Source organism: Amblyomma americanum, chromosome 4 (genome assembly GCF_052857255.1).
Source record: "Amblyomma americanum isolate KBUSLIRL-KWMA chromosome 4, ASM5285725v1, whole genome shotgun sequence".
NCBI lineage: Eukaryota > Metazoa > Arthropoda > Arachnida > Ixodida > Ixodidae > Amblyomma > Amblyomma americanum.
This window is the reverse complement of record NC_135500.1, coordinates 44,377,789-44,449,877: the sequence shown is the minus strand read 5'-3', so window position 1 is coordinate 44,449,877 and position 72,089 is coordinate 44,377,789.

Here is a 72,089-nt window from a genome sequence, read left to right as displayed (position 1 = left end):
AAGTGTCTGTGTGATACGCGTCAAAACGTTTTCTCTTATAACTGTGCGAAAAGCATGTATTCGTGCTTCATACAACGAAACAAGCTGTTTTAGACCAAAACGAGCAAGATCCAAACACATCATTTTTGCAAGTGTTCGTGTGATAGGCGTCAAAACGTTTTCTCTCAAACCTACGCAACAAGCATGTATTCGTGCTTAATACAGCGCAACAAGCTGTTTTAGACCGAGACGAGTTATATTTGAACACATCGGTTTTACAAGTGTCCGTGTGATAGGCGTCAAAACTTTTTCTCTCATAACTGCTCGAAAAGCATGTAATCGTTCTTAAAGCAACGAAACAAGCTGTTTTAGACCGAAACGAGCTAGTTTTGAACACATTGGTTTTAGAAGTGTCTGTGTGATACGCGTCAAAACTTTTTCTCTCATAAGTTCGCGAAGAGCATGTATTCGTGCTTAATACAACGAAACTAGCTGTTTTAGACCAAAACGAGCTAGATCTGACCACATCGGTTTTACAAGTGTCCGTGTGATACGCGTCAAATCTTTTTCTCTCATAACTTCGCGGAAACCGTGTATTCGTGCTTAAAACAACGAAATAAGCTGTTTTAGACCGAAACGAGCTAAATCTAAACACAACGGTTTTGCAAGTGTCCTTGTGATACGCGTCAAAACTTTTTCTCTCATAACTTCGCGAAAAGCATGTATTCTTGCTTAAAACGAGACAAGCTGTTTTAGACCGAAACGGAATTCTAAACATCGGTTTTGCAAGTGCCCGTGTGATAGGCCTCAAAACTTTTTCTTTCATACCTGCGCGAAAAGCATGTATTCGTGATTAATGCAACGAATCAAGCTGTTTTAGACAGAAACGAGCTAAATCTGAACACATTGGTTTTACAAGTGTCCGTGTGATACGCGAAAAAACTTTTTCTCTCATAACTGCGCGAAAAGCATGTATTCGTGCTTAATACAACGAAACTAGCTGTTTTAGACCAAAACGAGCTAGATCTGACCACATCGGTTTTACAAGTGTCCGTGTGATACGCGTCAAATCTTTTTCTCTCATAACTTCGCGAAAAGCGTGTATTCGTGCTTAAAACAACGAAATAAGCTGTTTTAGACCGAAACGAGCTAAATCTAAACACATCGGTTTTGCAAGGGTCCTTGTGATACGCGTCAAAACTTTTTCTCTCATAACTTCGCGAAAAGCATGTATTCTTGCTTAAAACGAGACAAGCTGTTTTAGACCGAAACGGAATTCTAAACATCGGTTTTGCAGGTGCCCGTGTGATAGGCCTCAAAACTTTTTCTTTCATACCTGCGCGAAAAGCATGTATTCGTGAATAATGCAACGAAACAAGCTGTTTTAGGCAGAAACGAGCTAAATCTGAACACATTGGTTTTACAAGTGTCCGTGTGATACGCGAAAAAACTTTTTCTCTCATAACTGCGCGAAAAGCATGTATTCGTGCTTAATACAATGAGACAAGCTGTTTTAGACCGAAATGAGCTAAATCTGAACACATCACTTTTACAAGTGTCCGTGTGATAGCCGTCAAAACGTTTTCTCTCATAAGTTCGCGAAAAGCATATATTCGTGCTTATTACAACGAAACAAGCTGTTTTAGACCAAAACGAGCTAGATCTGAACACCTCGATTTTAAAATTGTCCGTGTGATACGCGTGAAAACTTTTTCTGAAGTTATGAACTGCGCGAAAAGCATGTATTCGTGCTTAATACAACGAGGCAAGCTGTTTTAGACCGAAACCACCTAAATCTGAACACAATGGTTTCACAAGTGTCCATGTGATACGCGTCAAAACTTTTTCTCTTATAACTGCGCGAAAACATGTATTCGTGCTTAATACAACGAAACAAGCTGTTTTAGACCGAAACGGGTTTGATCTGAACACATCGGTTTTACAAGTGTCCGTGTGATAGCCGTCAAAACGTTTTCTTTCATAACTGCGCGAAAAGCATGTAATCGTTCTTAAAACAACGAAACAAGCTGTTTTAGACCGAAACGAGCTAAATCTGAACACATCGGTTTTACAAGTGTCCGGGTGATACGCGTCAAAACTTTTTCTCTCATAAGTTCGCGAAAAGCATGTATTCCTGCTTAATACAACGAAACAAGCTTTTTTAGACCAAAACGAGCTAGATATGAACACATCGGTTTTACAAGTGTCCGTGTGATACGCGTCAAAATTTTTTCTCTCATAAGTTCGCGAAAAGCATGTATTCGTGCTTAATACAACGAAACAAGCTGTTTTCGACCAAAACGAGCTAGATCTGAGCACATCGGTTTTTCAAGTGTCCGTGTGATACGCGTCAAATATTTTTCTCTCATAACTTCACGAAAAGCGTGTATTCTTGCTTAAAACAACGAAATAAGCTGTTTTAGACCGAAACGAGCTAAATCTAAACACATCGGTTTTGCAAGTGTCCGTGTGATAGGCGCCAAAACTTTTTCTTTCATACCTGCGCGAAAAGCATGTATTCGTGCCTAATACAAAGCAACAAGCTGTTTTATACCAAAACAAGCTAGATCTGAACACATCGGTTTTACAAGTGTCTGTGTGATACGCGTCAAAACGTTTTCTCTTATAAATGTTCGAAAAGCATGTATTCGTGCTTCATACAACGAAACAAGCTGTTTTAGACCAAAACGAGCTAGATCCAAACACATTGGTTTTGCAAGTGTTCGTGTGATAGGCGTCAAAACGTTTTCTCTCATACCTACGCGACAAGCATGTATTCGTGCTTAATACAGCGCAACAAGCTGTTTTAGACCGAAACAAGCTAAATCTGAACACATCGGTTTTACAAGTGTCCGTGTGATACGCGTCAAATCCTTTTCTCTCATAAGTTCGCGAAAAGCATGTTCTATTGCTTAATACAACGAAACAAGCTGTTTTAGACCAAAGCGAGCTAGATCTGAACCCATCAGATTTACAAGTGTCCGTGTGATACGCGTCAAAACTTTGTCTGATAACTGCGCGAAAAGCATGTATTCGTGCTTAATACAACGAGACAAGCTGTTTTAGACCGAAACGAGCTAGATCTGAACACATCGCTTTTTGCAAGTGTCCGTGTGATAGGCCTCAAAACTTTTTCTCTCATACCTGCGCGAAAAGCATGTATTCGTGCTTAATACAGCGCAACAAGCTGTTTTAGACCGAAACAAGCTAAATCTGAACACATCGGTTTTACAAGTGTCCGTGTGATACGCGTCAAACCCTTTTCTCTCATAAGTTCGCGAAAAGCATGTACTAGTGCTTAATACAACGAAACAAGCTGTTTTAGACCAAAGCGAGCTAGATCTGAACCCATCAGATTCACAAGTGTCCGTGTGATACGCGTCAAAACTTTTTCTCTCATAAGTTTGCGAAAAGCATGTATTCGTGCTCAATACAACGAAACAAGCTGTTTTAGGCCAAAACGAGCTAGATCTGAACACATCGGTTTTACAACTGTCCGTGTGATATGCGTCCAAACTTTTTCTTTCATACGTGCGCGAAAAGCATGTATTCGTGCCTAATACAAAGAAACAAGCTGTTTTATACCAAAACGAGCTAGATCTGAACACATCGGTTTTACAAGTGCCCGTGAGATACGCGTCAAACGTTTTCTCTCATAACTGCGCGAAAAGCATGTATTCGTGCCTAATACAACGAAACAAGCTGTTTTTGACCAAAACGAGCTAAATCTGAACACCGGTTTTACAAGTGTCCCTGTGATACGCGTCAAAACTTTTTCTCTTATAACTGCGCAAAAAGCATGTATTCGTGCTTAATACAACGAAGCAAGCTGTTTTAGACAAAACGATCTAGATCTGAACACATCGGTTTTACAAGTGTCCGTGTGATAAGCGTCAAAAATTTTTTCTCTCATAACTTCGCGAAAAGCGTGTATTCGTGCTTAATACAACGAAACATGCTGTTTTAGACCAAAACGAGCAAGATAAGAACACCTTGATTTTACAAGTGTCCGTGTGATACGCGTGAAAACTGTTTCTGAAGTTATGAACTGCGCGAAAAGCATGTATTCGTGCTTAATACGACGAGACAAGCTGTTTTAGACCGAGACGAGCTAAATCTGAACAGATCGGTTTTACAAGTGTCAAAACTTTTTCTCTTATAACTGCGCGAAAACATGTATTCGTGCTTAATACAACGAAACAAGCTGTTTTAGACCGAGACGAGTTATATTGAACACATCGGTTTTACAAGCGTCCGTGTGATAGGCGTCAAAACTTTTTCTCTCATAACTGCGCGAAAAGCATGTAATCGTTCTTAAAGCAACGAAACAAGCTGTTTTAGACCAAAACGAGCTAATTTTGAACACATTGGTTTTAGAAGTGTCTGTGTGATACGCGTCAAAACTTTTTCTCTCATAAGTTCGCGAAAAGCATGTATTCGTGCTTAATACAACGAAACTAGCTGTTTTAGACCAAAACGAGCTAGATCTGACCACATCGGTTTTACAAGTGTCCGTGTGATACGCGTCAAATCTTTTTCTCTCACAACTTCGCGAAAAGCGTGTATTCGTGCTTAAAACAACGAAATAAGCTGTTTTAGACCGAAACGAGCTAAATCTAAACACATCGGTTTTGCAAGTGTCTTGTGATACGCGTCAAAACTTTTTCTCTCATAACATCGCGAAAAGCATGTATTCTTGCTTAAAACGAGACAAGCTGTTTTAGACCGAAACAGAATTCTAAACATTGGTTTTGCAAGTGCCCGTGTGATAGGCCTCAAATCTTTTTCTTTCATACCTGCGCGAAAAGCATGTATTCGTGATTATTGCAACGAAACAAGCTGTTTTAGACAGAAACGAGCTAAATCTGAACACATTGGTTTTACAAGTGTCCGTGTGATACGCGAAAAAACTTTTTCTCTCATAACTGCGCGAAAAGCATGTATTCGTGCTTAATACAATGAGACAAGCTGTTTTAGACCGAAATGAGCTAAATCTGAACAAACCACTTTTACAAGTGTCCGTGTGATACGCGTCGATACTTTTTCTCTCATAAGTTCGCGAAAAGCATATATTCGTGCTTATTACAACGAAACAAGCTGTTTTAGACCAAAACGAGCTAGATCTGAACACCTCGATTTTATAATTGTCCGTGTGATACGCGTGAAAACTTTTTCTGAAGTTATGAACTGCGCGAAAAGCATGTATTCGTGCTTAATACAACGAGGCAGGCTGTTTTAGACCGAAACGACCTAAATCTGAACACATCGGTTTTACAAGTGTCCATGTGATACGCGTCAAAACTTTTTCTCTTATAACTGCGCGAAAACGTGTATTCGTGCTTAATACAACGAAACAAGCTGTTTTAGACCGAAACGGGTTTGATCTGAACACATCGGTTTTACAAGTGTCCGTGTGATAGCCGTCAAAACGTTTTCTCTCATAACTGCGCGAAAAGCATGTAATCGTTCTTAAAACAACGAAACAAGCTGTTTTAGACCGAAACGAGCTAAATCTGAACACATTGGTTTTACAAGTGTCCGGGTGATACGCGTCAAAACTTTTTCTCTCATAAGTTCGCGAAAAGCATGTATTCGTGCCTAATACAACGAAACAAGCTTTTTTAGACCAAAACGAGCTAGATATGAACACATCGGTTTTACAAGTGTCCGTGTGATACGCGTCAAAATTTTTTCTCTCATAATTTCGCGAAAAGCATGTATTCGTGCTTAATACAACGAAACAAGCTGTTTTCGACCAAAACGAGCTAGATCTGAGCAAATCGGTTTTACAAGTGTCCGTGTGATACGCGTCAAATATTTTTCTCTCATAACTTCGCGAAAAGCGTGTATTCGTGCTTAAAACAACGAAATAAGCTGTTTTAGACCGAAACGAGCTAAATCTAAACACATCGGTTTTGCAATTGTCCGTGTGATAGGCGCCAAAACTTTTTCTTTCATACCTGCGCGAAAAGCATGTATTCGTGCCTAATACAAAGCAACAAGCTGTTTTATACCAAAACAAGCTAGATCTGAACACATCGGTTTTACAAGTGTCTGTGTGATACGCGTCAAAACGTTTTCTCTTATAAATGTTCGAAAAGCATGTATTCGTGCTTCATACAACGAAACAAGCTGTTTTAGACCAAAACGAGCTAGATCCAAACACATCGGTTTTGCAAGTGTTCGTGTGATAGGCGTCAAAACGTTTTCTCTCATACCTACGCGACAAGCATGTATTCGTGCTTAATACAGCGCAACAAGCTGTTTTAAACCGAAACAAGCTAAATCTGAACACATCGGTTTTACAAGTGTCCGTGTGATACGCGTCAAATCCTTTTCTCTCATAAGTTCGCGAAAAGCATGTTCTAGTGCTTAATACAACGAAACAAGCTGTTTTAGACCAAAGCGAGCTAGATCTGAACCCATCGGATTTACAAGTGTCCGTGTGATACGCGTCAAAACTTTGTCTCTGATAACTGCGCGAAAAGCATGTATTCGTGCTTAATACAACGAAACAAGCTGTTTACCCCGAGACGAGTTATATTTGAACACATCGGTTTTACAAGTGTCCGTGTGATAGGCGTCAAAACTTTTTCTCTCATAACTGCGCGAAAAGCATGTAATCGTTCTTAAAGCAACGAAACAAGCTGTTTTAGACCGAAACGAGCTAATTTTGAACACATTGGTTTTAGAAGTGTCTGTGTGATACGCGTCAAAACGTTTTCTCTCATTAGTTCGCAAAAAGCATGTATTCGTGCTTAATACAACGAAACTAGCTGTTTCAGACCAAAACGAGCTAGATCTGACCACATCGGTTTTACAAGTGTCCGTGTGATACGCGTCAAATCTTTTTCTCTCATAACTTCGCGAAAAGCATGTATTCTTGCTTAAAACGAGACAAGCTGTTTTAGACCGAAACGGAATTCTAAACATCGGTTTTGCAGGTGCCCGTGTGATAGGCCTCAAAACTTTTTCTTTCATACCTGCGCGAAAAGCATGTATTCGTGATTAATGCAACGAAACAAGCTGTTTTAGAAAGAAACGAGCTAAATCTGAATATATTGGTTTTACAAGTGTCCGTGTGATACGCGAAAAAACTTTTTCTCTCGTAACTGCGCGAAAAGCATGTATTCGTGCCTAATACAATGAGACAAGCTGTTTTAGACCGAAATGAGCTAAATCTGAACACATCACTTTTACAAGTGTCCGTGTGATACGCGTCGATACTTTTTCTCTCATAAGTTCGCGAAAAGCATATATTCGTGCTTATTACAACGAAACAAGCTGTTTTAGACCAAAGCGAGCTAGATCTGAACACCTCGATTTTATAATTGTCCGTGTGATACGCGTGAAAACTTTTTCTGAAGTTATGAACTGCGCGAAAAGCATGTATTCGTGCTTAATACAACGAGGCAAGCTGTTTTAGACCGAAACGACCTAAATCTGAACACATCGGTTTGACAAGTGTCCATGTGATACGCGTCAAAACTTTTTCTCTTATAACTGCGCGAAAACATGTATTCGTGCTTAATACAACGAAACAAGCTGTTTTAGACCGAAACGGGTTTGATCTGAACACATCGGTTTTACAAGTGTCCGTGTGATAGCCATCAAAAGGTTTTCTCTCATAACTGCGCGAAATCATGTAATCGTTCTTAAAACAACGAAACAAGCTGTTTTAGACCGAAACGAGCTAAATCTGAACACATCGGTTTTACAAGTGTCCGGGTGATACGCGTCAAAACTTTTTCTCTCATAAGTTCGCGAAAAGCATGTATTCGTGCCTAATACAACGAAACAAGCTTTTTTGAACCAAAACGAGCTAGATATGAACACATCGGTTTTACAAGTGTCCGTGTGATACGCGTCAAAATTTTTTCTCTCATAATTTCGCGAAAAGCATGTATTCGTGCTTAATACAACGAAACAAGCTGTTTTCGACCAAAACGAGCTAGATCTGAGCACATCGGTTTTACAAGTGTCCGTGTGATACGCGTCAAATATTTTTCTCTCATAACTTCGCGAAAAGCGTGTATTCGTGCTTAAAACAACGAAATAAGCTGTTTTAGACCGAAACGAGCTAAATCTAAACACATCGGTTTTGCAAGTGTCCGTGTGATAGGCGCCAAAACTTTTTCTTTCATACCTGCGCGAAAAGCATGTATTCGTGCCTAATACAAAGCAACAAGCTGTTTTATACCAAAACAAGCTCGATCTGAACACATCGGTTTTACAAGTGTCTGTGTGATACGCGTCAAAACGTTTTCTCTTATAAATGTTCGAAAAGCATGTATTCGTGCTTCATACAACGAAACAAGCTGTTTTAGACCAAAACGAGCTAGATCCAAACACATCGGTTTTGCAAGTGTTCGTGTGATAGGCGTCAAAACTTTGTCTCTGATAACTGCGCGAAAAGCATGTATTCGTGCTTAATACAACGAAACAAGCTGTTTTAGACCGAGATGAGTTATATTTGAACACATCGGTTTTACAAGTGTCCGTGTGATAGGCGTCAAAACTTTTTCTCCATAACTGCGCGAAAAGCATGTAATCGTTCTTAAAGCAACGAAGCAAGCTGTTTTAGACCGAAACGAGCTAATTTTGAACACATTGGTTTTAGAAGTGTCTGTGTGATACGCGTCAAAACTTTTTCTCTCATAAGTTCGCGAAAAGCATGTATTCGTGCTTAATACAACGAAACTAGCTGTTTTAGACCAAAACGAGCTAGATCTGACCACATCGGTTTTACAAGTGTCCGTGTGATACGCGTCAAATCTTTTTCTCTCATAACTTCGCGAAAAGCGTGTATTCGTGCTTAAAACAACGAAATAAGCTGTTTTAGACCGAAACGAGTTAAATCTAAACACATCGGTTTTGCAAGTGTCCTTGTGATACGCGTCAAAACTTTTTCTCTCATAACTTCGCGAAAAGCATGTATTCTTGCTTAAAACGAGACAAGCTGTTTTAGACCGAAACGGAATTCTAAACATCGGTTTTGCAGGTGCCCGTGTGATAGGCCTCAAAACTTTTTCTTTCATACCTGCGCGAAAAGCATGTATTCGTGCTTAATACAATGAGACAAGCTGTTTTAGACCGAAATGAGCTAAATCTGAACACATCACTTTTACAAGTGTCCGTGTGATACGCGTCGATACTTTTTCTCTCATAAGTTCGCGAAAAGCATATATTCGTGCTTATTACAACGAAACAAGCTGTTTTAGACCAAAGCGAGCTAGATCTGAACACCTCGATTTAATAATTGTCCGTGTGATACGCGTGAAAACTTTTTCTGAAGTTATGAACTGCGCGAAAAGCATGTATTCGTGCTTAATACAACGAGGCAAGCTGTTTTAGACCGAAACGAGCGAAATCTGAACACATCGGTTTTACAAGTGTCCATGTGATACGCGTCAAAACGTTTTCTCTTATAACTGCGCGAAAACATGTATTCGTGCTTAATACAACGAAAGAAGCTGTTTTAGACCGAAACGGGTTTGATCTGAACACATCGGTTTAACAAGTGTCCGTGTGATAGCCGTCAAAACGTTTTCTCTCATAACTGCGCGAAAAGCATGTAATCGTTCTTAAAACAACGAAACAAGCTGTTTTAGACCGAAACGAGCTAAATCTGAACACATCGGTTTTACAAGTGTCCGGGTGATACGCGTCAAAACTTTTTCTCTCATAAGTTCGCGAAAAGCATGTATTCGTGCTTAATACAACGAAACAAGCTGTTTTAGACCAAAACGAGCTTGATATGAACACATCGGTTTTACAAGTGTCCGTGTGATACGCGTCAAAATTTTTTCTCTCATAACTTCGCGAAAAGCATGTATTCTTGCTTAAAACGAGACAAGCTGTTTTATACCGAAACGAGCTAGATCTAAACATCGGTTTTGCAAGTGTCCGTGTGATAGGCGTCAAAACTTTTTCTTTCATACCTGCGCGAAAAGCATGTATTCGTGGCTAATACAAAGAAACAAGCTGTTTTATACCAAAACGAGCTAGATCTGAACACATCGGTTTTACAAGTGTCCGTGTGATACGCGTCAAATTTTTTTCTCTCATGACTTCGCGAAAAGCATGTATTCTTGCTTAAAACGAGACAAGCTGTTTTATACCGAAAGGAGCTAGATCTAAACATCGGTTTTGCAAGTGTCTGTGTGATAGGCGTCAAAACGTTTTCTTTCATACCTGCGCGAAAAGCATGTATTCGTGCCTAATACAAAGAAACAAGCTGTTTTATACCAAAACAAGCTAGATCTTAACACATCGGTTTTACAAGTGCCCGTGTGATACGCGTCAAACGTTTTCTCTTATAACTGCGCGAAAAGCTTGTATTCGTGCTTCATACAACGAAAAGAGCTGTTTTAGACCAAAACGGGCTTGATCCAAAAACATCGGCTTTGCAAGTGTCCGTGTGATAGGCGTCAAAACGTTTTCTTTCATAACTGCGCGAAAAGCATGTATTCGTTCTTAAAACAACGAAACAAGCTGTTTTAGACCGAAACTAGCTAAATCTGAACACATCGGTTTTACAAGTGTCCGTGTGATACGCGTCGATACATTTTCTCTCATAAGTTCGCGAAAAGCATATATTCGTGCTTATTACAACGAAACAAGCTGTTTTAGACCAAAACGAGCTAGATCTGAACACCTCGATTTTAAAATTGTCCGTGTGATACGCGTGAAAACTTTTTCTGAAGTTATGAACTGCGCGAAAAGCATGTATTCGTGCTTAATACAACGAGGCAAGCTGTTTTAGACCGAAACGACCTAAATCTGAACACATCGGTTTTACAAGTGTCCTAGTGATACGCGTCAAAACTTTTTCTCTTATAACTGCGCGAAAACATGTATTCGTGCTTAATACAACGAAACAAGCTGTTTTAGACCGAAACGGGTTTGATCTGAACACATCGGTTTTACAAGTGTCCGTGTGATAGCCGTCAAAACGTTTTCTCTCATAACTGCGCGAAAAGCATGTAATCGTTCTTAAAACAACGAAACAAGCTGTTTTAGACCGAAACGAGCTAAATCTGAACACATCGGTTTTACAAGTGTCCGGGTGATACGCGTCAAAACTTTTTCTCTCATAAGTTCGCGAAAAGCATGTATTCGTGCTTAATACAACGAAACAAGCTTTTTTAGACCAAAACGAGCTAGATATGAACACATCGGTTTTACAAGTGTCCGTGTGATACGCGTCAAACTTTTTTCTCTCATAACTTCGCGAAAAGCATGTATTCATGCTTAAAACGAGACAAGCTGTTTTATACCGAAACGAGCTAGATCTAAACATCGGTTTTGCAAGTGTCCGTGTGACAGGCGTCAAAACTTTTTCTTTCATACCTGCGCGAAAAGCATGTATTCGTGCCTAATACAAAGAAACAAGCTGTTTTATACCAAAACGAGCTAGATCTGAACACATCGGTTTTACGAGTATCCGTGTGATACGCGTCAAAATTTTTTCTCTCATAACTTCGCGAAAAGCATGTATTCTTGCTTAAAACGAGACAAGCTGTTTTATACCGAAAGGAGCTAGATCTAAACATCGGTTTTGCAAGTGTCTGTGTGATAGGCGTCAAAACGTTTTCTTTCATACCTGCGCGAAAAGCATGTATTCGTGCCTAATACAAAGAAACAAGCTGTTTTATACCAAAACAAGCTAGATCTGAACACATCGGTTTTACAAGTGGCCGTGTGATACGCGTCAAACGTTTTCTCTTATAACTGCGCGAAAAGCTTGTATTCGTGCTTCGTACAACGAAACAAGCTGTTTTTGACCAAAACGAGCTAGATCTGAACACATCGATTGTACAAGTGTCCGTGTGATACGCGTGAAAATGTTTTCCCTAATAACTGCGCGAAAAGCATGTATTCGTGCTTAATACAACGAGACAGGCTGTTTTAGACCGAAACAAGCTAAATCTGGACACCGGTTTTACAAGTGTCCCTGTGATACGCGTCAAAACTTTTTCTCTTATAACTGCGCAAAAAGCATGTATTCGTGCTTAATACAACGCAGCAAGCTGTTTTAGACCAAAACGGGCTTGATCCAAAAACATCGGTTTTGCAAGTGTCCGTGTGATAGGCGTCAAAACGTTTTCTCTCATAACTGCGCGAAAAGCATGTATTCGTTCTTAAAACAACGAAACAAGCTGTTTTAGACCGAAACTAGCTAAATCTGAACACATCGGTTTTACAAGTGTCCGTGTGATACGCGTCAAAACTTTTTCGCTCATAAGTTCGCGAAAAGCATGTATTCGTGCTTAATACAACGAAAGAAGCTGTTTTCGACCAAAACGAGCTAGATCTGAGCACATCGGTTTTACAAGTGTCCGTGTGATACGCGTCAAATATTTTTATCTCATAACTTCGCGAAAAGCGTGTATTCGTGCTTAAAACAACGAAACAAGCTGTTTTAGACCAAAACGAGCTAGATCCAAACACATCGGTTTTGCAAGTGTTCGTGTGATAGGCGTCAAAACTTTGTCTCTGATAACTGCGCGAAAAGCATGTATTCGTGCTTAATACAACGAAACAAGCTGTTTTAGACCGAGATGAGTTATATTTGAACACATCGGTTTTACAAGTGTCCGTGTGATAGGCGTCAAAACTTTTTCTCCATAACTGCGCGAAAAGCATGTAATCGTTCTTAAAGCAACGAAACAAGCTGTTTTAGACCGAAACGAGCTAATTTTGAACACATTGGTTTTAGAAGTGTCTGTGTGATACGCGTCAAAACTTTTTCTCTCATAAGTTCGCGAAAAGCATGTATTCGTGCTTAATACAACGAAACTAGCTGTTTTAGACCAAAACGAGCTAGATCTGACCACATCGGTTTTACAAGTGTCCGTGTGATACGCGTCAAATCTTTTTCTCTCATAACTTCGCGAAAAGCGTGTATTCGTGCTTAAAACAACGAAATAAGCTGTTTTAGACCGAAACGAGTTAAATCTAAACACATCGGTTTTGCAAGTGTCCTTGTGATACGCGTCAAAACTTTTTCTCTCATAACTTCGCGAAAAGCATGTATTCTTGCTTAAAACGAGACAAGCTGTTTTAGACCGAAACGGAATTCTAAACATCGGTTTTGCAGGTGCCCGTGTGATAGGCCTCAAAACTTTTTCTTTCATACCTGCGCGAAAAGCATGTATTCGTGCTTAATACAATGAGACAAGCTGTTTTAGACCGAAATGAGCTAAATCTGAACACATCACTTTTACAAGTGTCCGTGTGATACGCGTCGATACTTTTTCTCTCATAAGTTCGCGAAAAGCATATATTCGTGCTTATTACAACGAAACAAGCTGTTTTAGACCAAAGCGAGCTAGATCTGAACACCTCGATTTAATAATTGTCCGTGTGATACGCGTGAAAACTTTTTCTGAAGTTATGAACTGCGCGAAAAGCATGTATTCGTGCTTAATACAACGAGGCAAGCTGTTTTAGACCGAAACGAGCTAAATCTGAACACATCGGTTTTACAAGTGTCCATGTGATACGCGTCAAAAAGTTTTCTCTTATAACTGCGCGAAAACATGTATTCGTGCTTAATACAACGAAAGAAGCTGTTTTAGACCGAAACGGGTTTGATCTGAACACATCGGTTTTACAAGTGTCCGTGTGATAGCCGTCAAAACGTTTTCTCTCATAACTGCGCGAAAAGCATGTAATCGTTGTTAAAACAACGAAACAAGCTGTTTTAGACCGAAACGAGCTAAATCTGAACACATCGGTTTTACAAGTGTCCGGGTGATACGCGTCAAAACTTTTTCTCTCATAAGTTCGCGAAAAGCATGTATTCGTGCTTAATACAACGAAACAAGCTGTTTTAGACCAAAACGAGCTAGATATGAACACATCGGTTTTACAAGTGTCCGTGTGATACGCGTCAAAATTTTTTCTCTCATAACTTCGCGAAAAGCATGTATTCTTGCTTAAAACGAGACAAGCTGTTTTATACCGAAACGAGCTAGATCTAAACATCGGTTTTGCAAGTGTCCGTGTGATAGGCGTCAAAACTTTTTCTTTCATACCTGCGCGAAAAGCATGTATTCGTGGCTAATACAAAGAAACAAGCTGTTTTATACCAAAACGAGCTAGATCTGAACACATCGGTTTTACAAGTGTCCGTGTGATACGCGTCAAAATTTTTTCTCTCATAACTTCGCGAAAAGCATGTATTCTTGCTTAAAACGAGACAAGCTGTTTTATACCGAAAGGAGCTAGATCTAAACATCGGTTTTGCAAGTGTCTGTGTGATAGGCGTCAAAACGTTTTCTTTCATACCTGCGCGAAAAGCATGTATTCGTGCCTAATACAAAGAAACAAGCTGTTTTATACCAAAACAAGCTAGATCTGAACACATCGGTTTTACAAGTGCCCGTGTGATACGCGTCAAACGTTTTCTCTTATAACTGCGCGAAAAGCTTGTATTCGTGCTTCATACAACGAAAAGAGCTGTTTTAGACCAAAACGGGCTTGATCCAAAAACATCGGCTTTGCAAGTGTCCGTGTGAAAGGCGTCAAAACGTTTTCTTTCATAACTGCGCGAAAAGCATGTATTCGTTCTTAAAACAACGAAACAAGCTGTTTTAGACCGAAACTAGCTAAATCTGAACACATCGGTTTTACAAGTGTCCGTGTGATACGCGTCGATACATTTTCTCTCATAAGTTCGCGAAAAGCATATATTCGTGCTTATTACAACGAAACAAGCTGTTTTAGACCAAAACGAGCTAGATCTGAACACCTCGATTTTATAATTGTCCGTGTGATACGCGTGAAAACTTTTTCTGAAGTTATGAACTGCGCGAAAAGCATGTATTCGTGCTTAATACAACGAAACAAGCTGTTTTAGACCGAAACGGGTTTGATCTGAACACATCGGTTTTACAAGTGTCCGTGTGATAGCCGTCAAAAAGTTTTCTCTCATAACTGCGCGAAAAGCATGTATTCGTGCTTCATACAACGAAAAGAGCTGTTTTAGACCAAAACGGGCTTGATCCAAAAACATCGGCTTTGCAAGTGTCCGTGTGATACTCGTGAAAATGTTTTCCCTAATAACTGCGCGAAAAGCATGTATTCGTGCTTAATACAACGAGACAGGCTGTTTTAGACCGAAACAAGCTAAATCTGAACACCGGTTTTACAAGTGTCCCTGTGATACGCGTCAAAACTTTTTCTCTTATAACTGCGCAAAAAGCATGTATTCGTGCTTAATACAACGAAGCAAGCTGTTTTAGACCAAAACGAGCAAGATCTGAACACCTTGATTTTACAAGTGTCCGTGTGATACGCGTGAAAACTGTTTCTGAAGTTATGAGCTGCGCGAAAAGCATGTATTCGTGCTTAATACGACGAGACAAGCTGTTTTAGACCGAGACGAGCTAAATCTGAACAGATCGGTTTTACAAGTGTCAAAACTTTTTCTCTTATAACTGCGCGAAAACATGTATTCGTGCTTAATACAACGAAACAAGCTGTTTTAGACTGAGACGAGTTATATTTGAACACATCGGTTTTACAAGTGTCCGTGTGATAGGCGTCAAAACTTTTTCTCTCATAACTGCGCGAAAAGCATGTAATCGTTCTTAAAGCAACGAAACAAGCTGTTTTAGACCGAAACGAGCTAATTTTGAACACATTGGTTTTAGAAGTGTCTGTGTGATACGCGTCAAAACTTTTTCTCTCATAAGTTCGCGAAGAGCATGTATTCGTGCTTAATACAACGAAACTAGCTGTTTTAGACCAAAACGAGCTAGATCTGACCACATCGGTTTTACAAGTGTCCGTGTGATACGCGTCAAATCTTTTTCTCTCATAACTTCGCGGAAAGCGTGTATTCGTGCTTAAAACAACGAAATAAGCTGTTTTAGACCGAAACGAGCTAAATCTAAACACAACGGTTTTGCAAGTGTCCTTGTGATACGCGTCAAAACTTTTTCTCTCATAACTTCGCGAAAAGCATGTATTCTTGCTTAAAACGAGACAAGCTGTTTTAGACCGAAACGGAATTCTAAACATCGGTTTTGCAAGTGCCCGTGTGATAGGCCTCAAAACTTTTTCTTTCATACCTGCGCGAAAAGCATGTATTCGTGATTAATGCAACGAATCAAGCTGTTTTAGACAGAAACGAGCTAAATCTGAACACAGTGGTTTTACAAGTGTCCGTGTGATACGCGAAAAAACTTTTTCTCTCATAACTGCGCGAAAAGCATGTATTCGTGCTTAATACAATGAGACAAGCTGTTTTAGACCGAAATGAGCTAAATCTGAACACATCACTTTTACAAGTATCCGTGTGATACACGTCGATACTTTTTCTCTTATAACTGCGCGAAAACATGTATTCGTGCTTAATACAACGAAAGAAGCTGTTTTAGACCGAAACGGGTTTGATCTGAACACATCGGTTTTACAAGTGTCCGTGTGATAGCCGTCAAAACGTTTTCTCTCATAACTGCGCGAAAAGCATGTAATCGTTCTTAAAACAACGAAACAAGCTGTTTTAGACCGAAACGAGCTAAATCTGAACACATCGGTTTTACAAGTGTCCGGGTGATACGCGTCAAAACTTTTTCTCTCATAAGTTCGCGAAAAGCATGTATTCGTGCTTAATACAACGAAACAAGCTGTTTTAGACCAAAACGAGCTAGATATGAACACATCGGTTTTACAAGTGTCCGTGTGATACGCGTCAAAATTTTTCTCTCATAACTTCGCGAAAAGCATGTATTCTTGCTTAAAACGAGACAAGCTGTTTTATACCGAAACGAGCTAGATCTAAACATCGGTTTTGCAAGTGTCTGTGTGATAGGCGTCAAAACGTTTTCTTTCATACCTGCGCGAAAAGCATGTATTCGTGCCTAATACAAAGAAACAAGCTGTTTTATACCAAAACAAGCAAGATCTGAACACATCGGTTTTACAAGTGCCCGTGTGATACGCGTGAAAACTGTTCCTGAAGTTATGAACTGCGCGAAAAGCATGTATTCGTGCTTAATACAACGAGACAAGCTGCTTTAGACCGAAACGAGCTAAATCTGAACACATCGGTCTTACAAGTGTCTATGTGATACGCGTCAAAAGTTTTTCTCTTATAACTGCGCGAAAACATGTATTCGTGCCTAATTCAACGAAACAAGTTGTTTTAGACCGAAACGAGTTAGATCTGAACACAGCGATTTTACAAGTGTCCGTGTGATATGCGTCAAAACTTTTGCTCTGATAACTGCACGAAAAGCACGTATTCGTGTTTAATACAACTAAGCAAGTTGTTTTAGACCAAAACGAGCTAGATCAGAACACATCGGTTTTACAAGTGTCCGTGTGATACGCGTGAAAACGTTTTCTCTTATAACAGCGCGAAAAGCATGTATTCGTGCTTAATACTACGAAACAAGCTGTTTTAGACCAAAACGAGCTAGATCCAAACACATCAGTTTTGCAAGTGTCCGTGTGATAGGGGTCAAATCTTTTTCTCTCATAACGGCGCGAAAAGCATGTATTCGATCTTAAAACAACGAAACAAGCTGTTTTAGACCGAAACGAGCTAATTGTAAACACATCGGTTTTACAAGTGTCCGTGTGATACGCGTCAAAGCTTTTTCTCTCATAAGTTCGCGAAAAGCATGTATTCGTGGTCAATACAACGAAACAAGCTTTTTTAGACCAAAACGAGCTAGATCTGAACACATTGGTTTAGAAGTGTCCGTGTGATACGCGTCCTTTTTCTCTCATAACTTCGCGAAAAGCGTGTATTCGTGCCTAAAACAACGAAATAAGCTGTTTTAGACTGAAGCGAGCTAAATCTAAACAAATCGGTTTTACAAGTGTCCGTGTGATACGCGTCAAATATTTTTCTCTCATAACTTCGCGAAAAGCGTGTATTCGTGCTTAAAACAACGAAATAAGCTGTTTTAGACCGAAACGAGCTAGATCTAAACACATCGGTTTTGCAAGTGTCCGTGTGATAGGCGCCAAAACGTTTTCTTTCATACCTGCGCGAAAAGCATGTATTCGTGCCTAATACAAAGCAACAAGCTGTTTTATACCAAAACAAGCTAGATCTGAACACATCGGTTTTACAAGTGTCTGTGTGATACGCGTCAAAACGTTTTCTCTTATAACTGTGCGAAAAGCATGTATTCGTGCTTCATACAACAAAACAAGCTGTTTTAGACCAAAACAAGCTAGATCCAAACACATCGGTTTTGCAAGTGTTCGTGTGATAGGCGTCAAAACGTTTTCTCTCATACCTACGCGACAAGCATGTATTCGTGCTTAATACAGCGCAACAAGCTGTTTTAGACCGAAACAAGCTAAGTCTGAACACATCAATTTTACAAGTGTCCATGTGATACGCGTGAAAATGTTTTCCCTAATAACTGCGCGAAAAGCATGTATTCGTGCTTAATACAACGAGACAGGCTGTTTTAGACCGAAACGAGCTAAATCTGAACACCGGTTTTACAAGTGTCCCTGTGATACGCGTCAAAACTTTTTCTCTTATAACTGCGCAAAAAGCATGTATTCGTGCTTAATACAACGAAGCAAGCTGTTTTAGACAAAACGATCTAGATCTGAACACATCGGTTTTACAAGTGTCCGTGTGATAAGCGTCAAAACTTTTTCTCTCATAACTTCGCGAAAAGCGTGTATTCGGGCTTAATACAACGAAACAAGCTGTTTTAGACCAAAACGAGCAAGATCTGAACACCTCGATTTTACAAGTGTCCGTGTGATACGCGTGAAAACTGTTTCTGAAGTTATGAACTTCGCGAAAAGCATGTATTCGTGCTTAATACAACGAGACAAGCTGCTTTAGACCGAAACGAGCTAAATCTGAACACATCGGTCTTACAAGTGTCTATGTGATACGCGTCAAAAGATTTTCTCTTATCACTGCGCGAAAACATGTATTCGTGCTTAATTCAACGAAACAAGTTGTTTTAGACCGAAACGAGTTAGATCTGAACACAGCGATTTTACAAGTGTCCGTGTGATATGCGTCAAAACTTTTGCTCTGATAACTGCACGAAAAGCACGTATTCGTGTTTAATACAACTAAGCAAGTTGTTTTAGACCAAAACGAGCTAGATCAGAACACATCAGTTTTGCAAGTGTCCGTGTGATAGGCGTCAAATCTTTTTCTCTTATAACGGCGCGAAAAGCATGTATTCGATCTTAAAACAACGAAACAAGCTGTTTTAGACCGAAACGAGCTAATTGTAAACACATCGGTTTTACAAGTGTCCGTGTGATACGCGTCAAAGCTTTTTCTCTCATAAGTTCGCGAAAAGCATGTATTCGTGCTCAATACAACGAAACAAGCTTTTTTAGACCAAAACGAGCTAGATCTGAACACATTGGTTTAGAAGTGTCCGTGTGATACGCGTCCTTTTTCTCTCATAACTTCGCGAAAAGCGTGTATTCGTGCCTAAAACAACGAAATAAGCTGTTTTAGACTGAAGCGAGCTAAATCTAAACAAATCGGTTTTACAAGTGTCCGTGTGATACGCGTCAAATATTTTTCTCTCATAACTGCGCGAAAACATGTATTCGTGCTTAATTCAACGAAACAAGTTGTTTTAGACCGAAACGAGTTAGATCTGAACACAGCGATTTTACAAGTGTCCGTGTGATATGCGTCAAAACTTTTGCTCTGATAACTGCACGAAAAGCACGTATTCGTGTTTAATACAACTAAGCAAGTTGTTTTAGACCAAAACGAGCTAGATCAGAACACATCGGTTTTACAAGTGTCCGTGTGATACGCGTGAAAACGTTTTCTCTTATAACAGCGCGAAAAGCATGTATTCGTGCTTAATACTACGAAACAAGCTGTTTTAGACCAAAACGAGCTAGATCCAAACACATCAGTTTTGCAAGTGTCCGTGTGATAGGCGTCAAATCTTTTTCTCTCATAACGGCGCGAAAAGCATGTATTCGATCTTAAAACAACGAAACAAGCTGTTTTAGACCGAAACGAGCTAATTGTAAACACATCGGTTTTACAAGTGTCCGTGTGATACGCGTCAAAGCTTTTTCTCTCATAAGTTCGCGAAAAGCATGTATTCGTGGTCAATACAGCGAAACAAGCTTTTTTAGACCAAAACGAGCTAGATCTGAACACATTGGTTTAGAAGTGTCCGTGTGATACGCGTCCTTTTTCTCTCATAACTTCGCGAAAAGCGTGTATTCGTGCCTAAAACAACGAAATAAGCTGTTTTAGACTGAAGCGAGCTAAATCTAAACAAATCGGTTTTACAAGTGTCCGTGTGATACGCGTCAAATATTTTTCTCTCATAACTTCGCGAAAAGCGTGTATTCGTGCTTAAAACAACGAAATAAGCTGTTTTAGACCGAAACGAGCTAAATCTAAACACATCGGTTTTGCAAGTGTCCGTGTGATAGCGCCAAAACTTTTTCTTTCATACCTGCGCGAAAAGCATGTATTCGTGCCTAATACAAAGCAACAAGCTGTTTTATACCAAAACAAGCTAGATCTGAACACATCGGTTTTACAAGTGTCTGTGTGATACGCGTCAAAACGTTTTCTCTTATAACTGTGCGAAAAGCATGTATTCGTGCTTCATACAACGAAACAAGCTGTTTTAGACCAAAACGAGCTAGATCCAAACACATCAGTTTTGCAAGTGTTCGTGTGATAGGCGTCAAAACGTTTTCTCTCAAACCTACGCGACAAGCATGTATTCGTGCTTAATACAGCGCAACAAGCTGTTTTAGACCGAAACAAGCTAAGTCTGAACACATCGGTTTTACAAGTGTCCGTGTGATACGCGTCAAATCCTTTTCTCTCATAAGTTCGCGAAAAGCATGTATCGTGCCTAATACAAAGAAACAAGCTGTTTTATACGAAAACAAGCTAGAACTGAAGACATCGGTTTTACAAGTGTCCGTGTGATACGCGTGAAAACTTTTTCTTTCATACCTGCGCGAAAAGCATGTATTCGTGCCTAATACAAAGAAACAAGCTGTTTTATACCAAAACAAGCTAGATCTAAACACATCGGTTTTGCAAGTGTCCGTGTGATAGGCGCCAAAACTTTTTCTTTCATACCTGCGCGAAAAGCATGTATTCGTGCCTAATACAAAGCAACAAGCTGTTTTATACCAAAACAAGCTAGATCTGAACACATCGGTTTTACAAGTGTCCCTGTGATACGCGTCAAAACTTTTTCTCTTATAACTGCGCAAAAAGCATGTATTCGTGCTTAATACAACGAAGCAAGCTGTTTTAGACAAAACGATCTAGATCTGAACACATCGGTTTTACAAGTGTCCGTGTGATAAGCGTCAAAACTTTGTCTCTCATAACTTCGCGAAAAGCGTGTATTCGGGCTTAATGCAACGAAACAAGCTGTTTTAGACCAAAACGAGCAAGATCTGAACACCTCGATTTTACAAGTGTCCGTGTGATACGCGTGAAAACTGTTTCTGAAGTTATGAACTTCGCGAAAAGCATGTATTCGTGCTTAATACAACGAGACAAGCTGCTTTAGACCGAAACGAGCTAAATCTGAACACATCGGTCTTACAAGTGTCTATGTGATACGCGTCAAAAGTTTTTCTCTTATCACTGCGCGAAAACATGTATTCGTGCTTAATTCAACGAAACAAGTTGTTTTAGACCGAAACGAGTTAGATCTGAACACAGCGATTTTACAAGTGTCCGTGTGATATGCGTCAAAACTTTTGCTCTGATAACTGCACGAAAAGCACGTATTCGTGTTTAATACAACTAAGCAAGTTGTTTTAGACCAAAACGAGCTAGATCAGAACACATCAGTTTTGCAAGTGTCCGTGTGGTAGGCGTCAAATCTTTTTCTCTCATAACGGCGCGAAAAGCATGTATTCGATCTTAAAACAACGAAACAAGCTGTTTTAGACCGAAACGAGCTAATTGTAAACACATCGGTTTTACAAGTGTCCGTGTGATACGCGTCAAAGCTTTTTCTCTCATAAGTTCGCGAAAAGCATGTATTCGTGCTCAATACAACGAAACAAGCTTTTTTAGACCAAAACGAGCTAGATCTGAACACATTGGTTTAGAAGTGTCCGTGTGATACGCGTCCTTTTTCTCTCATAACTTCGCGAAAAGCGTGTATTCGTGCCTAAAACAACGAAATAAGCTGTTTTAGACTGAAGCGAGCTAAATCTAAACAAATCGGTTTTACAAGTGTCCGTGTGATACGCGTCAAATATTTTTCTCTCATAACTGCGCGAAAACATGTATTCGTGCTTAATTCAACGAAACAAGTTGTTTTAGACCGAAACGAGTTAGATCTGAACACAGCGATTTTACAAGTGTCCGTGTGATATGCGTCAAAACTTTTGCTCTGATAACTGCACGAAAAGCACGTATTCGTGTTTAATACAACTAAGCAAGTTGTTTTAGACCAAAACGAGCTAGATCAGAACACATCGGTTTTACAAGTGTCCGTGTGATACGCGTGAAAACGTTTTCTCTTATAACAGCGCGAAAAGCATGTATTCGTGCTTAATACTACGAAACAAGCTGTTTTAGACCAAAACGAGCTAGATCCAAACACATCAGTTTTGCAAGTGTCCGTGTGATAGGCGTCAAATCTTTTTCTCTCATAACGGCGCGAAAAGCATGTATTCGATCTTAAAACAACGAAACAAGCTGTTTTAGACCGAAACGAGCTAATTGTAAACACATCGCTTTACAAGTGTCCGTGTGATACGCGTCAAAGCTTTTTCTCTCATAAGTTCGCGAAAAGCATGTATTCGTGGTCAATACAACGAAACAAGCTTTTTTAGACCAAAACGAGCTAGATCTGAACACATTGGTTTAGAAGTGTCCGTGTGATACGCGTCCTTTTTCTCTCATAACTTCGCGAAAAGCGTGTATTCGTGCCTAAAACAACGAAATAAGCTGTATTAGACTGAAGCGAGCTAAATCTAAACAAATCGGTTTTACAAGTGTCCGTGTGATACGCGTCAAATATTTTTCTCTCATAACTTCGCGAAAAGCGTGTATTCGTGCTTAACACAACGAAATAAGCTGTTTTAGACCGAAACGAGCTAAATCTAAACACATCGGTTTTGCAAGTGTCCGTGTGATAGCGCCAAAACTTTTTCTTTCATACCTGCGCGAAAAGCATGTATTCGTGCCTAATACAAAGCAACAAGCTGTTTTATACCAAAACAAGCTAGATCTGAACACATCGGTTTTACAAGTGTCTGTGTGATACGCGTCAAACCGTTTTCTCTTATAACTGTGCGAAAAGCATGTATTCGTGCTTCATACAACGAAACAAGCTGTTTTAGACCAAAACGAGCTAGATCCAAACACATCAGTTTTGCAAGTGTTCGTGTGATAGGCGTCAAAACGTTTTCTCTCAAACCTACGCGACAAGCATGTATTCGTGCTTAATACAGCGCAACAAGCTGTTTTAGACCGAAACAAGCTAAGTCTGAACACATCGGTTTTACAAGTGTCCGTGTGATACGCGTCAAATCCTTTTCTCTCATAAGTTCGCGAAAAGCATGTATCGTGCCTAATACAAAGAAACAAGCTGTTTTATACGAAAACAAGCTAGAACTGAAGACATCGGTTTTACAAGTGTCCGTGTGATACGCGTGAAAACTTTTTCTTTCATACCTGCGCGAAAAGCATGTATTCGTGCCTAATACAAAGAAACAAGCTGTTTTATACCAAAACAAGCTAGATCTAAACACATCGGTTTTGCAAGTGTCCGTGTGATAGGCGCCAAAACTTTTTCTTTCATACCTGCGCGAAAAGCATGTATTCGTGCCTAATACAAAGCAACAAGCTGTTTTATACCAAAACAAGCTAGATCTGAACACATCGGTTTTACAAGTGTCCCTGTGATACGCGTCAAAACTTTTTCTCTTATAACTGCGCAAAAAGCATGTATTCGTGCTTAATACAACGAAGCAAGCTGTTTTAGACAAAACGATCTAGATCTGAACACATCGGTTTTACAAGTGTCCGTGTGATAAGCGTCAAAACTTTTTCTCTCATAACTTCGCGAAAAGCGTGTATTCGGGCTTAATACAACGAAACAAGCTGTTTTAGACCAAAACGAGCAAGATCTGAACACCTCGATTTTACAAGTGTCCGTGTGATACGCGTGAAAACTGTTTCTGAAGTTATGAACTTCGCGAAAAGCATGTATTCGTGCTTAATACAACGAGACAAGCTTCTTTAGACCGAAACGAGCTAAATCTGAACACATCGGTCTTACAAGTGTCTATGTGATACGCGTCAAAAGTTTTTCTCTTATCACTGCGCGAAAACATGCATTCGTGCTTAATTCAACGAAACAAGTTGTTTTAGACCGAAACGAGTTAGATCTGAACACAGCGATTTTACAAGTGTCCGTGTGATATGCGTCAAAACTTTTGCTCTGATAACTGCACGAAAAGCACGTATTCGTGTTTAATACAACTAAGCAAGTTGTTTTAGACCAAAACGAGCTCGATCAGAACACATCAGTTTTGCAAGTGTCCGTGTGATAGGCGTCAAATCTTTTTCTCTCATAACGGCGCGAAAAGCATGTATTCGATCTTAAAACAACGAAACAAGCTGTTTTAGACCGAAACGAGCTAATTGTAAACACATCGGTTTTACAAGTGTCCGTGTGATACGCGTCAAAGCTTTTTCTCTCATAAGTTCGCGAAAAGCATGTATTCGTGATCAATACAACGAAACAAGCTTTTTTAGACCAAAACGAGCTAGATCTGAACACATTGGTTTAGAAGTGTCCGTGTGATACGCGTCCTTTTTCTCTCATAACTTCGCGAAAAGCGTGTATTCGTGCCTAAAACAACGAAATAAGCTGTTTTAGACTGAAGCGAGCTAAATCTAAACAAATCGGTTTTACAAGTGTCCGTGTGATACGCGTCAAATATTTTTCTCGCATAACTTCGCGAAAAGCGTGTATTCGTGCTTAAAACAACGAAATAAGCTGTTTTAGACCGAAACGAGCTAAATCTAAACACATCGGTTTTGCAAGTGTCCGTGTGATAGCGCCAAAACTTTTTCTTTCATACCTGCGCGAAAAGCATGTATTCGTGCATAATACAAAGCAACAAGCTGTTTTATACCAAAACAAGCTAGATCTGAACACATCGGTTTTACAAGTGTCTGTGTGATACGCGTCAAAACGTTTTCTCTTATAACTGTGCGAAAAGCATGTATTCGTGCTTCATACAACGAAACAAGCTGTTTTAGACCAAAACGAGCTAGATCCAAACACATCAGTTTTGCAAGTGTTCGTGTGATAGGCGTCAAAACGTTTTCTCTCAAACCTACGCGACAAGCATGTATTCGTGCTTAATACAGCGCAACAAGCTGTTTTAGACCGAGACGAGCTAAATCTGAACAGATCGGTTTTACAAGTGTCAAAACTTTTTCTCTTATAACTGCGCGAATACATGTATTCGTGCTTTATACAACGAAACAAGCTGTTTTAGACCGAGACGAGTTATATTTGAACACATCGGTTTTACAAGTGTCCGTGTGATAGGCGTCAAAACTTTTTCTCTCATAACTGCGCGAAAAGCATGTAATCGTTCTTAAAGCAACGAAACAAGCTGTTTTAGACCGAAACGAGCTAATTTTGAACACATTGGTTTTAGAAGTGTCTGTGTGATACGCGTCAAAACTTTTTCTCTCATAAGTTCGCGAAGAGCATGTATTCGTGCTTAATACAACGAAACTAGCTGTTTTAGACCAAAACGAGCTAGATCTGACCACATCGGTTTTACAAGTGTCCGTGTGATACGCGTCAAAACTTTTTCTCTCATAACTTCGCGGAAAGCGTGTATTAGTGCTTAAAACAACGAAATAAGCTGTTTTAGACCGAAACGAGCTAAATCTAAACACAACGGTTTTGCAAGTGTCCTTGTGATACGCGTCAAAACTTTTTCTCTCATAACTTCGCGAAAAGCATGTATTCTTGCTTAAAACGAGACAAGCTGTTTTAGACCGAAACGGAATTCTAAACATCGGTTTTGCAAGTGCCCGTGTGATAGGCCTCAAAACTTTTTCTTTCATACCTGCGCGAAAAGCATGTATTCGTGATTAATGCAACGAATCAAGCTGTTTTAGACAGAAACGAGCTAAATCTGAACACATTGGTTTTACAAGTGTCCGTGTGATACGCGAAAAAACTTGTTCTCTCATAACTGCGCGAAAAGCATGTATTCGTGCTTAATACAATGAGACAAGCTGTTTTAGACCGAAATGAGCTAAATCTGAACACATCACTTTTACAAGTATCCGTGTGATACACGTCGATACTTTTTCTCTTATAACTGCGCGAAAACATGTATTCGTGCTTAATACAACGAAAGAAGCTGTTTTAGACCGAAACGGGTTTGATCTGAACACATCAGTTTTACAAGTGTCCGTGTGATAGCCGTCAAAACGTTTTCTCTCATAACTGCGCGAAAAGCATGTAATCGTTCTTAAAACAACGAAACAAGCTGTTTTAGACCGAAACGAGCTAAATCTGAACACATCGGTTTTACAAGTGTCCGGGTGATACGCGTCAAAACTTTTTCTCTCATAAGTTCGCGAAAAGCATGTATTCGTGCTTAATACAACGAAACAAGCTGTTTTAGACCAAAACGAGCTAGATATGAACACATCGGTTTTGCAAGTGACCGTGTGATAGGCGCCAAAACTTTTTCTTTCATACCTGCGCGAAAAGCATGTATTCGTGGCTAATACAAAGAAACAAGCTGTTTTATACCAAAACGAGCTAGATCTGAACACATCGGTTTTACAACTGTCCGTGTGATACGCGTCAAAATTTTTTCTCTCATAACTTCGCGAAAAGCATGTATTCTTGCTTAAAACGAGACAAGCTGTTTTATACCGAAAGGAGCTAGATCTAAACATCGGTTTTGCAAGTGTCTGTGTGATAGGCGTCAAAACGTTTTCTTTCATGCCTGCGCGAAAAGCATGTATTCGTGCCTAATACAAAGAAACAAGCTGTTTTATACCAAAACAAGCAAGATCTGAACACCTCGGTTTTACAAGTGCCCGTGTGATACGCGTGAAAACTGTTTCTGAAGTTATGAACTGCGCGAAAAGCATGTATTCGTGCTTAATACAACGAGACAAGCTGCTTTAGACCGAAACGAGCTAAATCTGAACACATCGGTCTTACAAGTGTCTATGTGATACGCGTCAAAAGTTTTTCTCTTATAACTGCGCGAAAACATGTATTCGTGCCTAATTCAACGAAACAAGTTGTTTTAGACCGAAACGAGTTAGATCTGAACACAGCGATTTTACAAGTGTCCGTGTGATATGCGTCAAAACTTTTGCTCTGATAACTGCACGAAAAGCACGTATTCGTGTTTAATACAACTAAGCAAGTTGTTTTTGACCAAAACGAGCTAGATCAGAACACATCGGTTTTACAAGTGTCCGTGTGATACGCGTGAAAACGTTTTCTCTTATAACAGCGCGAAAAGCATGTATTCGTGCTTAATACTACGAAACAAGCTGTTTTAGACCAAAACGAGCTAGATCCAAACACATCAGTTTTGCAAGTGTCCGTGTGATAGAGGTCAAATCTTTTTCTCTCATAACGGCGCGAAAAGCATGTATTCGATCTTAAAACAACGAAACAAGCTGTTTTAGACCGAAACGAGCTAATTGTAAACACATCGGTTTTACAAGTGTCCGTGTGATACGCGTCAAAGCTTTTTCTCTCATAAGTTCGCGAAAAGCATGTATTCGTGCTCAATACAACGAAACAAGCTTTTTTAGACCAAAACGAGCTAGATCTGAACACATTGGTTTAGAAGTGTCCGTGTGATACGCGTCCTTTTTCTCTCATAACTTCGCGAAAAGCGTGTATTCGTGCCTAAAACAACGAAATAAGCTGTTTTAGACTGAAGCGAGCTAAATCTAAACAAATCGGTTTTACAAGTGTCCGTGTGATACGCGTCAAATATTTTTCTCTCATAACTTCGCGAAAAGCGTGTATTCGTGCTTAAAACAACGAAATAAGCTGTTTTAGACCGAAACGAGCTAAATCTAAACACATCGGTTTTGCAAGTGTCCGTGTGATAGGCGCCAAAACGTTTTCTTTCATACCTGCGCGAAAAGCATGTATTCGTGCCTAATACAAAGCAACAAGCTGTTTTATACCAAAACAAGCTAGATCTGAACACATCGGTTTTACAAGTGTCTGTGTGATACGCGTCAAAACGTTTTCTCTTATAACTGTGCGAAAAGCATATATTCGTGCTTCATACAACGAAACAAGCTGTTTTAGACCAAAACAAGCTAGATCCAAACACATCGGTTTTGCAAGTGTTCGTGTGATAGGCGTCAAAACGTTTTCTCTCATACCTACGCGACAAGCATGTATTCGTGCTTAATACAGCGCAACAAGATGTTTTAGACCGAAACAAGCTAAGTCTGAACACATCAATTTTACAAGTGTCCTTGTGATACGCGTGAAAATGTTTTCCCTAATAACTGCGCGAAAAGCATGTATTCGTGCTTAATACAACGAGACAGGCTGTTTTAGACCGAAACGAGCTAAATCTGAACACCGGTTTTACAAGTGTCCCTGTGATACGCGTCAAAACTTTTTCTCTTATAACTGCGCAAAAAGCATGTATTCGTGCTTAATACAACGAAGCAAGCTGTTTTAGACAAAACGATCTAGATCTGAACACATCGGTTTTACAAGTGTCCGTGTGATAAGCGTCAAAACTTTTTCTCTCATAACTTCGCGAAAAGCGTGTATTCGGGCTTAATACAACGAAACAAGCTGTTTTAGACCAAAACGAGCAAGATCTGAACACCTCGATTTTACAAGTGTCCGTGTGATACGCGTGAAAACTGTTTCTGAAGTTATGAACTTCGCGAAAAGCATGTATTCGTGCTTAATACAACGAGACAAGCTGCTTTAGACCGAAACGAGCTAAATCTGAACACATCGGTCTTACAAGTGTCTATGTGATACGCGTCAAAAGTTTTTCTCTTATCACTGCGCGAAAACATGCATTCGTGCTTAATTCAACGAAACAAGTTGTTTTAGACCGAAACGAGTTAGATCTGAACACAGCGATTTTACAAGTGTCCGTGTGATATGCGTCAAAACTTTTGCTCTGATAACTGCACGAAAAGCACGTATTCGTGTTTAATACAACTAAGCAAGTTGTTTTAGACCAAAACGAGCTAGATCAGAACACATCAGTTTTGCAAGTGTCCGTGTGATAGGCGTCAAATCTTTTTCTCTCATAACGGCGCGAAAAGCATGTATTCGATCCTAAAACAACGAAACAAGCTGTTTTAGACCGAAACGAGCTAATTGTAAACACATCGGTTTTACAAGTGTCCGTGTGATACGCGTCAAAGCTTTTTCTCTCATAAGTTCGCGAAAAGCATGTATTCGTGATCAATACAACGAAACAAGCTTTTTTAGACGAAAACGAGCTAGATCTGAACACATTGGTTTAGAACTGTCCGTGTGATACGCGTCCTTTTTCTCTCATAACTTCGCGAAAAGCGTGTATTCGTGCCTAAAACAACGAAATAAGCTGTTTTAGACTGAAGCGAGCTAAATCTAAACAAATCGGTTTTACAAGTGTCCGTGTGATACGCGTCAAATATTTTTCTCTCATAACTGCGCGAAAACATGTATTCGTGCTTAATTCAACGAAACAAGTTGTTTTAGACCGAAACGAGTTAGATCTGAACACAGCGATTTTACAAGTGTCCGTGTGATATGCGTCAAAACTTTTGCTCTGATAACTGCACGAAAAGCACGTATTCGTGTTTAATACAACTAAGCAAGTTGTTTTAGACCAAAACGAGCTAGATCAGAACACATCGGTTTTACAAGTGTCCGTGTGATACGCGTGAAAACGTTTTCTCTTATAACAGCGCGAAAAGCATGTATTCGTGCCTAATACTACGAAACAAGCTGTTTTAGACCAAAACGAGCTAGATCCAAACACATCAGTTTTGCAAGTGTCCGTGTGATAGGCGTCAAATCTTTTTCTCTCATAACGGCGCGAAAAGCATGTATTCGATCTTAAATCAACGAAACAAGCTGTTTTAGACCGAAACGAGCTAATTGTAAACACATCGGTTTTACAAGTGTCCGTGTGATACGCGTCAAAGCTTTTTCTCTCATAAGTTCGCGAAAAGCATGTATTCGTGGTCAATACAAAGAAACAAGCTTTTTTAGACCAAAACGAGCTAGATCTGAACACATTGGTTTAGAAGTGTCCGTGTGATACGCGTCAAATATTTTTCTCTCATAACTTCGCGAAAAGCGTGTATTCGTGCTTAAAACAACGAAATAAGCTGTTTTAGACCGAAACGAGCTAAATCTAAACACATCGGTTTTGCAAGTGTCCGTGTGATAGCGCCAAAACTTTTTCTTTCATACCTGCGCGAAAAGCATGTATTCGTGCCTAATACAAAGCAACAAGCTGTTTTATACCAAAACAAGCTAGATCTGAACACATCGGTTTTACAAGTGTCTGTGTGATACGCGTCAAAACGTTTTCTCTTATAACTGTGCGAAAAGCATGTATTCGTGCTTCATACAACGAAACAAGCTGTTTTAGACCAAAACGAGCTAGATCCAAACACATCAGTTTTGCAAGTGTTCGTGTGATAGGCGTCAAAACGTTTTCTCTCAAACCTACGCGACAAGCATGTATTCGTGCTTAATACAGCGCAACAAGCTGTTTTAGACCGAGACGAGCTAAATCTGAACAGATCGGTTTTACAAGTGTCAAAACTTTTTCTCTTATAACTGCGCGAAAACATGTATTCGTGCTTAATACAACGAAACAAGCTGTTTTAGACCGAGACGAGTTATATTTGAACACATCGGTTTTACAAGTGTCCGTGTGATAGGCGTCAAAACTTTTTCTCTCATAACTGCGCGAAAAGCATGTAATCGTTCTTAAAGCAACGAAACAAGCTGTTTTAGACCGAAACGAGCTAATTTTGAACACATTGGTTTTAGAAGTGTCTGTGTGATACGCGTCAAAACTTTTTCTCTCATAAGTTCGCGAAGAGCATGTATTCGTGCTTAATACAACGAAACTAGCTGTTTCAGACCAAAACGAGCTAGATCTGACCACATCGGTTTTACAAGTGTCCGTGTGATACGCGTCAAATCTTTTTCTCTCATAACTTCGCGGAAAGCGTGTATTCGTGCTTAAAACAACGAAATAAGCTGTTTTAGACCGAAACGAGCTAAATCTAAACACAACGGTTTTGCAAGTGTCCTTGTGATACGCGTCAAAACTTTTTCTCTCATAACTTCGCGAAAAGCATGTATTCTTGCTTAAAACGAGACAAGCTGTTTTAGACCGAAACGGAATTCTAAACATCGGTTTTGCAAGTGCCCGTGTGATAGGCCTCAAAACTTTTTCTTTCATACCTGCGCGAAAAGCATGTATTCGTGATTAATGCAACGAATCAAGCTGTTTTAGACAGAAACGAGCTAAATCTAAACACATTGCTTTTACAAGTGTCCGTGTGATACGCGAAAAAACTTTTTCTCTCATAACTGCGCGAAAAGCATGTATTCGTGCTTAATACAATGAGACAAGCTGTTTTAGACCGAAATGAGCTAAATCTGAACACATCACTTTTACAAGTCCCCGTGTGATACACGTCGATACTTTTTCTCTTATAACTGCGCGAAAACATGTATTCTTGCTTAATACAACGAAAGAAGCTGTTTTAGACCGAAACGGGTTTGATCTGAACACATCGGTTTTACAAGTGTCCGTGTGATAGCCGTCAAAACGTTTTCTCTCATAACTGCGCGAAAAGCATGTAATCGTTCTTAAAACAACGAAACAAGCTGTTTTAGACCGAAACGAGCTAAATCTGAACACATCGGTTTTACAAGTGCCCGTGTGATACGCGTGAAAACTGTTTCTGAAGTTATGAACTGCGCGAAAAGCATGTATTCGTGCTTAATACAACGAGACAAGCTGCTTTAGACCGAAACGAGCTAAATCTGAACACATCGGTCTTACAAGTGTCTATGTGATACGCGTCAAAAGTTTTTCTCTTATAACTGCGCGAAAACATGTATTCGTGCCTAATTCAACGAAACAAGTTGTTTTAGACCGAAACGAGTTAGATCTGAACACAGCGATTTTACAAGTGTCCGTGTGATATGCGTCAAAACTTTTGCTCTGATAACTGCACGAAAAGCACGTATTCGTGTTTAATACAACTAAGCAAGTTGTTTTAGACCAAAACGAGCTAGATCAGAACACATCGGTTTTACAAGTGTCCGTGTGATAAGCGTCAAAACTTTTTCTCTCATAAGTTCGCGAAAAGCATGTATTCGTGCTTAATACAACGAAACAAGCTGTTTTAGACCAAAACGAGCTAGATATGAACACATCGGTTTTACAAGTGTCCGTGTGATACGCGTCAAAATTTTTCTCTCATAACTTCGCGAAAAGCATGTATTCTTGCTTAAAACGAGACAAGCTGTTTTATACCGAAACGAGCTAGATCTAAACATCGGTTTTGCAAGTGACCGTGTGATAGGCGCCAAAACTTTTTCTTTCATACCTGCGCGAAAAGCATGTATTCGTGGCTAATACAAAGAAACAAGCTGTTTTATACCAAAACGAGCTAGATCTGAACACATCGGTTTTACAACTGTCCGTGTGATACGGGTCAAAATTTTTTCTCTCATAACTTCGCGAAAAGCATGTATTCTTGCTTAAAACGAGACAAGCTGTTTTATACCGAAAGGAGCTAGATCTAAACATCGGTTTTGCAAGTGTCTGTGTGATAGGCGTCAAAACGTTTTCTTTCATACCTGCGCGAAAAGCATGTATTCGTGCCTAATACAAAGAAACAAGCTGTTTTATACCAAAACAAGCAAGATCTGAACACATCGGTTTTACAAGTGCCCGTGTGATACGCGTGAAAACTGTTTCTGAAGTTATGAACTGCGCGAAAAGCATGTATTCGTGCTTAATACAACGAGACAAGCTGCTTTAGACCGAAACGAGCTAAATCTGAACACATCGGTCTTACAAGTGTCTATGTGATACGCGTCAAAAGTTTTTCTCTTATAACTGCGCGAAAACATGTATTCGTGCCTAATTCAACGAAACAAGTTGTTTTAGACCGAAACGAGTTAGATCTGAACACAGCGATTTTACAAGTGTCCGTGTGATATGCGTCAAAACTTTTGCTCTGATAACTGCACGAAAAGCACGTATTCGTGTTTAATACAACTAAGCAAGTTGTTTTAGACCAAAACGAGCTAGATCAGAACACATCGGTTTTACAAGTGTCCGTGTGATACGCGTGAAAACGTTTTCTCTTATAACAGCGCGAAAAGCATGTATTCGTGCTTAATACTACGAAACAAGCTGTTTTAGACCAAAACGAGCTAGATCCAAACACATCAGTTTTGCAAGTGTCCGTGTGATAGGGGTCAAATCTTTTTCTCTCATAACGGCGCGAAAAGCATGTATTCGATCTTAAAACAACGAAGCAAGCTGTTTTAGACCGAAACGAGCTAATTGTAAACACATCGGTTTTACAAGTGTCTGTGTGATACGCGTCAAAGCTTTTTCTCTCATAAGTTCGCGAAAAGCATGTATTCGTGCTCAATACAACGAAACAAGCTTTTTTAGACCAAAACGAGCTAGATCTGAACACATTGGTTTAGAAGTGTCCGTGTGATACGCGTCCTTTTTCTCTCATAACTTCGCGAAAAGCGTGTATTCGTGCCTAAAACAACGAAATAAGCTGTTTTAGACTGAAGCGAGCTAAATCTAAACAAATCGGTTTTACAAGTGTCCGTGTGATACGCGTCAAATATTTTTCTCTCATAACTTCGCGAAAAGCGTGTGTTCGTGCCTAAAACAACGAAATAAGCTGTTTTAGACCGAAACGAGCTAAATCTAAACACATCGGTTTTGCAAGTGTCCGTGTGATAGGCGCCAAAACGTTTTCTTTCATACCTGCGCGAAAAGCATGTATTCGTGCCTAATACAAAGCAACAAGCTGTTTTATACCAAAACAAGCTAGATCTGAACACATCGGTTTTACAAGTGTCTGTGTGATACGCGTCAAAACGTTTTCTCTTATAACTGTGCGAAAAGCATGTATTCGTGCTTCATACAACGAAACAAGCTGTTTTAGACCAAAACAAGCTAGATCCAAACACATCGGTTTTGCAAGTGTTCGTGTGATAGGCGTCAAAACGTTTTCTCTCATACCTACGCGACAAGCATGTATTCGTGCTTAATACAGCGCAACAAGCTGTTTTAGACCGAAACAAGCTAAGTCTGAACACATCAATTTTACAAGTGTCCATGTGATACGCGTGAAAATGTTTTCCCTAATAACTGCGCGAAAAGCATGTATTCGTGCTTAATACAACGAGACAGGCTGTTTTAGACCGAAACGAGCTAAATCTGAACACCGGTTTTACAAGTGTCCCTGTGATACGCGTCAAAACTTTTTCTCTTATAACTGCGCAAAAAGCATGTATTCGTGCTTAATACAACGAAGCAAGCTGTTTTAGACAAAACGATCTAGATCTGAACACATCGGTTTTACAAGTGTCCGTGTGATAAGCGTCAAAACTTTTTCTCTCATAACTTCGCGAAAAGCGTGTATTCGGGCTTAATACAACGAAACAAGCTGTTTTAGACCAAAACGAGCAAGATCTGAACACCTCGATTTTACAAGTGTCCGTGTGATACGCGTGAAAACTGTTTCTGAAGTTATGAACTTCGCGAAAAGCATGTATTCGTGCTTAATACAACGAGACAAGCTGCTTTAGACCGAAACGAGCTAAATCTGAACACATCGGTCTTACAAGTGTCTATGTGATACGCGTCAAAAGTTTTTCTCTTATCACTGCGCGAAAACATGTATTCGTGCTTAATTCAACGAAACAAGTTGTTTTAGACCGAAACGAGTTAGATCTGAACACAGCGATTTTACAAGTGTCCGTGTGATATGCGTCAAAACTTTTGCTCTGATAACTGCACGAAAAGCACGTATTCGTGTTTAATACAACTAAGCAAGTTGTTTTAGACCAAAACGAGCTAGATCAGAACACATCAGTTTTGCAAGTGTCCGTGTGATAGGCGTCAAATCTTTTTCTCTCATAAGGGCGCGAAAAGCATGTATTCGATCTTAAAACAACGAAACAAGCTGTTTTAGACCGAAACGAGCTAATTGTAAACACATCGGTTTTACAAGTGTCCGTGTGATACGCGTCAAAGCTTTTTCTCTCATAAGTTCGCGAAAAGCATGTATTCGTGCTCAATACAACGAAACAAGCTTTTTTAGACAAAAACGAGCTAGATCTGAACACATTGGTTTAGAAGTGTCCGTGTGATACGCGTCAAATATTTTTCTCTCATAACTTCGCGAAAAGCGTGTATTCGTGCTTAAAACAACGAAATAAGCTGTTTTAGACCGAAACGAGCTAAATCTAAACACATCGGTTTTGCAAGTGTCCGTGTGATAGCGCCAAAACTTTTTCTTTCATACCTGCGCGAAAAGCATGTATTCGTGCCTAATACAAAGCAACAAGCTGTTTTATACCAAAACAAGCTAGATCTGAACACATCGGTTTTACAAGTGTCTGTGTGATACGCGTCAAAACGTTTTCTCTTATAACTGTGCGAAAAGCATGTATTCGTGCTTCATACAACGAAACAAGCTGTTTTAGACCAAAACGAGCTAGATCCAAACACATCAGTTTTGCAAGTGTTCGTGTGATAGGCGTCAAAACGTTTTCTCTCAAACCTACGCGACAAGCATGTATTCGTGCTTAATACAGCGCAACAAGCTGTTTTAGACCGAGACGAGCTAAATCTGAACAGATCGGTTTTACAAGTGTCAAAACTTTTTCTCTTATAACTGCGCGAAAACATGTATTCGTGCTTAATACAACGAAACAAGCTGTTTTAGACCGAGACGAGTTATATTTGAACACATCGGTTTTACAAGTGTCCGTGTGATAGGCGTCAAAACTTTTTCTCTCATAACTGCGCGAAAAGCATGTAATCGTTCTTAAAGCAACGAAACAAGCTGTTTTAGACCGAAACGAGCTAATTTTGAACACATTGGTTTTAGAAGTGTCTGTGTGATACGCGTCAAAACTTTTTCTCTCATAAGTTCGCGAAGAGCATGTATTCGTGCTTAATACAACGAAACTAGCTGTTTTAGACCAAAACGAGCTAGATCTGACCACATCGGTTTTACAAGTGTCCGTGTGATACGCGTCAACTCTTTTTCTCTCATAACTTCGCGGAAAGCGTGTATTCGTGCTTAAAACAACGAAATAAGCTGTTTTAGACCGAAACGAGCTAAATCTAAACACAACGGTTTTGCAAGTGTCCTTGTGATACGCGTCAAAACTTTTTCTCTCATAACTTCGCGAAAAGCATGTATTCTTGCTTAAAACGAGACAAGCTGTTTTAGACCGAAACGGAATTCTAAACATCGGTTTTGCAAGTGCCCGTGTGATAGGCCTCAAAACTTTTTCTTTCATACCTGCGCGAAAAGCATGTATTCGTGATTAATGCAACGAATCAAGCTGTTTTAGACAGAAACGAGCTAAATCTAAACACATTGCTTTTACAAGTGTCCATGTGATACGCGAAAAAACTTTTTCTCTCATAACTGCGCGAAAAGCATGTATTCGTGCTTAATACAATGAGACAAGCTGTTTTAGCCGAAATGAGCTAAATCTGAACACATCACTTTTACAAGTATTCGTGTGATACACGTCGATACTTTTTCTCTTATAACTGCGCGAAAACATGTATTCGTGCTTAATACAACGAAAGAAGCTGTTTTAGACCGAAACGGGTTTGATCTGAACACATCGGTTTTACAAGTGTCCGTGTGATAGCCGTCAAAACGTTTTCTTTCATAACTGCGCGAAAAGCATGTAATCGTTCTTAAAACAACGAAACAAGCTGTTTTAGACCGAAACGAGCTAAATCTGAACACATCGGTTTTACAAGTGTCCGGGTGATACGCGTCAAAACTTTTTCTCTCATAAGTTCGCGAAAAGCATGTATTCGTGCTTAATACAACGAAACAAGCTGTTTTAGACCAAAACGAGCTAGATATGAACACATCGGTTTTACAAGTGTCCGTGTGATACGCGTCAAAATTTTTCTCTCATAACTTCGCGAAAAGCATGTATTCTTGCTTAAAACGAGACAAGCTGTTTTATACCGAAACGAGCTAGATCTAAACATCGGTTTTGCAAGTGACCGTGTGATAGGCGCCAAAACTTTTTCTTTCATACCTGCGCGAAAAGCATGTATTCGTGGCTAATACAAAGAAACAAGCTGTTTTATACCAAAACGAGCTAGATCTGAACACATCGGTTTTACAACTGTCCGTGTGATACGCGTCAAAATTTTTTCTCTCATAACTTCGCGAAAGGCATGTATTCTTGCTTAAAACGAGACAAGCTGTTTTATACCGAAAGGAGCTAGATCTAAACATCGGTTTTGCAAGTGTCTGTGTGATAGGCGTCAAAACGTTTTCTTTCATACCTGCGCGAAAAGCATGTATTCGTGCCTAATACAAAGAAACAAGCGGTTTTATACCAAAACAAGCAAGATCTGAACACATCGGTTTTACAAGTGCCCGTGTGATACGCGTGAAAACTGTTTCTGAAGTTATGAACTGCGCGAAAAGCATGTATTCGTGCTTAATACAACGAGACAAGCTGCTTTAGACCGAAACGAGCTAAATCTGAACACATCGGTCTTACAAGTGTCTATGTGATACGCGTCAAGTTTTTCTCTTATAACTGCGCGAAAACATGTATTCGTGCCTAATTCAACGAAACAAGTTGTTTTAGACCGAAACGAGTTAGATCTGAACACAGCGATTTTACAAGTGTCCGTGTGATATGCGTCAAAACTTTTGCTCTGATAACTGCACGAAAAGCACGTATTCGTGTTTAATACAACTAAGCAAGTTGTTTTAGACCAAAACGAGCTAGATCAGAACACATCGGTTTTACAAGTGTCCGTGTGATACGCGTGAAAACGTTTTCTCTTATAACAGCGCGAAAAGCATGTATTCGTGCTTAATACTACGAAACAAGCTGTTTTAGACCAAAACGAGCTAGATCCAAACACATCAGTTTTGCAAGTGTCCGTGTGATAGGGGTCAAATCTTTTTCTCTCATAACGGCGCGAAAAGCATGTATTCGATCTTAAAACAAAGAAACAAGCTGTTTTAGACCGAAACGAGCTAATTGTAAACACATCGGTTTTACAAGTGTCCGTGTGATACGCGTCAAAGCTTTTTCTCTCATAAGTTCGCGAAAAGCATGTATTCGTGCTCAATACAACGAAACAAGCTTTTTTAGACCAAAACGAGCTAGATCTGAACACATTGGTTTAGAAGTGTCCGTGTGATACGCGTCCTTTTTCTCTCATAACTTCGCGAAAAGCGTGTATTCGTGCCTAAAACAACGAAATAAGCTGTTTTAGACTGAAGCGAGCTAAATCTAAACAAATCGGTTTTACAAGTGTCCGTGTGATACGCGTCAAATATTTTTCTCTCATAACTTCGCGAAAAGCGTGTATTCGTGCTTAAAACAACGAAATAAGCTGTTTTAGACCGAAACGAGCTAAATCTAAACACATCGGTTTTGCAAGTGTCCGTGTGATAGGCGCCAAAACGTTTTCTTTCATACCTGCGCGAAAAGCATGTATTCGTGCCTAATACAAAGCAACAAGCTGTTTTATACCAAAACAAGCTAGATCTGAACACATCGGTTTTACAAGTGTCTGTGTGATACGCGTCAAAACGTTTCCTCTTATAACTGTGCGAAAAGCATGTATTCGTGCTTCATACAACGAAACAAGCTGTTTTAGACCAAAACAAGCTAGATCCAAACACATCGGTTTTGCAAGTGTTCGTGTGATAGGCGTCAAAACGTTTTCTCTCATACCTACGCGACAAGCATGTATTCGTGCTTAATACAGCGCAACAAGCTGTTTTAGACCGAAACAAGCTAAGTCTGAACACATCAATTTTACAAGTGTCCTTGTGATACGCGTGAAAATGTTTTCTCTAATAACTGCGCGAAAAGCATGTATTCGTGCTTAATACAACGAGACAGGCTGTTTTAGACCGAAACGAGCTAAATCTGAACACCGGTTTTACAAGTGTCCCTGTGATACGCGTCAAAACTTTTTCTCTTATAACTGCGCAAAAAGCATGTATTCGTGCTTAATACAACGAAGCAAGCTGTTTTAGACAAAACGATCTAGATCTGAACACATCGGTTTTACAAGTGTCCGTGTGATAAGCGTCAAAACTTTTTCTCTCATAACTTCGCGAAAAGCGTGTATTCGGGCTTAATACAACGAAACAAGCTGTTTTAGACCAAAACGAGCAAGATCTGAACACCTCGATTTTACAAGTGTCCGTGTGATACGCGTGAAAACTGTTTCTGAAGTTATGAACTTCGCGAAAAGCATGTATTCGTGCTTAATACAACGAGACAAGCTGCTTTAGACCGAAACGAGCTAAATCTGAACACATCGGTCTTACAAGTGTCTATGTGATACGCGTCAAAAGTTTTTCTCTTATCACTGCGCGAAAACATGTATTCGTGCTTAATTCAACGAAACAAGTTGTTTTAGACCGAAACGAGGTAGATCTGAACACAGCGATTTTACAAGTGTCCGTGTGATATGCGTCAAAACTTTTGCTCTGATTACTGCACGAAAAGCACGTATTCGTGTTTAATACAACTAAGCAAGTTGTTTTAGACCAAAACGAGCTAGATCAGAACTCATCAGTTTTGCAAGTGTCCGTGTGATAGGCGTCAAATCTTTTTCTCCCATAACGGCGCGAAAAGCATGTATTCGATCTTAAAACAACGAAACAAGCTGTTTTAGACCGAAACGAGCTAATTGTAAACACATCGGTTTTACAAGTGTCCGTGTGATACGCGTCAAAGGTTTTTCTCTCATAAGTTCGCGAAAAGCATGTATTCGTGCTCAATACAACGAAACAAGCTTTTTTAGACCAAAACGAGCTAGATCTGAACACATTGGTTTAGAAGTGTCCGTGTGATAGCGCCAAAACTATTTCTTTCATACCTGCGCGAAAAGCATGTATTCGTGCCTAATACAAAGCAACAAGCTGTTTTATACCAAAACAAGCTAGATCTGAACACATCGGTTTTACAAGTGTCTGTGTGATACGCGTCAAAACGTTTTCTCTTATAACTGTGCGAAAAGCATGTATTCGTGCTTCATACAACGAAACAAGCTGTTTTAGACCAAAACGAGCTAGATCCAAACACATCAGTTTTGCAAGTGTTCGTGTGATAGGCGTCAAAACGTTTTTTCTCAAACCTACGCGACAAGCATGTATTCGTGCTTAATACAGCGCAACAAGCTGTTTTAGACCGAGACGAGCTAAATCTGAACAGATCGGTTTTACAAGTGTCAAAACTTTTTCTCTTATAACTGCGCGAAGAGCATGTATTCGTGCTTAATACAACTAAACTAGCTGTTTTAGACCAAAACGAGCTAGATCTGACCACATCGGTTTTACAAGTGTCCGTGTGATACGCGTCAAATCTTTTTCTCTCATAACTTCGCGGAAAGCGTGTATTCGTGCTTAAAACAACGAAATAAGCTGTTTAAGACCGAAACGAGCTAAATCTAAACACAACGGTTTTGCAAGTGTCCTTGTGATACGCGTCAAAACTTTTTCTCTCATAACTTCGCGAAAAGCATGTATTCTTGCTTAAAACGAGACAAGCTGTTTTAGACCGAAACGGAATTCTAAACATCGGTTTTGCAAGTGCCCGTGTGATAGGCCTCAAAACTTTTTCTTTCATACCTGCGCGAAAAGCATGTATTCGTGATTAATGCAACGAATCAAGCTGTTTTAGACAGAAACGAGCTAAATCTGAACACATTGGTTTTACAAGTGTCCGTGTGATACGCGAAAAAACTTTTTCTCTCATAACTGCGCGAAAAGCATGTATTCGTGCTTAATACAATGAGACAAGCTGTTTTAGACCGAAATGAGCTAAATCTGAACACATCACTTTTACAAGTATCCGTGTGATACACGTCGATACTTTTTCTCTTATAACTGCGCGAAAACATGTATTCGTGCTTAATACAACGAAAGAAGCTGTTTTAGACCGAAACGGGTTTGATCTGAACACATCGGTTTTACAATTGTCCGTGTGATAGCCGTCAAAACGTTTTCTCTCATAACTGCGCGAAAAGCATGTAATCGTTCTTAAAACAAGGAAACAAGCTGTTTTAGACCGAAACGAGCTAAATCTGAACACATCGGTTTTACAAGTGTCCGGGTGATACGCGTCAAAACTTTTTCTCTCATAAGTTCGCGAAAAGCATGTATTCGTGCTTAATACAACGAAACAAGCTGTTTTAGACCAAAACGAGCTAGATATGAACACATCGGTTTTACAAGTGTCCGTGTGATACGCGTCAAAATTTTTCTCTCATAACTTCGCGAAAAGCATGTATTCTTGCTTAAAACGAGACAAGCTGTTTTATACCGAAACGAGCTAGATCTAAACATCGGTTTTGCAAGTGACCGTGTGATAGGCGCCAAAACTTTTTCTTTCATACCTGCGCGAAAAGCATGTATTCGTGGCTAATACAAAGAAACAAGCTGTTTTATACCAAAACGAGCTAGATCTGAACACATCGGTTTTACAACTGTCCGTGTGATACGCGTCAAAATTTTTTCTCTCATAACTTCGCGAAAAGCATGTATTCTTGCTTAAAACGAGACAAGCTGTTTTATACCGAAAGGAGCTAGATCTAAACATCGGTTTTGCAAGTGTCTGTGTGATAGGCGTCAAAACGTTTTCTTTCATACCTGCGCGAAAAGCATGTATTCGTGCCTAATACAAAGAAACAAGCTGTTTTATACCAAAACAAGCAAGATCTGAACACATCGGTTTTACAAGTGCCCGTGTGATACGCGTGAAAACTGTTTCTGAAGTTATGAACTGCGCGAAAAGCATGTATTCGTGCTTAATACAACGAGACAAGCTGCTTTAGACCGAAACGAGCTAAATCTGAACACATCGGTCTTACAAGTGTCTATGTGATACGCGTCAAAAGTTTTTCTCTTATAACTGCGCGAAAACATGTATTCGTGCCTAATTCAACGAAACAAGTTGTTTTAGACCGAAACGAGTTAGATCTGAACACAGCGATTTTACAAGTGTCCGTGTGATATGCGTCAAAACTTTTGCTCTGATAACTGCACGAAAAGCACGTATTCGTGTTTAATACAACTAAGCAAGTTGTTTTAGACCAAAACGAGCTAGATCAGAACACATCGGTTTTACAAGTGTCCGTGTGATACGCGTGAAAACGTTTTCTCTTATAACAGCGCGAAAAGCATGTATTCGTGCTTAATACTACGAAACAAGCTGTTTTAGACCAAAACGAGCTAGATCCAAAGACATCAGTTTTGCAAGTGTCCGTGTGATAGGGGTCAAATCTTTTTCTCTCATAACGGCGCGAAAAGCATGTATTCGATCTCAAAACAACGAAACAAGCTGTTTTAGACCGAAACGAGCTAATTGTAAACACATCGGTTTTACAAGTGTCCGTGTGATACGCGTCAAAGCTTTTTCTCTCATAAGTTCGCGAAAAGCATGTATTCGTGCTCAATACAACGAAACAAGCTTTTTTAGACCAAAACGAGCTAGATCTGAACACATTGGTTTAGAAGTGTCCGTGTGATACGCGTCCTTTTTCTCTCATAACTTCGCGAAAAGCGTGTATTCGTGCCTAAAACAACGAAATAAGCTGTTTTAGACTGAAGCGAGCTAAATCTAAACAAATCGGTTTTACAAGTGTCCGTGTGATACGCGTCAAATATTTTTCTCTCATAACTTCGCGAAAAGCGTGTATTCGTGCTTAAAACAACGAAATAAGCTGTTTTAGACCGAAACGAGCTAAATCTAAACACATCGGTTTTGCAAGTGTCCATGTGATAGGCGCCAAAACGTTTTCTTTCATACCTGCGCGAAAAGCATGTATTCGTGCCAAATACAAAGACACAAGCTGTTTTATACCAAAACAAGCTAGATCTGAACACATCGGTTTTACAAGTGTCTGTGTGATACGCGTCAAAACGTTTTCTCTTATAACTGTGCGAAAAGCATGTATTCGTGCTTCATACAACGAAACAAGCTGTTTTAGACCAAAACAAGCTAGATCCAAACACATCGGTTTTGCAAGTTTTCGTGCGATAGGCGTCAAAACGTTTTCTCTCATACCTACGCGACAAGCATGTATTCGTGCTTAATACAGCGCAACAAGCTGTTTTAGACCGAAACAAGCTAAGTCTGAACACATCAATTTTACAAGTGTCCATGTGATACGCGTGAAAATGTTTTCCCTAATAACTGCGCGAAAAGCATGTATTCGTGCTTAATACAACGAGACAGGCTGTTTTAGACCGAAACGAGCTAAATCTGAACACCGGTTTTACAAGTGTCCCTGTGATACGCGTCAAAACTTTTTCTCTTATAACTGCGCAAAAAGCATGTATTCGTGCTTAATACAACGAAGCAAGTTGTTTTAGACCAAAACGAGCTAGATCAGAATACATCAGTTTTGCAAGTGTCCGTGTGATAGGCGTCAAATCTTTTTCTCTTATAACGGCGCGAAAAGCATGTATTCGATCTTAAAACAACGAAACAAGCTGTTTTAGACCGAAACGAGCTAATTGTAAACACATCGGTTTTACAAGTGTCCGTGTGATACGCGTCAAAGCTTTTTCTCTCATAAGTTCGCGAAAAGCATGTATTCGTGCTCATTACAACGAAACAAGCTTTTTTAGACCAAAACGAGCTAGATCTGAACACATTGGTTTAGAAGTGTCCGTGTGATACGCGTCCTTTTTCTCTCATAACTTCGCGAAAAGCGTGTATTCGTGCCTAAAACAACGAAATAAGCTGTTTTAGACTGAAGCGAGCTAAATCTAAACAAATCGGTTTTACAAGTGTCCGTGTGATACGCGTCAAATATTTTTCTCTCATAACTTCGCGAAAAGCGTGTATTCGTGCTTAAAACAACGAAATAAGCTGTTTTAGACCGAAACGAGCTAAATCTAAACACATCGGTTTTGCAAGTGTCCGTGTGATAGGCGCCAAAACGTTTTCTTTCATACCTGCGCGAAAAGCATGTATTCGTGCCAAATACAAAGACACAAGCTGTTTTATACCAAAACAAGCTAGATCTGAACACATCGGTTTTACAAGTGTCTGTGTGATACGCGTCAAAACGTTTTCTCTTATAACTGTGCGAAAAGCATGTATTCGTGCTTCATACAACGAAACAAGCTGTTTTAGACCAAAACAAGCTAGATCCAAACACATCGGTTTTGCAAGTTTTCGTGTGATAGGCGTCAAAACGTTTTCTCTCATACCTACGCGACAAGCATGTATTCGTGCTTAATACAGCGCAACAAGCTGTTTTAGACCGAAACAAGCTAAGTCTGAACACATCAATTTTACAAGTGTCCATGTGATACGCGTGAAAATGTTTTCCCTAATAACTGCGCGAAAAGCATGTATTCGTGCTTAATACAACGAGACAGGCTGTTTTAGACCGAAACGAGCTAAATCTGAACACCGGTTTTACAAGTGTCCCTGTGATACGCGTCAAAACTTTTTCTCTTATAACTGCGCAAAAAGCATGTATTCGTGCTTAATACAACGAAGCAAGTTGTTTTAGACCAAAACGAGCTAGATCAGAACACATCAGTTTTGCAAGTGTCCGTGTGATAGGCGTCAAATCTTTTTCTCTTATAACGGCGCGAAAAGCATGTATTCGATCTTAAAACAACGAAACAAGCTGTTTTAGACCGAAACGAGCTAATTGTAAACACATCGCTTTACAAGTGTCCGTGTGATACGCGTCAAAGCTTTTTCTCTCATAAGTTCGCGAAAAGCATGTATTCGTGGTCAATACAACGAAACAAGCTTTTTTAGACCAAAACGAGCTAGATCTGAACACATTGGTTTAGAAGTGTCCGTGTGATACGCGTCCTTTTTCTCTCATAACTTCGCGAAAAGCGTGTATTCGTGCCTAAAACAACGAAATAAGCTGTATTAGACTGAAGCGAGCTAAATCTAAACAAATCGGTTTTACAAGTGTCCGTGTGATACGCGTCAAATATTTTTCTCTCATAACTTCGCGAAAAGCGTGTATTCGTGCTTAACACAACGAAATAAGCTGTTTTAGACCGAAACGAGCTAAATCTAAACACATCGGTTTTGCAAGTGTCCGTGTGATAGCGCCAAAACTTTTTCTTTCATACCTGCGCGAAAAGCATGTATTCGTGCCTAATACAAAGCAACAAGCTGTTTTATACCAAAACAAGCTAGATCTGAACACATCGGTTTTACAAGTGTCTGTGTGATACGCGTCAAACCGTTTTCTCTTATAACTGTGCGAAAAGCATGTATTCGTGCTTCATACAACGAAACAAGCTGTTTTAGACCAAAACGAGCTAGATCCAAACACATCAGTTTTGCAAGTGTTCGTGTGATAGGCGTCAAAACGTTTTCTCTCAAACCTACGCGACAAGCATGTATTCGTGCTTAATACAGCGCAACAAGCTGTTTTAGACCGAAACAAGCTAAGTCTGAACACATCGGTTTTACAAGTGTCCGTGTGATACGCGTCAAATCCTTTTCTCTCATAAGTTCGCGAAAAGCATGTATCGTGCCTAATACAAAGAAACAAGCTGTTTTATACGAAAACAAGCTAGAACTGAAGACATCGGTTTTACAAGTGTCCGTGTGATACGCGTGAAAACTTTTTCTTTCATACCTGCGCGAAAAGCATGTATTCGTGCCTAATACAAAGAAACAAGCTGTTTTATACCAAAACAAGCTAGATCTAAACACATCGGTTTTGCAAGTGTCCGTGTGATAGGCGCCAAAACTTTTTCTTTCATACCTGCGCGAAAAGCATGTATTCGTGCCTAATACAAAGCAACAAGCTGTTTTATACCAAAACAAGCTAGATCTGAACACATCGGTTTTACAAGTGTCCCTGTGATACGCGTCAAAACTTTTTCTCTTATAACTGCGCAAAAAGCATGTATTCGTGCTTAATACAACGAAGCAAGCTGTTTTAGACAAAACGATCTAGATCTGAACACATCGGTTTTACAAGTGTCCGTGTGATAAGCGTCAAAACTTTTTCTCTCATAACTTCGCGAAAAGCGTGTATTCGGGCTTAATACAACGAAACAAGCTGTTTTAGACCAAAACGAGCAAGATCTGAACACCTCGATTTTACAAGTGTCCGTGTGATACGCGTGAAAACTGTTTCTGAAGTTATGAACTTCGCGAAAAGCATGTATTCGTGCTTAATACAACGAGACAAGCTTCTTTAGACCGAAACGAGCTAAATCTGAACACATCGGTCTTACAAGTGTCTATGTGATACGCGTCAAAAGTTTTTCTCTTATCACTGCGCGAAAACATGCATTCGTGCTTAATTCAACGAAACAAGTTGTTTTAGACCGAAACGAGTTAGATCTGAACACAGCGATTTTACAAGTGTCCGTGTGATATGCGTCAAAACTTTTGCTCTGATAACTGCACGAAAAGCACGTATTCGTGTTTAATACAACTAAGCAAGTTGTTTTAGACCAAAACGAGCTCGATCAGAACACATCAGTTTTGCAAGTGTCCGTGTGATAGGCGTCAAATCTTTTTCTCTTATAACGGCGCGAAAAGCATGTATTCGATCTTAAAACAACGAAACAAGCTGTTTTAGACCGAAACGAGCTAATTGTAAACACATCGGTTTTACAAGTGTCCGTGTGATACGCGTCAAAGCTTTTTCTCTCATAAGTTCGCGAAAAGCATGTATTCGTGCTCATTACAACGAAACAAGCTTTTTTAGACCAAAACGAGCTAGATCTGAACACATTGGTTTAGAAGTGTCCGTGTGATACGCGTCCTTTTTCTCTCATAACTTCGCGAAAAGCGTGTATTCGTGCCTAAAACAACGAAATAAGCTGTTTTAGACTGAAGCGAGCTAAATCTAAACAAATCGGTTTTACAAGTGTCCGTGTGATACGCGTCAAATATTTTTCTCTCATAACTTCGCGAAAAGCGTGTATTCGTGCTTAAAACAACGAAATAAGCTGTTTTAGACCGAAACGAGCTAAATCTAAACACATCGGTTTTGCAAGTGTCCGTGTGATAGGCGCCAAAACGTTTTCTTTCATACCTGCGCGAAAAGCATGTATTCGTGCCAAATACAAAGACACAAGCTGTTTTATACCAAAACAAGCTAGATCTGAACACATCGGTTTTACAAGTGTCTGTGTGATACGCGTCAAAACGTTTTCTCTTATAACTGTGCGAAAAGCATGTATTCGTGCTTCATACAACGAAACAAGCTGTTTTAGACCAAAACAAGCTAGATCCAAACACATCGGTTTTGCAAGTTTTCGTGTGATAGGCGTCAAAACGTTTTCTCTCATACCTACGCGACAAGCATGTATTCGTGCTTAATACAGCGCAACAAGCTGTTTTAGACCGAAACAAGCTAAGTCTGAACACATCAATTTTACAAGTGTCCATGTGATACGCGTGAAAATGTTTTCCCTAATAACTGCGCGAAAAGCATGTATTCGTGCTTAATACAACGAGACAGGCTGTTTTAGACCGAAACGAGCTAAATCTGAACACCGGTTTTACAAGTGTCCCTGTGATACGCGTCAAAACTTTTTCTCTTATAACTGCGCAAAAAGCATGTATTCGTGCTTAATACAACGAAGCAAGTTGTTTTAGACCAAAACGAGCTAGATCAGAACACATCAGTTTTGCAAGTGTCCGTGTGATAGGCGTCAAATCTTTTTCTCTTATAACGGCGCGAAAAGCATGTATTCGATCTTAAAACAACGAAACAAGCTGTTTTAGACCGAAACGAGCTAATTGTAAACACATCGCTTTACAAGTGTCCGTGTGATACGCGTCAAAGCTTTTTCTCTCATAAGTTCGCGAAAAGCATGTATTCGTGGTCAATACAACGAAACAAGCTTTTTTAGACCAAAACGAGCTAGATCTGAACACATTGGTTTAGAAGTGTCCGTGTGATACGCGTCCTTTTTCTCTCATAACTTCGCGAAAAGCGTGTATTCGTGCCTAAAACAACGAAATAAGCTGTATTAGACTGAAGCGAGCTAAATCTAAACAAATCGGTTTTACAAGTGTCCGTGTGATACGCGTCAAATATTTTTCTCTCATAACTTCGCGAAAAGCGTGTATTCGTGCTTAACACAACGAAATAAGCTGTTTTAGACCGAAACGAGCTAAATCTAAACACATCGGTTTTGCAAGTGTCCGTGTGATAGCGCCAAAACTTTTTCTTTCATACCTGCGCGAAAAGCATGTATTCGTGCCTAATACAAAGCAACAAGCTGTTTTATACCAAAACAAGCTAGATCTGAACACATCGGTTTTACAAGTGTCTGTGTGATACGCGTCAAACCGTTTTCTCTTATAACTGTGCGAAAAGCATGTATTCGTGCTTCATACAACGAAACAAGCTGTTTTAGACCAAAACGAGCTAGATCCAAACACATCAGTTTTGCAAGTGTTCGTGTGATAGGCGTCAAAACGTTTTCTCTCAAACCTACGCGACAAGCATGTATTCGTGCTTAATACAGCGCAACAAGCTGTTTTAGACCGAAACAAGCTAAGTCTGAACACATCGGTTTTACAAGTGTCCGTGTGATACGCGTCAAATCCTTTTCTCTCATAAGTTCGCGAAAAGCATGTATCGTGCCTAATACAAAGAAACAAGCTGTTTTATACGAAAACAAGCTAGAACTGAAGACATCGGTTTTACAAGTGTCCGTGTGATACGCGTGAAAACTTTTTCTTTCATACCTGCGCGAAAAGCATGTATTCGTGCCTAATACAAAGAAACAAGCTGTTTTATACCAAAACAAGCTAGATCTAAACACATCGGTTTTGCAAGTGTCCGTGTGATAGGCGCCAAAACTTTTTCTTTCATACCTGCGCGAAAAGCATGTATTCGTGCCTAATACAAAGCAACAAGCTGTTTTATACCAAAACAAGCTAGATCTGAACACATCGGTTTTACAAGTGTCCCTGTGATACGCGTCAAAACTTTTTCTCTTATAACTGCGCAAAAAGCATGTATTCGTGCTTAATACAACGAAGCAAGCTGTTTTAGACAAAACGATCTAGATCTGAACACATCGGTTTTACAAGTGTCCGTGTGATAAGCGTCAAAACTTTTTCTCTCATAACTTCGCGAAAAGCGTGTATTCGGGCTTAATACAACGAAACAAGCTGTTTTAGACCAAAACGAGCAAGATCTGAACACCTCGATTTTACAAGTGTCCGTGTGATACGCGTGAAAACTGTTTCTGAAGTTATGAACTTCGCGAAAAGCATGTATTCGTGCTTAATACAACGAGACAAGCTTCTTTAGACCGAAACGAGCTAAATCTGAACACATCGGTCTTACAAGTGTCTATGTGATACGCGTCAAAAGTTTTTCTCTTATCACTGCGCGAAAACATGCATTCGTGCTTAATTCAACGAAACAAGTTGTTTTAGACCGAAACGAGTTAGATCTGAACACAGCGATTTTACAAGTGTCCGTGTGATATGCGTCAAAACTTTTGCTCTGATAACTGCACGAAAAGCACGTATTCGTGTTTAATACAACTAAGCAAGTTGTTTTAGACCAAAACGAGCTCGATCAGAACACATCAGTTTTGCAAGTGTCCGTGTGATAGGCGTCAAATCTTTTTCTCTCATAACGGCGCGAAAAGCATGTATTCGATCTTAAAACAACGAAACAAGCTGTTTTAGACCGAAACGAGCTAATTGTAAACACATCGGTTTTACAAGTGTCCGTGTGATACGCGTCAAAGCTTTTTCTCTCATAAGTTCGCGAAAAGCATGTATTCGTGATCAATACAACGAAACAAGCTTTTTTAGACCAAAACGAGCTAGATCTGAACACATTGGTTTAGAAGTGTCCGTGTGATACGCGTCCTTTTTCTCTCATAACTTCGCGAAAAGCGTGTATTCGTGCCTAAAACAACGAAATAAGCTGTTTTAGACTGAAGCGAGCTAAATCTAAACAAATCGGTTTTACAAGTGTCCGTGTGATACGCGTCAAATATTTTTCTCTCATAACTTCGCGAAAAGCGTGTATTCGTGCTTAAAACAACGAAATAAGCTGTTTTAGACCGAAACGAGCTAAATCTAAACACATCGGTTTTGCAAGTGTCCGTGTGATAGCGCCAAAACTTTTTCTTTCATACCTGCGCGAAAAGCATGTATTCGTGCATAATACAAAGCAACAAGCTGTTTTATACCAAAACAAGCTAGATCTGAACACATCGGTTTTACAAGTGTCTGTGTGATACGCGTCAAAACGTTTTCTCTTATAACTGTGCGAAAAGCATGTATTCGTGCTTCATACAACGAAACAAGCTGTTTTAGACCAAAACGAGCTAGATCCAAACACATCAGTTTTGCAAGTGTTCGTGTGATAGGCGTCAAAACGTTTTCTCTCAAACCTACGCGACAAGCATGTATTCGTGCTTAATACAGCGCAACAAGCTGTTTTAGACCGAGACGAGCTAAATCTGAACAGATCGGTTTTACAAGTGTCAAAACTTTTTCTCTTATAACTGCGCGAATACATGTATTCGTGCTTTATACAACGAAACAAGCTGTTTTAGACCGAGACGAGTTATATTTGAACACATCGGTTTTACAAGTGTCCGTGTGATAGGCGTCAAAACTTTTTCTCTCATAACTGCGCGAAAAGCATGTAATCGTTCTTAAAGCAACGAAACAAGCTGTTTTAGACCGAAACGAGCTAATTTTGAACACATTGGTTTTAGAAGTGTCTGTGTGATACGCGTCAAAACTTTTTCTCTCATAAGTTCGCGAAGAGCATGTATTCGTGCTTAATACAACGAAACTAGCTGTTTTAGACCAAAACGAGCTAGATCTGACCACATCGGTTTTACAAGTGTCCGTGTGATACGCGTCAAATCTTTTTCTCTCATAACTTCGCGGAAAGCGTGTATTAGTGCTTAAAACAACGAAATAAGCTGTTTTAGACCGAAACGAGCTAAATCTAAACACAACGGTTTTGCAAGTGTCCTTGTGATACGCGTCAAAACTTTTTCTCTCATAACTTCGCGAAAAGCATGTATTCTTGCTTAAAACGAGACAAGCTGTTTTAGACCGAAACGGAATTCTAAACATCGGTTTTGCAAGTGCCCGTGTGATAGGCCTCAAAACTTTTTCTTTCATACCTGCGCGAAAAGCATGTATTCGTGATTAATGCAACGAATCAAGCTGTTTTAGACAGAAACGAGCTAAATCTGAACACATTGGTTTTACAAGTGTCCGTGTGATACGCGAAAAAACTTTTTCTCTCATAACTGCGCGAAAAGCATGTATTCGTGCTTAATACAATGAGACAAGCTGTTTTAGACCGAAATGAGCTAAATCTGAACACATCACTTTTACAAGTATCCGTGTGATACACGTCGATACTTTTTCTCTTATAACTGCGCGAAAACATGTATTCGTGCTTAATACAACGAAAGAAGCTGTTTTAGACCGAAACGGGTTTGATCTGAACACATCGGTTTTACAAGTGTCCGTGTGATAGCCGTCAAAACGTTTTCTCTCATAACTGCGCGAAAAGCATGTAATCGTTCTTAAAACAACGAAACAAGCTGTTTTAGACCGAAACGAGCTAAATCTGAACACATCGGTTTTACAAGTGTCCGGGTGATACGCGTCAAAACTTTTTCTCTCATAAGTTCGCGAAAAGCATGTATTCGTGCTTAATACAACGAAACAAGCTGTTTTAGACCAAAACGAGCTAGATATGAACACATCGGTTTTACAAGTGTCCGTGTGATACGCGTCAAAATTTTTCTCTCATAACTTCGCGAAAAGCATGTATTCTTGCTTAAAACGAGACAAGCTGATTTATACCGAAACGAGCTAGATCTAAACATCGGTTTTGCAAGTGACCGTGTGATAGGCGCCAAAACTTTTTCTTTCATACCTGCGCGAAAAGCATGTATTCGTGGCTAATACAAAGAAACAAGCTGTTTTATACCAAAACGAGCTAGATCTGAACACATCGGTTTTACAACTGTCCGTGTGATACGCGTCAAAATTTTTTCTCTCATAACTTCGCGAAAAGCATGTATTCTTGCTTAAAACGAGACAAGCTGTTTTATACCGAAAGGAGCTAGATCTAAACATCGGTTTTGCAAGTGTCTGTGTGATAGGCGTCAAAACGTTTTCTTTCATGCCTGCGCGAAAAGCATGTATTCGTGCCTAATACAAAGAAACAAGCTGTTTTATACCAAAACAAGCAAGATCTGAACACATCGGTTTTACAAGTGCCCGTGTGATACGCGTGAAAACTGTTTCTGAAGTTATGAACTGCGCGAAAAGCATGTATTCGTGCTTAATACAACGAGACAAGCTGCTTTAGACCGAAACGAGCTAAATCTGAACACATCGGTCTTACAAGTGTCTATGTGATACGCGTCAAAAGTTTTTCTCTTATAACTGCGCGAAAACATGTATTCGTGCCTAATTCAACGAAACAAGTTGTTTTAGACCGAAACGAGTTAGATCTGAACACAGCGATTTTACAAGTGTCCGTGTGATATGCGTCAAAACTTTTGCTCTGATAACTGCACGAAAAGCACGTATTCGTGTTTAATACAACTAAGCAAGTTGTTTTTGACCAAAACGAGCTAGATCAGAACACATCGGTTTTACAAGTGTCCGTGTGATACGCGTGAAAACGTTTTCTCTTATAACAGCGCGAAAAGCATGTATTCGTGCTTAATACTACGAAACAAGCTGTTTTAGACCAAAACGAGCTAGATCCAAACACATCAGTTTTGCAAGTGTCCGTGTGATAGAGGTCAAATCTTTTTCTCTCATAACGGCGCGAAAAGCATGTATTCGATCTTAAAACAACGAAACAAGCTGTTTTAGACCGAAACGAGCTAATTGTAAACACATCGGTTTTACAAGTGTCCGTGTGATACGCGTCAAAGCTTTTTCTCTCATAAGTTCGCGAAAAGCATGTATTCGTGCTCAATACAACGAAACAAGCTTTTTTAGACCAAAACGAGCTAGATCTGAACACATTGGTTTAGAAGTGTCCGTGTGATACGCGTCCTTTTTCTCTCATAACTTCGCGAAAAGCGTGTATTCGTGCCTAAAACAACGAAATAAGCTGTTTTAGACTGAAGCGAGCTAAATCTAAACAAATCGGTTTTACAAGTGTCCGTGTGATACGCGTCAAATATTTTTCTCTCATAACTTCGCGAAAAGCGTGTATTCGTGCTTAAAACAACGAAATAAGCTGTTTTAGACCGAAACGAGCTAAATCTAAACACATCGGTTTTGCAAGTGTCCGTGTGATAGGCGCCAAAACGTTTTCTTTCATACCTGCGCGAAAAGCATGTATTCGTGCCTAATACAAAGCAACAAGCTGTTTTATACCAAAACAAGCTAGATCTGAACACATCGGTTTTACAAGTGTCTGTGTGATACGCGTCAAAACGTTTTCTCTTATAACTGTGCGAAAAGCATGTATTCGTGCTTCGTACAACGAAACAAGCTGTTTTAGACCAAAACAAGCTAGATCCAAACACATCGGTTTTGCAAGTGTTCGTGTGATAGGCGTCAAAACGTTTTCTCTCATACCTACGCGACAAGCATGTATTCGTGCTTAATACAGCGCAACAAGCTGTTTTAGACCGAAACAAGCTAAGTCTGAACACATCAATTTTACAAGTGTCCTTGTGATACGCGTGAAAATGTTTTCCCTAATAACTGCGCGAAAAGCATGTATTCGTGCTTAATACAACGAGACAGGCTGTTTTAGACCGAAACGAGCTAAATCTGAACACCGGTTTTACAAGTGTTCCTGTGATACGCGTCAAAACTTTTTCTCTTATAACTGCGCAAAAAGCATGTATTCGTGCTTAATACAACGAAGCAAGCTGTTTTAGACAAAACGATCTAGATCTGAACACATCGGTTTTACAAGTGTCCGTGTGATAAGCGTCAAAACTTTTTCTCTCATAAGTTCGCGAAAAGCATGTATTCGTGCTTAATACAACGAAACAAGCTGTTTTAGACCAAAACGAGCTAGATATGAACACATCGGTTTTACAAGTGTCCGTGTGATACGCGTCAAAATTTTTCTCTCATAACTTCGCGAAAAGCATGTATTCTTGCTTAAAACGAGACAAGCTGTTTTATACCGAAACGAGCTAGATCTAAACATCGGTTTTGCAAGTGACCGTGTGATAGGCGCCAAAACTTTTTCTTTCATACCTGCGCGAAAAGCATGTATTCGTGGCTAATACAAAGAAACAAGCTGTTTTATACCAAAACGAGCTAGATCTGAACACATCGGTTTTACAACTGTCCGTGTGATACGCGTCAAAATTTTTTCTCTCATAACTTCGCGAAAAGCATGTATTCTTGCTTAAAACGAGACAAGCTGTTTTATACCGAAAGGAGCTAGATCTAAACATCGGTTTTGCAAGTGTCTGTGTGATAGGCGTCAAAACGTTTTCTTTCATACCTGCGCGAAAAGCATGTATTCGTGCCTAATACAAAGAAACAAGCTGTTTTATACCAAAACAAGCAAGATCTGAACACATCGGTTTTACAAGTGCCCGTGTGATACGCGTGAAAACTGTTTCTGAAGTTATGAACTGCGCGAAAAGCATGTATTCGTGCTTAATACAACGAGACAAGCTGCTTTAGACCGAAACGAGCTAAATCTGAACACATCGGTCTTACAAGTGTCTATGTGATACGCGTCAAAAGTTTTTCTCTTATAACTGCGCGAAAACATGTATTCGTGCCTAATTCAACGAAACAAGTTGTTTTAGACCGAAACGAGTTAGATCTGAACACAGCGATTTTACAAGTGTCCGTGTGATATGCGTCAAAACTTTTGCTCTGATAACTGCACGAAAAGCACGTATTCGTGTTTAATACAACTAAGCAAGTTGTTTTAGACCAAAACGAGCTAGATCAGAACACATCAGTTTTGCAAGTGTCCGTGTGATAGGCGTCAAATCTTTTTCTCTCATAACGGCGCGAAAAGCATGTATTCGATCCTAAAACAACGAAACAAGCTGTTTTAGACCGAAACGAGCTAATTGTAAACACATCGGTTTTACAAGTGTCCGTGTGATACGCGTCAAAGCTTTTTCTCTCATAAGTTCGCGAAAAGCATGTATTCGTGATCAATACAACGAAACAAGCTTTTTTAGACCAAAACGAGCTAGATCTGAACACATTGGTTTAGAACTGTCCGTGTGATACGCGTCCTTTTTCTCTCATAACTTCGCGAAAAGCGTGTATTCGTGCCTAAAACAACGAAATAAGCTGTTTTAGACTGAAGCGAGCTAAATCTAAACAACTCGGTTTTACAAGTGTCCGTGTGATACGCGTCAAATATTTTTCTCTCATAACTGCGCGAAAACATGTATTCGTGCTTAATTCAACGAAACAAGTTGTTTTAGACCGAAACGAGTTAGATCTGAACACAGCGATTTTACAAGTGTCCGTGTGATATGCGTCAAAACTTTTGCTCTGATAACTGCACGAAAAGCACGTATTCGTGTTTAATACAACTAAGCAAGTTGTTTTAGACCAAAACGAGCTAGATCAGAACACATCGGTTTTACAAGTGTCCGTGTGATACGCGTGAAAACGTTTTCTCTTATAACAGCGCGAAAAGCATGTATTCGTGCTTAATACTACGAAACAAGCTGTTTTAGACCAAAACGAGCTAGATCCAAACACATCAGTTTTGCAAGTGTCCGTGTGATAGGCGTCAAATCTTTTTCTCTCATAACGGCGCGAAAAGCATGTATTCGATCTTAAATCAACGAAACAAGCTGTTTTAGACCGAAACGAGCTAATTGTAAACACATCGGTTTTACAAGTGTCCGTGTGATACGCGTCAAAGCTTTTTCTCTCATAAGTTCGCGAAAAGCATGTATTCGTGGTCAATACAAAGAAACAAGCTTTTTTAGACCAAAACGAGCTAGATCTGAACACATTGGTTTAGAAGTGTCCGTGTGATACGCGTCAAATATTTTTCTCTCATAACTTCGCGAAAAGCGTGTATTCGTGCTTAAAACAACGAAATAAGCTGTTTTAGACCGAAACGAGCTAAATCTAAACACATCGGTTTTGCAAGTGTCCGTGTGATAGCGCCAAAACTTTTTCTTTCATACCTGCGCGAAAAGCATGTATTCGTGCCTAATACAAAGCAACAAGCTGTTTTATACCAAAACAAGCTAGATCTGAACACATCGGTTTTACAAGTGTCTGTGTGATACGCGTCAAAACGTTTTCTCTTATAACTGTGTGAAAAGCATGTATTCGTGCTTCATACAACGAAACAAGCTGTTTTAGACCAAAACGAGCTAGATCCAAACACATCAGTTTTGCAAGTGTTCGTGTGATAGGCGTCAAAACGTTTTCTCTCAAACCTACGCGACAAGCATGTATTCGTGCTTAATACAGCGCAACAAGCTGTTTTAGACCGAGACGAGCTAAATCTGAACAGATCGGTTTTACAAGTGTCAAAACTTTTTCTCTTATAACTGCGCGAAAACATGTATTCGTGCTTAATACAACGAAACAAGCTGTTTTAGACCGAAACGGAATTCTAAACATCGGTTTTGCAAGTGCCCGTGTGATAGGCCTCAAAACTTTTTCTTTCATACCTGCGCGAAAAGCATGTATTCGTGATTAATGCAACGAATCAAGCTGTTTTAGACAGAAACGAGCTAAATCTAAACACATTGCTTTTACAAGTGTCCGTGTGATACGCGAAAAAACTTTTTCTCTCATAACTGCGCGAAAAGCATGTATTCGTGCTTAATACAATGAGACAAGCTCTTTTAGACCGAAATGAGCTAAATCTGAACACATCACTTTTACAAGTATCCGTGTGATACACGTCGATACTTTTTCTCTTATAACTGCGCGAAAACATGTATTCTTGCTTAATACAACGAAAGAAGCTGTTTTAGACCGAAACGGGTTTGATCTGAACACATCGGTTTTACAAGTGTCCGTGTGATAGCCGTCAAAACGTTTTCTCTCATAACTGCGCGAAAAGCATGTAATCGTTCTTAAAACAACGAAACAAGCTGTTTTAGACCGAAACGAGCTAAATCTGAACACATCGGTTTTACAAGTGTCCGGGTGATACGCGTCAAAACTTTTTCTCTCATAAGTTCGTGAAAAGCATGTATTCGTGCTTAATACAACGAAACAAGCTGTTTTAGACCAAAACGAGCTAGATATGAACACATCGGTTTTACAAGTGTCCGTGTGATACGCGTCAAAATTTTTCTCTCATAACTTCGCGAAAAGCATGTATTCTTGCTTAAAACGAGACAAGCTGTTTTATACCGAAACGAGCTAGATCTAAACATCGGTTTTGCAAGTGACCGTGTGATAGGCGCCAAAACTTTTTCTTTCATACCTGCGCGAAAAGCATGTATTCGTGGCTAATACAAAGAAACAAGCTGTTTTATACCAAAACGAGCTAGATCTGAACACATCGGTTTTACAACTGTTCGTGTGATACGCGTCTAAATTTTTTCTCATAACTTCGCGAAAAGCATGTATTCTTGCTTAAAACGAGACAAGCTGTTTTATACCGAAAGGAGCTAGATCTAAACATCGGTTTTGCAAGTGTCTGTGTGATAGGCGTCAAAACGTTTTCTTTCATACCTGCGCGAAAAGCATGTATTCGTGCCTAATACAAAGAAACAAGCTGTTTTATACCAAAACAAGCAAGATCTGAACACATCGGTTTTACAAGTGCCCGTGTGATACGCGTGAAAACTGTTTCTGAAGTTATGAACTGCGCGAAAAGCATGTATTCGTGCTTAATACAACGAGACAAGCTGCTTTAGACCGAAACGAGCTAAATCTGAACACATCGGTCTTACAAGTGTCTATGTGATACGCGTCAAAAGTTTTTCTCTTATAACTGCGCGAAAACATGTATTCGTGCCTAATTCAACGAAACAAGTTGTTTTAGACCGAAACGAGTTAGATCTGAACACAGCGATTTTACAAGTGTCCGTGTGATATGCGTCAAAACTTTTGCTCTGATAACTGCACGAAAAGCACGTATTCGTGTTTAATACAACTAAGCAAGTTGTTTTAGACCAAAACGAGCTAGATCAGAACACATCGGTTTTACAAGTGTCCGTGTGATACGCGTGAAAACGTTTTCTCTTATAACAGCGCGAAAAGCATGTATTCGTGCTTAATACTACGAAACAAGCTGTTTTAGACCAAAACGAGCTAGATCCAAACACATCAGTTTTGCAAGTGTCCGTGTGATAGGGGTCAAATCTTTTTCTCTCATAACGGCGCGAAAAGCATGTATTCGATCTTAAAACAACGAAACAAGCTGTTTTAGACCGAAACGAGCTAATTGTAAACACATCGGTTTTACAAGTGTCCGTGTGATACGCGTCAAAGCTTTTTCTCTCATAAGTTCGCGAAAAGCATGTATTCGTGCTCAATACAACGAAACAAGCTTTTTTAGACCAAAACGAGCTAGATCTGAACACATTGGTTTAGAAGTGTCCGTGTGATACGCGTCCTTTTCTCTCATAACTTCGCGAAAAGCGTGTATTCGTGCCTAAAACAACGAAATAAGCTGTTTTAGACTGAAGCGAGCTAAATCTAAACAAATCGGTTTTACAAGTGTCCGTGTGATACGCGTCAAATATTTTTCTCTCATAACTTCGCGAAAAGCGTGTATTCGTGCTTAAAACAACGAAATAAGCTGTTTTAGACCGAAACGAGCTAAATCTAAACACATCGGTTTTGCAAGTGTCCGTGTGATAGGCGCCAAAACGTTTTCTTTCATACCTGCGCGAAAAGCATGTATTCGTGCCTAATACAAAGCAACAAGCTGTTTTATACCAAAACAAGCTAGATCTGAACACATCGGTTTTACAAGTGTCTGTGTGATACGCGTCAAAACGTTTTCTCTTATAACTGTGCGAAAAGCATGTATTCGTGCTTCATACAACGAAACAAGCTGTTTTAGACCAAAACAAGCTAGATCCAAACACATCGGTTTTGCAAGTGTTCGTGTGATAGGCGTCAAAACGTTTTCTCTCATACCTACGCGACAAGCATGTATTCGTGCTTAATACAGCGCAACAAGCTGTTTTAGACCGAAACAAGCTAAGTCTGAACACATCAATTTTACAAGTGTCCTTGTGATACGCGTGAAAATGTTTTCCCTAATAACTGCGCGAAAAGCATGTATTCGTGCTTAATACAACGAGACAGGCTGTTTTAGACCGAAACGAGCTAAATCTGAACACCGGTTTTACAAGTGTTCCTGTGATACGCGTCAAAACTTTTTCTCTTATAACTGCGCAAAAAGCATGTATTCGTGCTTAATACAACGAAGCAAGCTGTTTTAGACAAAACGATCTAGATCTGAACACATCGGTTTTACAAGTGTCCGTGTGATAAGCGTCAAAACTTTTTCTCTCATAAGTTCGCGAAAAGCATGTATTCGTGCTTAATACAACGAAACAAGCTGTTTTAGACCAAAACGAGCTAGATATGAACACATCGGTTTTACAAGTGTCCGTGTGATACGCGTCAAAATTTTTCTCTCATAACTTCGCGAAAAGCATGTATTCTTGCTTAAAACGAGACAAGCTGTTTTATACCGAAACGAGCTAGATCTAAACATCGGTTTTGCAAGTGACCGTGTGATAGGCGCCAAAACTTTTTCTTTCATACCTGCGCGAAAAGCATGTATTCGTGGCTAATACAAAGAAACAAGCTGTTTTATACCAAAACGAGCTAGATCTGAACACATCGGTTTTACAACTGTCCGTGTGATACGCGTCAAAATTTTTTCTCTCATAACTTCGCGAAAAGCATGTATTCTTGCTTAAAACGAGACAAGCTGTTTTATACCGAAAGGAGCTAGATCTAAACATCGGTTTTGCAAGTGTCTGTGTGATAGGCGTCAAAACGTTTTCTTTCATACCTGCGCGAAAAGCATGTATTCGTGCCTAATACAAAGAAACAAGCTGTTTTATACCAAAACAAGCAAGATCTGAACACATCGGTTTTACAAGTGCCCGTGTGATACGCGTGAAAACTGTTTCTGAAGTTATGAACTGCGCGAAAAGCATGTATTCGTGCTTAATACAACGAGACAAGCTGCTTTAGACCGAAACGAGCTAAATCTGAACACATCGGTCTTACAAGTGTCTATGTGATACGCGTCAAAAGTTTTTCTCTTATAACTGCGCGAAAACATGTATTCGTGCCTAATTCAACGAAACAAGTTGTTTTAGACCGAAACGAGTTAGATCTGAACACAGCGATTTTACAAGTGTCCGTGTGATATGCGTCAAAACTTTTGCTCTGATAACTGCACGAAAAGCACGTATTCGTGTTTAATACAACTAAGCAAGTTGTTTTAGACCAAAACGAGCTAGATCAGAACACATCGGTTTTACAAGTGTCCGTGTGATACGCGTGAAAACGTTTTCTCTTATAACAGCGCGAAAAGCATGTATTCGTGCTTAATACTACGAAACAAGCTGTTTTAGACCAAAACGAGCTAGATCCAAACACATCAGTTTTGCAAGTGTCCGTGTGATAGGGGTCAAATCTTTTTCTCTCATAACGGCGCGAAAAGCATGTATTCGATCTTAAAACAACGAAACAAGCTGTTTTAGACCGAAACGAGCTAATTGTAAACACATCGGTTTTACAAGTGTCTGTGTGATACGCGTCAAAGCTTTTTCTCTCATAAGTTCGCGAAAAGCATGTATTCGTGCTCAATACAACGAAACAAGCTTTTTTAGACCAAAACGAGCTAGATCTGAACACATTGGTTTAGAAGTGTCCGTGTGATACGCGTCCTTTTTCTCTCATAACTTCGCGAAAAGCGTGTATTCGTGCCTAAAACAACGAAATAAGCTGTTTTAGACTGAAGCGAGCTAAATCTAAACAAATCGGTTTTACAAGTGTCCGTGTGATACGCGTCAAATATTTTTCTCTCATAACTTCGCGAAAAGCGTGTGTTCGTGCCTAAAACAACGAAATAAGCTGTTTTAGACCGAAACGAGCTAAATCTAAACACATCGGTTTTGCAAGTGTCCGTGTGATAGGCGCCAAAACGTTTTCTTTCATACCTGCGCGAAAAGCATGTATTCGTGCCTAATACAAAGCAACAAGCTGTTTTATACCAAAACAAGCTAGATCTGAACACATCGGTTTTACAAGTGTCTGTGTGATACGCGTCAAAACGTTTTCTCTTATAACTGTGCGAAAAGCATGTATTCGTGCTTCATACAACGAAACAAGCTGTTTTAGACCAAAACAAGCTAGATCCAAACACATCGGTTTTGCAAGTGTTCGTGTGATAGGCGTCAAAACGTTTTCTCTCATACCTACGCGACAAGCATGTATTCGTGCTTAATACAGCGCAACAAGCTGTTTTAGACCGAAACAAGCTAAGTCTGAACACATCAATTTTACAAGTGTCCATGTGATACGCGTGAAAATGTTTTCCCTAATAACTGCGCGAAAAGCATGTATTCGTGCTCAATACAACGAGACAGGCTGTTTTAGACCGAAACGAGCTAAATCTGAACACCGGTTTTACAAGTGTCCCTGTGATACGCGTCAAAACTTTTTCTCTTATAACTGCGCAAAAAGCATGTATTCGTGCTTAATACAACGAAGCAAGCTGTTTTAGACAAAACGATCTAGATCTGAACACATCGGTCTTACAAGTGTCTATGTGATACGCGTCAAAAGTTTTTCTCTTATCACTGCGCGAAAACATGTATTCGTGCTTAATTCAACGAAACAAGTTGTTTTAGACCAAAACGAGCTAGATCAGAACACATCAGTTTTGCAAGTGTCCGTGTGATAGGCGTCAAATCTTTTTCTCTCATAAGGGCGCGAAAAGCATGTATTCGATCTTAAAACAACGAAACAAGCTGTTTTAGACCGAAACGAGCTAATTGTAAACACATCGGTTTTACAAGTGTCCGTGTGATACGCGTCAAAGCTTTTTCTCTCATAAGTTCGCGAAAAGCATGTATTCGTGCTCAATACAACGAAACAAGCTTTTTTAGACCAAAACGAGCTAGATCTGAACACATTGGTTTAGAAGTGTCCGTGTGATACGCGTCAAATATTTTTCTCTCATAACTTCGCGAAAAGCGTGTATTCGTGCTTAAAACAACGAAATAAGCTGTTTTAGACCGAAACGAGCTAAATCTAAACACATCGGTTTTGCAAGTGTCCGTGTGATAGCGCCAAAACTTTTTCTTTCATACCTGCGCGAAAAGCATGTATTCGTGCCTAATACAAAGCAACAAGCTGTTTTATACCAAAACAAGCTAGATCTGAACACATCGGTTTTACAAGTGTCTGTGTGATACGCGTCAAAACGTTTTCTCTTATAACTGTGCGAAAAGCATGTATTCGTGCTTCATACAACGAAACAAGCTGATTTAGACCAAAACGAGCTAGATCCAAACACATCAGTTTTGCAAGTGTTCGTGTGATAGGCGTCAAAACGTTTTCTCTCAAACCTACGCGACAAGCATGTATTCGTGCTTAATACAGCGCAACAAGCTGTTTTAGACCGAGACGAGCTAAATCTGAACAGATCGGTTTTACAAGTGTCAAAACTTTTTCTCTTATAACTGCGCGAAAACATGTATTCGTGCTTAATACAACGAAACAAGCTGTTTTAGACCGAGACGAGTTATATTTGAACACATCGGTTTTACAAGTGTCCGTGTGATAGGCGTCAAAACTTTTTCTCTCATAACTGCGCGAAAAGCATGTAATCGTTCTTAAAGCAACGAAACAAGCTGTTTTAGACCGAAACGAGCTAATTTTGAACACATTGGTTTTAGAAGTGTCTGTGTGATACGCGTCAAAACTTTTTCTCTCATAAGTTCGCGAAGAGCATGTATTCGTGCTTAATACAACGAAACTAGCTGTTTTAGACCAAAACGAGCTAGATCTGACCACATCGGTTTTACAAGTGTCCGTGTGATACGCGTCAACTCTTTTTCTCTCATAACTTCGCGGAAAGCGTGTATTCGTGCTTAAAACAACGAAATAAGCTGTTTTAGACCGAAACGAGCTAAATCTAAACACAACGGTTTTGCAAGTGTCCTTGTGATACGCGTCAAAACTTTTTCTCTCATAACTTCGCGAAAAGCATGTATTCTTGCTTAAAACGAGACAAGCTGTTTTAGACCGAAACGGAATTCTAAACATCGGTTTTGCAAGTGCCCGTGTGATAGGCCTCAAAACTTTTTCTTTCATACCTGCGCGAAAAGCATGTATTCGTGATTAATGCAACGAATCAAGCTGTTTTAGACAGAAACGAGCTAAATCTAAACACATTGCTTTTACAAGTGTCCGTGTGATACGCGAAAAAACTTTTTCTCTCATAACTGCGCGAAAAGCATGTATTCGTGCTTAATACAATGAGACAAGCTGTTTTAGCCGAAATGAGCTAAATCTGAACACATCACTTTTACAAGTATTCGTGTGATACACGTCGATACTTTTTCTCTTATAACTGCGCGAAAACATGTATTCGTGCTTAATACAACGAAAGAAGCTGTTTTAGACCGAAACGGGTTTGATCTGAACACATCGGTTTTACAAGTGTCCGTGTGATAGCCGTCAAAACGTTTTCTTTCATAACTGCGCGAAAAGCATGTAATCGTTCTTAAAACAACGAAACAAGCTGTTTTAGACCGAAACGAGCTAAATCTGAACACATCGGTTTTACAAGTGTCCGGGTGATACGCGTCAAAACTTTTTCTCTCATAAGTTCGCGAAAAGCATGTATTCGTGCTTAATACAACGAAACAAGCTGTTTTAGACCAAAACGAGCTAGATATGAACACATCGGTTTTACAAGTGTCCGTGTGATACGCGTCAAAATTTTTCTCTCATAACTTCGCGAAAAGCATGTATTCTTGCTTAAAACGAGACAAGCTGTTTTATACCGAAACGAGCTAGATCTAAACATCGGTTTTGCAAGTGACCGTGTGATAGGCGCCAAAACTTTTTCTTTCATACCTGCGCGAAAAGCATGTATTCGTGGCTAATACAAAGAAACAAGCTGTTTTATACCAAAACGAGCTAGATCTGAACACATCGGTTTTACAACTGTCCGTGTGATACGCGTCAAAATTTTTTCTCTCATAACTTCGCGAAAAGCATGTATTCTTGCTTAAAACGAGACAAGCTGTTTTATACCGAAAGGAGCTAGATCTAAACATCGGTTTTGCAAGTGTCTGTGTGATAGGCGTCAAAACGTTTTCTTTCATACCTGCGCGAAAAGCATGTATTCGTGCCTAATACAAAGAAACAAGCGGTTTTATACCAAAACAAGCAAGATCTGAACACATCGGTTTTACAAGTGCCCGTGTGATACGCGTGAAAACTGTTTCTGAAGTTATGAACTGCGCGAAAAGCATGTATTCGTGCTTAATACAACGAGACAAGCTGCTTTAGACCGAAACGAGCTAAATCTGAACACATCGGTCTTGCAAGTGTCTATGTGATACGCGTCAAAAGTTTTTCTCTTATAACTGCGCGAAAACATGTATTCGTGCCTAATTCAACGAAACAAGTTGTTTTAGACCGAAACGAGTTAGATCTGAACACAGCGATTTTACAAGTGTCCGTGTGATATGCGTCAAAACTTTTGCTCTGATAACTGCACGAAAAGCACGTATTCGTGTTTAATACAACTAAGCAAGTTGTTTTAGACCAAAACGAGCTAGATCAGAACACATCGGTTTTACAAGTGTCCGTGTGATACGCGTGAAAACGTTTTCTCTTATAACAGCGCGAAAAGCATGTATTCGTGCTTAATACTACGAAACAAGCTGTTTTAGACCAAAACGAGCTAGATCCAAACACATCAGTTTTGCAAGTGTCCGTGTGATAGGGGTCAAATCTTTTTCTCTCATAACGGCGCGAAAAGCATGTATTCGATCTTAAAACAAAGAAACAAGCTGTTTTAGACCGAAACGAGCTAATTGTAAACACATCGGTTTTACAAGTGTCCGTGTGATACGCGTCAAAGCTTTTTCTCTCATAAGTTCGCGAAAAGCATGTATTCGTGCTCAATACAACGAAACAAGCTTTTTTAGACCAAAACGAGCTAGATCTGAACACATTGGTTTAGAAGTGTCCGTGTGATACGCGTCCTTTTTCTCTCATAACTTCGCGAAAAGCGTGTATTCGTGCCTAAAACAACGAAATAAGCTGTTTTAGACTGAAGCGAGCTAAATCTAAACAAATCGGTTTTACAAGTGTCCGTGTGATACGCGTCAAATATTTTTCTCTCATAACTTCGCGAAAAGCGTGTATTCGTGCTTAAAACAACGAAATAAGCTGTTTTAGACCGAAACGAGCTAAATCTAAACACATCGGTTTTGCAAGTGTCCGTGTGATAGGCGCCAAAACGTTTTCTTTCATACCTGCGCGAAAAGCATGTATTCGTGCCTAATACAAAGCAACAAGCTGTTTTATACCAAAACAAGCTAGATCTGAACACATCGGTTTTACAAGTGTCTGTGTGATACGCGTCAAAACGTTTTCTCTTATAACTGTGCGAAAAGCATGTATTCGTGCTTCATACAACGAAACAAGCTGTTTTAGACCAAAACAAGCTAGATCCAAACACATCGGTTTTGCAAGTGTTCGTGTGATAGGCGTCAAAACGTTTTCTCTCATACCTACGCGACAAGCATGTATTCGTGCTTAATACAGCGCAACAAGCTGTTTTAGACCGAAACAAGCTAAGTCTGAACACATCAATTTTACAAGTGTCCTTGTGATACGCGTGAAAATGTTTTCTCTAATAACTGCGCGAAAAGCATGTATTCGTGCTTAATACAACGAGACAGGCTGTTTTAGACCGAAACGAGCTAAATCTGAACACCGGTTTTACAAGTGTCCCTGTGATACGCGTCAAAACTTTTTCTCTTATAACTGCGCAAAAAGCATGTATTCGTGCTTAATACAACGAAGCAAGCTGTTTTAGACAAAACGATCTAGATCTGAACACATCGGTTTTACAAGTGTCCGTGTGATAAGCGTCAAAACTTTTTCTCTCATAACTTCGAGAAAAGCGTGTATTCGGGCTTAATACAACGAAACAAGCTGTTTTAGACCAAAACGAGCAAGATCTGAACACCTCGATTTTACAAGTGTCCGTGTGATACGCGTGAAAACTGTTTCTGAAGTTATGAACTTCGCGAAAAGCATGTATTCGTGCTTAATACAACGAGACAAGCTGCTTTAGACCGAAACGAGCTAAATCTGAACACATCGGTCTTACAAGTGTCTATGTGATACGCGTCAAAAGTTTTTCTCTTATCACTGCGCGAAAACATGTATTCGTGCTTAATTCAACGAAACAAGTTGTTTTAGACCGAAACGAGTTAGATCTGAACACAGCGATTTTACAAGTGTCCGTGTGATATGCGTCAAAACTTTTGCTCTGATAACTGCACGAAAAGCACGTATTCGTGTTTAATACAACTAAGCAAGTTGTTTTAGACCAAAACGAGCTAGATCAGAACACATCAGTTTTGCAAGTGTCCGTGTGATAGGCGTCAAATCTTTTTCTCTCATAACGGCGCGAAAAGCATGTATTCGATCTTAAAACAACGAAACAAGCTGTTTTAGACCGAAACGAGCTAATTGTAAACACATCGGTTTTACAAGTGTCCGTGTGATACGCGTCAAAGCTTTTTCTCTCATAAGTTCGCGAAAAGCATGTATTCGTGCTCAATACAACGAAATAAGCTGTTTTAGACCGAAACGAGCTAAATCTAAACACAACGGTTTTGCAAGTGTCCTTGTGATACGCGTCAAAACTTTTTCTCTCATAACTTCGCGAAAAGCATGTATTCTTGCTTAAAACGAGACAAGCTGTTTTAGACCGAAACGGAATTCTAAACATCGGTTTTGCAAGTGCCCGTGTGATAGGCCTCAAAACTTTTTCTTTCATACCTGCGCGAAAAGCATGTATTCGTGATTAATGCAACGAATCAAGCTGTTTTAGACAGAAACGAGCTAAATCTAAACACATTGCTTTTACAAGTGTCCGTGTGATACGCGAAAAAACTTTTTCTCTCATAACTGCGCGAAAAGCATGTATTCGTGCTTAATACAATGAGACAAGCTGTTTTAGCCGAAATGAGCTAAATCTGAACACATCACTTTTACAAGTATTCGTGTGATACACGTCGATACTTTTTCTCTTATAACTGCGCGAAAACATGTATTCGTGCTTAATACAACGAAAGAAGCTGTTTTAGACCGAAACGGGTTTGATCTGAACACATCGGTTTTACAAGTGTCCGTGTGATAGCCGTCAAAACGTTTTCTTTCATAACTGCGCGAAAAGCATGTAATCGTTCTTAAAACAACGAAACAAGCTGTTTTAGACCGAAACGAGCTAAATCTGAACACATCGGTTTTACAAGTGTCCGGGTGATACGCGTCAAAACTTTTTCTCTCATAAGTTCGCGAAAAGCATGTATTCGTGCTTATTACAACGAAACAAGCTGTTTTAGACCAAAACGAGCTAGATATGAACACATCGGTTTTACAAGTGTCCGTGTGATACGCGTCAAAATTTTTCTCTCATAACTTCGCGAAAAGCATGTATTCTTGCTTAAAACGAGACAAGCTGTTTTATACCGAAACGAGCTAGATCTAAACATCGGTTTTGCAAGTGACCGTGTGATAGGCGCCAAAACTTTTTCTTTCATACCTGCGCGAAAAGCATGTATTCGTGGCTAATACAAAGAAACAAGCTGTTTTATACCAAAACGAGCTAGATCTGAACACATCGGTTTTACAACTGTCCGTGTGATACGCGTCAAAATTTTTTCTCTCATAACTTCGCGAAAAGCATGTATTCTTGCTTAAAACGAGACAAGCTGTTTTATACCGAAAGGAGCTAGATCTAAACATCGGTTTTGCAAGTGTCTGTGTGATAGGCGTCAAAACGTTTTCTTTCATACCTGCGCGAAAAGCATGTATTCGTGCCTAATACAAAGGAACAAGCGGTTTTATACCAAAACAAGCAAGATCTGAACACATCGGTTTTACAAGTGCCCGTGTGATACGCGTGAAAACTGTTTCTGAAGTTATGAACTGCGCGAAAAGCATGTATTCGTGCTTAATACAACGAGACAAGCTGCTTTAGACCGAAACGAGCTAAATCTGAACACATCGGTCTTACAAGTGTCTATGTGATACGCGTCAAAAGTTTTTCTCTTATAACTGCGCGAAAACATGTATTCGTGCCTAATTCAACGAAACAAGTTGTTTTAGACCGAAACGAGTTAGATCTGAACACAGCGATTTTACAAGTGTCCGTGTGATATGCGTCAAAACTTTTGCTCTGATAACTGCACGAAAAGCACGTATTCGTGTTTAATACAACTAAGCAAGTTGTTTTAGACCAAAACGAGCTAGATCAGAACACATCGGTTTTACAAGTGTCCGTGTGATACGCGTGAAAACGTTTTCTCTTATAACAGCGCGAAAAGCATGTATTCGTGCTTAATACTACGAAACAAGCTGTTTTAGACCAAAACGAGCTAGATCCAAACACATCAGTTTTGCAAGTGTCCGTGTGATAGGGGTCAAATCTTTTTCTCTCATAACGGCGCGAAAAGCATGTATTCGATCTTAAAACAAAGAAACAAGCTGTTTTAGACCGAAACGAGCTAATTGTAAACACATCGGTTTTACAAGTGTCCGTGTGATACGCGTCAAAGCTTTTTCTCTCATAAGTTCGCGAAAAGCATGTATTCGTGCTCAATACAACGAAACAAGCTTTTTTAGACCAAAACGAGCTAGATCTGAACACATTGGTTTAGAAGTGTCCGTGTGATACGCGTCCTTTTTCTCTCATAACTTCGCGAAAAGCGTGTATTCGTGCCTAAAACAACGAAATAAGCTGTTTTAGACTGAAGCGAGCTAAATCTAAACAAATCGGTTTTACAAGTGTCCGTGTGATACGCGTCAAATATTTTTCTCTCATAACTTCGCGAAAAGCGTGTATTCGTGCTTAAAACAACGAAATAAGCTGTTTTAGACCGAAACGAGCTAAATCTAAACACATCGGTTTTGCAAGTGTCCGTGTGATAGGCGCCAAAACGTTTTCTTTCATACCTGCGCGAAAAGCATGTATTCGTGCCTAATACAAAGCAACAAGCTGTTTTATACCAAAACAAGCTAGATCTGAACACATCGGTTTTACAAGTGTCTGTGTGATACGCGTCAAAACGTTTTCTCTTATAACTGTGCGAAAAGCATGTATTCGTGCTTCATACAACGAAACAAGCTGTTTTAGACCAAAACAAGCTAGATCCAAACACATCGGTTTTGCAAGTGTTCGTGTGATAGGCGTCAAAACGTTTTCTCTCATACCTACGCGACAAGCATGTATTCGTGCTTAATACAGCGCAACAAGCTGTTTTAGACCGAAACAAGCTAAGTCTGAACACATCAATTTTACAAGTGTCCTTGTGATACGCGTGAAAATGTTTTCTCTAATAACTGCGCGAAAAGCATGTATTCGTGCTTAATACAACGAGACAGGCTGTTTTAGACCGAAACGAGCTAAATCTGAACACCGGTTTTACAAGTGTCCCTGTGATACGCGTCAAAACTTTTTCTCTTATAACTGCGCAAAAAGCATGTATTCGTGCTTAATACAACGAAGCAAGCTGTTTTAGACAAAACGATCTAGATCTGAACACATCGGTTTTACAAGTGTCCGTGTGATAAGCGTCAAAACTTTTTCTCTCATAACTTCGCGAAAAGCGTGTATTCGGGCTTAATACAACGAAACAAGCTGTTTTAGACCAAAACGAGCAAGATCTGAACACCTCGATTTTACAAGTGTCCGTGTGATACGCGTGAAAACTGTTTCTGAAGTTATGAACTTCGCGAAAAGCATGTATTCGTGCTTAATACAACGAGACAAGCTGCTTTAGACCGAAACGAGCTAAATCTGAACACATCGGTCTTACAAGTGTCTATGTGATACGCGTCAAAAGTTTTTCTCTTATCACTGCGCGAAAACATGTATTCGTGCTTAATTCAACGAAACAAGTTGTTTTAGACCGAAACGAGTTAGATCTGAACACAGCGATTTTACAAGTGTCCGTGTGATATGCGTCAAAACTTTTGCTCTGATAACTGCACGAAAAGCACGTATTCGTGTTTAATACAACTAAGCAAGTTGTTTTAGACCAAAACGAGCTAGATCAGAACACATCAGTTTTGCAAGTGTCCGTGTGATAGGCGTCAAATCTTTTTCTCTCATAACGGCGCGAAAAGCATGTATTCGATCTTAAAACAACGAAACAAGCTGTTTTAGACCGAAACGAGCTAATTGTAAACACATCGGTTTTACAAGTGTCCGTGTGATACGCGTCAAAGCTTTTTCTCTCATAAGTTCGCGAAAAGCATGTATTCGTGCTCAATACAACGAAACAAGCTTTTTTAGACCAAAACGAGCTAGATCTGAACACATTTGTTTAGAAGTGTCCGTGTGATACGCGTCCTTTTTCTCTCATAACTTCGCGAAAAGCGTGTATTCGTGCCTAAAACAACGAAATAAGCTGTTTTAGACTGAAGCGAGCTAAATATAAACAAATCGGTTTTACAAGTGTCCGTGTGATACGCGTCAAATATTTTTCTCTCATAACTGCGCGAAAACATGTATTCGTGCTTAATTCAACGAAACAAGTTGTTTTAGACCGAAACGAGTTAGATCTGAACACAGCGATTTTACAAGTGTCCGTGTGATATGCGTCAAAACTTTTGCTCTGATAACTGCACGAAAAGCACGTATTCGTGTTTAATACAACTAAGCAAGTTGTTTTAGACCAAAACAAGCTAGATCAGAACACATCGGTTTTACAAGTGTCCGTGTGATACGCGTGAAAACGTTTTCTCTTATAACAGCGCGAAAAGCATGTATTCGTGCTTAATACTACGAAACAAGCTGTTTTAGACCAAAACGAGCTAGATCCAAACACATCAGTTTTGCAAGTGTCCGTGTGATAGGCGTCAAATCTTTTTCTCTCATAACGGCGCGAAAAGCATGTATTCGATCTTAAAACAACGAAACAAGCTGTTTTAGACCGAAACGAGCTAATTGTAAACACATCGGTTTTACAAGTGTCCGTGTGATACGCGTCAAAGCTTTTTCTCTCATAAGTTCGCGAAAAGCATGTATTCGTGGTCAATACAACGAAACAAGCTTTTTTAGACCAAAACGAGCTAGATCTGAACACATTGGTTTAGAAGTGTCCGTGTGATACGCGTCCTTTTTCTCTCATAACTTCGCGAAAAGCGTGTATTCGTGCTTAAAACAACGAAATAAGCTGTTTTAGACCGAAGCGAGCTAAATCTAAACACATCGGTTTTGCAAGTGTCCGTGTGATAGCGCCAAAACTTTTTCTTTCATACCTGCGCGAAAAGCATGTATTCGTGCCTAATACAAAGCAACAAGCTGTTTTATACCAAAACAAGCTAGATCTGAACACATCGGTTTTACAAGTGTCTGTGTGATACGCGTCAAAACGTTTTCTCTTATAACTGTGCGAAAAGCATGTATTCGTGCTCCATACAACGAAACAAGCTGTTTTAGACCAAAACGAGCTAGATCCAAACACATCAGTTTTGCAAGTGTTCGTGTGATAGGCGTCAAAACGTTTTCTCTCAAACCTACGCGACAAGCATGTATTCGTGCTTAATACAGCGCAACAAGCTGTTTTAGACCGAAACAAGCTAAGTCTGAAC